This window comes from Elgaria multicarinata, chromosome 1 (genome assembly GCF_023053635.1).
Source record: "Elgaria multicarinata webbii isolate HBS135686 ecotype San Diego chromosome 1, rElgMul1.1.pri, whole genome shotgun sequence".
Lineage (NCBI taxonomy): Eukaryota > Metazoa > Chordata > Lepidosauria > Squamata > Anguidae > Elgaria > Elgaria multicarinata.
Window position 1 is genome coordinate 157089796 of NC_086171.1, and position 72089 is coordinate 157161884.

A 72089-nucleotide genomic window follows, 5' to 3' on the forward strand; every position below is an offset into this window, starting at 1 on the left:
CTCCTTCGGTGACGTTTGGTTTATTGATTGATTGATTGCATTTTTGTACCGCCCCATAGCCCAAGCTCCCTGGGCGGTTCACAAAAATTAAAACCATTCAAAGTATAAAACTAACAGTATAAAAACATGATATAAAATACAATATAAAAGCACAACTAGGATAAAATCAGCAGCAGTGCAGGAATACACATTTAAAATACATATTTAAAACAGCAAAGTTAAAATTGAATTTATAGACTGTTAAAATGCTGAGAGAATAAAAAGTTCTTCACCTGGCATCTGAAAGAATATAGTGGAGATGCCAGGCAAACCTCCTTAGGGAGCTCATTCCACAGTTGGGGTGCCACAGCAGAGAAGGCCCTCCTCCTGGTGGCCACCTGCCTCATTTGCTTTGGCAGGGGTTCACAGAGAACGACCCCTGAGGATGACCTTAAGTTCCGGGCAGGTACATATGGGAGGAGGTGTTCCTTCAGATTGCCTGGCCCCAAGCTGTTTAGGGCTTTAAATGTTAATACCAGCACTTTGAAAGTTTGGTTACTTTCTCTAAGCCTACCCTACCTCACAGGGGTGTTGTAAAATAAAATGGGTGTGGGATGCCACGTATGCTGCCTGTTCCTTTAAGGAAGGGTGGGATAAAATTTGTAGTGCCTGAGTTTGCTTTCCTTTCCCCCCTCCTCCTCCTCCCTCCCAATCCCCTTTCCTTTTGTGTCATGTCTTTTAGATTGTAAGCCTGTGGGCAGGGACTGTCAAGAAATACTTTTGTAAGCCGCCATGAGAGCCTTTTTTGGCTGAATGGCGGCATAAAAATCCTTAAATAAATAAATAAATAAATAAATAAATAAAATTACAGCTAATGCCAGCATTATATCTCATTTTTTCATATTCCTACAGGAATAAAGTGGAATTTGTTTCTGCTATTCTGATGCTAAACAAATAAGCATCATTCTGTTGCTAAACAATAAATAAATGAAAAAAAAAAGGAAAGGAAAATATATTTTAAAAGTTAAAATAATAAAATGAGCACCTGTAACCATGTAGATTATTGATTGGCTGCCTCCTGACTAAAAAATATTTTTGACAATAAGAAGAAAGGACAGATACCGGGGTGAGCAGTTCTGGCACTAGTGGGCCCTGGCGTGAAACTGCCTCCTTTTCCTGCTGCTCTTTGAGCAATCCTTTGTGGGTGGGGGACTGGGTTTTGGTCCGGAGATCCAGCCATAGCTGCACCGCTACTACCTCCTTTATAAACTGAGAGACATCTGTAATCAAACTAAATAAAACCTTACATATAAACAAACAGAAGAAGACTTTATACTTGGGCTTCTACTATGAATCATTGTGCCGACATTACTATTTCTATTTTTAAAAAATTATGCAAACCAGGGCTGAACAACTTGTGGCCTCCAGATATTATTGGACTGCAGCTCCCATCATGCCTTATCATTGGCTATGCTGGCTAAGGCCGATGGGAGTTACATCCTAGCAACATTAGATATGTACTTATTCTACCAACGATGGTTTGCATGATATTCTGGGAAATGTAGTTCTCCAATAAATAAGGGGAAAATATAGAGCCGGGTGAGCATCGCACAGCATGCTAGGAGATGTAGTTCAGTGAGTGCTTGCATCACCTGACTGATTTCCCGGCGGCCTTTGCGGCGCGCCCCGTTCAAAACGGCGGCAGTTGGGTCAATGCTCCTAGTTTGCAGTGCCGGTTTCTGAAGGTGGAAGAGCTGCTTCTTTGCTGACGCCTGAGATTTTTCTGGTAGTATGGAGTCGAGCGTTTATAGGTGCCTTCAGCCGGGCTTGTCGATTAATATTCAGCGTAGCAATGGTAAGTAAGTGTCAAGTGATTGGCAAGAAACGCGATATGCCTTGGAGTGTCTTTTTCCGCCTGCCATACCTGACACGTTCAGATTCTTGTGAGGGCCTTGTGGGGGGGCGATGCGCATGCGCTACGGTTACTTTCCCCATTCCCTTGGCGTGGTGGTGGTGGCTCACATAGCTCCCAACATTTTACGAAGAAGGGCTTGAGCATAAACTGGAGGCTTCCCTTCTCTCCCTCATCCCCTCCATCCCTCTTCATGGCACTTGAATTCTTAAGTTAGAAAAATTTCAGGCATCAGAATACAACATTCCCATGTTCTTCCGAGTTCTCGCTAAGAATTGTATCTCTATGTTTCTTCCTTTACATTGTTCATGAGCGCTTTTCTCCCTGTGGGGCCTCATGAATGTGCGAAGCTGCCATAGACATTTATTTATTTATTTATAAAGCACCATCAATTTTCATGGCACTGTACAGAATAGTACAAAGCTTCAAGCCCTCACATTCTATTGCTTACTCCACATTTGGGCAACACTAAAGCTTAGACTCAGAGTGGGTTTCCCACCAGCTCTACAATCTAACAATAATTGGTAGTTAAAACAGAGTATTCTTACACAGAGGGAAGGGAAGTGAGGAGTTAATCAAATAAAACGCAAAACTAAAAAAGGGAATGGGACATTCAGATCTCATATTTTTGCCTGCAGTGTGGAGAACCACCAATAAGTCTTTCAGATTAGGTGACCTTTCAAGGCATCTTCCTCTATGGTTTTCTGACTTGATGGAAATAGCTCTTTACTAAAACGGAATAATCAAACATACTTTATTTTATTCAGGTGCAGTCCATGGTGCCACTATCAAGACTGTGAATTTGGAAAAAATGACTGTATCTGTAGAATGGACCGAAAATAGCAGTATCAAAGGGAAGGAGGTGAGAATTGGAAAATAAATCTTATTCTCTGTCAGTGCATTCAACAATTGTAATCCTATGCACGCTTACCTGGGATTAAGTTCCATTGAATTCAATAGGGTTTACATTTGAGAAAACACATTGCACTTTTAAAGTATTATTTATCTGGATTTTTTCAGTAAGTGTCAGACCTAGCTTCCTTGTGATTACAGCAACCAAACACTTGTTAAAGAAATAGCAAACTCCTTTTTTTCTTTTTCTTTTTTTTACAGCAGGGCACATACATAAGCTCTTCACCAGAGTTCACAGATCAGAGTCCTTCATGAGCCTAAAATCAACTTAAATCAGATTATCCAAGCAGGAGCCAGAAACAGTGTTTTAAAGTCCGTTAGTATATTCCAAGGCATGCAAAAGTTTGCAGTTCAAGACCCATAAAAGCAATTGGGGTCTCTGGCTAGTAAAGTTGGATAATTTTGGGCTGGATTCCTAACTCAGTTGAGAGTAAGACCTTTTGAGCTCAGTAGAGCTTAATTTATGAGCACACAGCTAGGATTGAGCTGCATGCCATATAATATGCATGAGTTAAACCTAATGTATACAAAGGTGTTTATTAATCTTTCACATAACATAATATACAATGAAACAACCCCCACACGTGTTAAAATAAGTCAGAGGCAATATCTCTTAACATATAGGAGGTGAATGGTTGACCTGAAGTCTGAGGTTCATATATTACTCCTCCTGCTCTAGTGGTGCCTCTGCAGCTCAGGAAAATGGCTGTTAGAATATTGCAGCACTAGAAATAGGATTATGATGTCACTCTAAGGTCAAGCAGGTGAACTGAAGGCACATGACATTCACTCTGTCTCTGGACATGCACAAAACTAAGAGGGAGAAGTCAGCCGCATAAACTAACTGATTTGGTTTGAGATTATATAGTAAACACTTCACTTTTGGGAGTGTCAGTCTATGTTAGAATTTATTTCAGTAAGTAGTAACTGCTTAGCTAATGGTACACTCTTACAGCAGAAGTCAGGGAATGATTGGGATGTACTAAGATTAGCTACTAGAGATTAAAGCATTTGTGGCAAATAGGTTTTACCAGTGACTTCTGAAGTGCCTTCCATGGAACTGTGGGTTTGCATAATATTGGTGGGCAGCTTGTTTTAATAAACATCTTAAATATCAGCTCATAGCAGCAGTCATGTCCTCCCTGCAATTGACTTGGATGTATTGGTGATATGTGTCTAATACTTAAGTATGTCTTAGATTTTTTGTTCTCTTTTGTGTATTTTTTCTCCTTGGAGATTGACCTTGATGATGTGGTAGCAATAAATCCAGAGCTGTTTACAACGCCAGTTGTTGCTGATGCGAAAGAGAGCCTTCCTATTCGGGAGAATGTAACCACACAGGTAGGTAATCCTGAAGTTATTCCTCAAATTCTTGAGCAGCAAAGTTCATGAACTGTTTAGATTTTAAGCATGGTTTCAAGTTTAATGAGTTCTTTTTTCAGCTTTAAGCAATACTGAGGTCTTCTTGAAGGGTTGCTTTACACCTTTTTTATTCTTACTTGTATTAAAACCATTAGAATAAAATTGGAAGTTTACTTTTGTTGCCATGTATCATCATTAGTCCTTTCTACAGATGTCTCCATCGTACTGTCACTGTTACTGCCCCTTTCCCCAACATCTTTTCTAACACATTCACACAGACAGCCCTTTAAGTCTTATTAATGTTAGCAAAAACGTTAAAAAAAAACAGATTCTGTGTTACCTTAACTTCTCTATATCCTCAAGACTTATTTTTTCAGTTGCAAATATTGAATCTATGTGGGAGGCTGATGTAGATCTATCATCTACATGCAGATCAAAGTATCTGCCTAGTCAGAATTAGGTTTTGCATTCACCTTCACACAGTTTTTATTTTAAATAGTCCAAATGTATGAGGAATCTTGGGTTGCTCATGTTATGCCCCAACTTCTTTAAACTTCCACCATTGTCATAATGTAGTGAAGATTCTGGCATAGTAATAGTGTGAGACATTTGGAAATGCCATACACTCTTCCTCTCTGTTGTAATACTCTTGCTTTTATTCTTGGAACTTTAAAGTCCACAATTGTGCAGATGCAAGTTTGCACAAATGCGAATGGGCACAATTGTGATTGGCATGAATTCGTATCTGTGCAATTGTGTACCTTAGCCTATGTAGGAGATGCACATTTTAGCCATTTTCTATATTTTTGTTTATTGTCCAAAGGTTTATTTGTGCTGACACCTTTTTGATGTACCCTGGATTTTCTCTCTTCTGGGTATAATTGTACAGGGTTTTGAAGGTGGATCGGGTGCCTCCTGATTAGGGGAAGTTGCCTATGAAGTGTAGTCCTGATCTTGCAAACCTTCAAGGGTTTATAGAGCTGCGGAAGCTATATGATCTTGCCTTGCTGCGCGACTCTCTAGGTGATCAAATTAACCCATCATGCCTGACAGATGACTGATAACCCACGATGGGTTAAATAACTTCTACTGGGTTATCAGAATGGTTTATTTCAGGCAAATAACTCATCATGGGATAAAAAATTCCCAGTAGCCACGATAACCCACGATGGCTTAATTTTTTCACAATGGATGACTTAACCCATTATTGTATCGTCCAAACCCAGTCATTGTCAGGTAAGCATCTCACAAAGGCTAAGAATAACTAAAATCATGGCATTTTGTGAAGATAAAAAAAGGAAATGGTTATCTTCTTTGAAATAGGCTGTTATTTGGTTTCTATCTTTATGTATTACACATTCCACAGTGATGTAAGCATGATCTGCATGTATTCTTTTGCCAATTTATGCTTCATCTTAAGAGCAATTGTAGATAACACTAAAATGTAGTTGATTCTCAATTACGTTACCTATTGTTACATCTCAATGGTAAAGATATAATCCCCTTGATTTGGGTTCCTGTCCCGTCAGAGAAGTATAATTTCATTATTAAAGGAAAGGAACCTCTCGTGCAAGCACTTGAGTCATTGCTGACTCCTAGAGTGACGCCTGCTTTCGTTGATGTTTTCTTGGCAGACTTCGTAGCAGGGTGGTTTGCCATTGCCTTCCCCAGTCGCAGTTGCCTTTCCCCCAGCTAGCTATTAACTAGCCAGAAATTAAATTTGGTGGACATAGTTAGCATTCTCCCCCCCCACCTTCATTTGCTAGCGACGTTTGATGTTCATTTAAACTGGTGTACTTTTTTATTTTAGAGGCAAAACCGCAGGACAATACTCTCAAAAATTCCTGCTCCAAGAGAAGGTAAAAAACCCAAAACTTTACTTGCTATAGGTATTATAAATAGTTCTAGCCTTCACAGGGTCTTGAAAATGAACTCCCATGCTCCACCTAATTTTGAAGAAGTATCTCAAATATAGTAGATGACTGGGTATCCTAAGGCATTTGAACCTAGTAAATTTACTGCCTTCTGTAATTTTGTTGTATATATCCAGCCCTTTTTCTTTTCGGAATTCTATACGGCCATTTCTAAGCATTGCTTGGGCAGGATAGGCCTATCCTATGCTTAGGTCTCTTCTTCTCTACGTCCCATATTGTAGTCTGGGCTTAGAGCCTAGTGTATGTGGCAGCTGGAGTGCCATAAAATGGTTGTTCATTGGTACTCAGAACTCTGATATTTTTGTTTGTATTCATAAGGGCTAGAACATGAAAAAATGATACAGAGCAATTGAGCAACAAATATACATTTCCTGGGTGTTTGCTTTTCTTAATTATGTGGAGGCAATAAAACTTCCAAGTAAAACATTCTATTTTAAATACAACTTCCAAATAAAACACTCAGTATATTGTTATTTCTTTCACATCACTGAACTATTCTTTGGTAATGCTACATCAGCATTTTTAAGTCCTTTCCCTTAAATTAAGATTCAGAAACATGCCATTATTACTGTGTAAAGTAAGTGTGTGTGGAGACACACACACACACAGATATATTATACACAGTTGTCTGAGAGCTTTTCCTGTTTGTTTTATTACCTGCTATATGAATGTCTACAAATGTGATAATAGCCTTCCATGCCTATTCGTACACCTGTACCAGAAAACAGAATCTTAAACTTAGAATTTCTGGAGGTGTAATGGTGTTAGTGTACTGCAATGAACACAGAGTCTTGTGGAATCTTAAAGACTCACACATTTATTTTGTGATCTGCTTTCATGGACTGAAGTGTTATAGAGAGTTTCTGGTAGCCATACAGCACATGTGGAGGAAGGGATGGAATTGTAAACAGTGAGGTTAGAAGGAAATTAAATGCAGAAAATACTGAGAGTGACAATCACATTCACAAACCAGTTCCTGCTCATAATACAAACATTCATTCTGGCTCTAGGTAAGCCAATTAACATGTAGTTTGATAAAAAATCTTTTATCTTGTTTCAACTCTTTGGTGAGCTGTTGATGAATTCTAACTTGGTGGTCTCTTACTCTAATCTCGCTAATCTTTGCTCTATAATGACCACTTTAAGGTTAGTGACAGTGTCCTGGGAGGCTGAAGTGTTCTCCAACTGGTTTTTGAATATTAGCAAAAATGAAGTGATTTTCTTTTGGATTTTGCAAGTGAATTGATAAATTGGCAATGGGATTTGATGTTATGATGGATCTGCCAAAAGGATTTATTAGGAATTCTATTATGTTTAAACTGTGTCATAGCTGTGATGACCATTGGTTGAATAATTTGTAGGTAGAGTTTGTTGGAATGGAAATGTTTGGAATCTCGAATTCTCTCACCCCTCCCTCATTCGTACTCTTAAGATTGGGTTTCATTAAACAGTTCTCTAATTCTGTCTTATCCCAAAGGTTTGGTGAAAGGGTTTAAATAGTGTATTGTATTGCTTCACCTTATGCAATATGCATATGGAAATGTTTTTTTAAAAAATTAAACTCCACTGAATGTTATTGATTCAGCCATTGGCAACATTTTTTCTTGCTTCCTTAGCACTGCGATTCCAAGCTAGCAAAATGTCTGTCATAGCAGAATCACAGAACAACCCTTTGGAAAACGACATGGAAGTAGAACCACCTGCTTCTATACCGCCACGAAGCCATTCTGCTCTTCCTGGTGAGTTGGGATAAGTAACTATCTAGCACAAGAAACCATAGGGGCAGGATATCACTCACCTCTGTGCTTTAAAGGATCTTGTAAATTCACATTTTTGAAAGGGCCCCTAAATATTCAGAGTTGGTCTGGCATTTCAAATCAAATCAAATTCTATCGTCTGGAAGTTCAATTTTGTAATTAAAATGTCAAATGTGCTGCACTTCTCAGCTATCTTACACCCCAATCCCATGCTATCATTTTAATTGGCATGAGACGTCTCAAGTGCTGGTGCAGCATTAATGATTATTCTGGTGGGAGGTTCCCTACTATTGGACCCCCTGAACTGAACTTTATGCTTGAGAATCCACAAATGTTGGCCTTGGTAGCTAGACATTTTTGTGGTCACCACCAACCCTGGCGCTCACACCATGCTGAACATTGGAGGTTCTCCAGCACATCCAAGACACATTGTGCTGCTTTTAGCCTCTCTGAGGTTCAGCATAATTTCTGGAAGATCCTGGAGAATCTAACCAGAATAAAAATGGCATTTACAAGTGTATTTCTGTGAGTGCCCATCAGCTTTCTGTTTGTTTTACAAACTGCAGGATCAGACTGCTGGAGTCTCTATAGGACTGGCAAATGCCGGTTAGGCAAATTTTGTGATGAAAACTTTGGAAATTGTAACTATTTCTAAATACTGGAATTGTCACAGTATTTAGAAACCTGCACCTCCTGGGTAAGCGTCTGTAGTAGAAGGATGGTTGTTTCTCCCTCTCAGAATTAGGCACTGCAAAGCATCTCACTCTTCCTTGTGTTGCTTTGAGCAGTGGTTTTGACTACTGGTTTCCTATCCCAACAGTTGTACGAGCTCGATCTAGGAATAGCTATTCTTCTGATAGAAGTAATGTACAACCAAATGGCAATGAAATGACAGAAGAACCTCCACAGTCTCTCAGGATTGTGTCTGCTGCAATTCAAGGTAGAAGAATGTTTGCCAGCTTTGCTTCAAAATCCTTTAAACCCTTCGTCTTAATGGCTGTGTTGAGTCTGGCAGAGGGCTTTCTACTATCATCCTCTTGATTGAATGGGTGAATATATTGGAGGAGTAGGCTAAAGCTTACCTTGAGCTGGGCTTCAACCTTGCATCCCGGTTTGAATACAAAGGTTCAGGTCTAAAACATATATAAATTGTATTGCAAGTATATCTCTGCATGTACAGAGTGCCTCTGTTCATTGCTAAATAACCACAGTCAATTTCTTTGCATCTAATATTGGTGGACAGAGCTTCCAGTCAAAAAGGATGACTTCCAGACAGACTGCAACCTGAGCACTCCTATTTTAGAAGTTAACCTTGATTGTAGAGATTTTACTTAAGGGCAATAAAATGGTTGTCTGCTGAATTGTTTAAGACTGCCTCTCTGGGAGGCGCCAGGCTAGAAATTCAACTCTGTATGTAGGTTGTTGCATTTATGAACCAGTAATGGCACTCTGGCTTCCTCTAGCTCGGAGGAAATCTAACATTGTGAAAGAAATGGAAAAAATGAAAAGTAAGAGGGAAGAAAAAAGAGCCCAGTTCTCTGAGATGAGAAACAAGCGGGCACAGGTAAGGATTTGACAGTTAATTCTTTAAGCATGTTCCATTCAATAGTGAAGGCTATCAGTATCCTAGGGGATATGGAAAATATGGATATAAATTTTTGTTCTGAATAAAATAAGCTAGATACAGTATACGCAGTTCTTCTCTCTGCATGGAGTGAATTTGTTCTGCTTTTTTGAACTTAAAATAATTTAATATAAACAATTATATATTCTTTGCTGTATTCATGAAAATTCTTAATGTCAGATCTACAGTACAGAAAGCTGTGTGTAGAGGCTGGTTTCCTTAACCTGACCAAGAAGACAGGATTATTACCTGGAATAGTGTTTATAAAGATCAAGGCTACAATTTGAGACCACATAATTGACAGTGCCTAGCTAGAAATTAACACCTCAAGAAGCCTTTTCTTTCCCAGTTTGAAATAGTTTTATAAGATATATTTTGGGCATAAAATATACTGAAGCTTTAAAAGCAGGAAAAGAAGGAATAAGGAATGTCTTTTGTCTTAAAAATCCTTCCCACGCTCCTTGTATGTTATTTTCTTATTGGTTCTGCATACTCTTAGGAGAGAAACAGAGCACTTGGTTCTCACTGTAGCAAGAATGTAAACTAATTAATACTTTGCGTTACAGGAATTTGACAGTAGTTGTCCAAACTGGGACTTTGCACGTATGGTCAAAGAATATAGAGCCACCATTAATTGCCAGTCAATATCAATGAATGATCCAGTAAGTAAATATTTAAAACAAACTAGCTACCTCCTGTATTATCAAAATGTCTACTTTAGTACTCCATTTCTTGGTGTATGCAAACTGTATTTAAAGAGACAGCAAACAGAAGCCTCTGTAAACATCAAGAACCAGATAACTAAATTACTTGAGGAAGGGAGCTTCTGAACTCGAAATGTATTATCTGGAATCTTTGAAGTCAACTCACTCAGTTTGATTGTATGTCCTGAAGAATCATAATGGGATCAAACAATGTGCATGTAAAATTGAACAGATTTTCAATTTTAGTGTAGAGGAAAAGTATCTAAAGTATCAATGCATATTGCTATTCGTTGAGTGAAACTAATGGGATATTGACTTTGAATAAGCTTCTGAAGATCAAAGTAAAATGTACGCTACAGGTGATGATTAATCCACAGAGAAGATTGCTGTATCTTGTTAGGAATTAACATTTTATAAAGCATGTGACTTCTTTAAAAAAAAGTGTACCTTGACCGTATTGATAAATTTGCTTAATTTAAACCCATGATTTCAGTTGTAATATTGGACTCGGTAAAACTTTTTGTTAGAGCTATGGTTGTAGCATTCCATATTCCTCAAATTCACATAAAGAAAAACTTCCTTCAGGACAAAATTACACATGACGGTTGATGCTGTTGTAATAGGAGTGGAACTATATAGATAACATGACCTACTGACAAACTGTAATCTTGAAGTGGTGGTAAACTCTTCACTACTGCAACAAGACTCTTACTTCTTCAACCTCCTTGCTCCAGGGCATTGCATTATGCTTTTGGATCTTGCTGAGTTCTCAGTTAGTTATGACTTCTTGTCTTTTCGTTAAAGGACAAGCCTTGCACATATGAGTTGGGGAATAAGGATGCCTGAGCTTCTGGTCTTAATAGTTGGTGTTCTCTTTTTTTTAAGATAGAAGAGCATAGGATTTGTGTCTGCGTGAGGAAACGACCTTTAAATAAGCAAGGTAAGGTGACATTTCCACAGTTTCCAACGGTCAGTTCAATCCAATGCTATTCCCCATGCTATAATGGCAGAAATTATGGTGGATTTTAGCATTTGGAACTCAGTTGCTGTAGAAAATTGCTTTAAAATGACAATATCAGGCAGTAAGATCAAACTAGGGTGGGATAGGTTACTAGTAGACTTCTTGAGCAAACCTCCTGAGGCTCCCTCCTGCTAATTTTAAGACTTTTCTCCAGCACGATTCTGCCAAATAGTATTTTACCATTGATGCTTCCTTCATGTTTCTCATCAATAACGCAATGTCTCCTATTAAAAAATCTGTGCCAAATCATTCCGTTCTTGCAGCAATAGTTATGTATGTTTTTTGCCATCCATACTTGAGTTGTCATGGTTTCAAATGTTTGCAAAATTTACAGGGTCCTACTTTATGATGCAAACTACTTTTTCCCCTCCTAAACAGAACTTGGAAAGAAGGAATGTGATATAATCACTGTTGTCAGTAAGAACAGCATCTTAGTGCATGAACCAAAGGTGAAGGTGGATCTGACGAAATACCTTGAAAACCAGCCTTTTCGCTTTGACTTCTCATTTGATGAAAAAGCTTCCAATGAAATGGTTTATTGGTAATGCATGTCTTGTCTTCTAGTGGCAGTGAGCAATGTAGAGTGGGGACGTGTGATGCTTCCTGTATGCAGTGTTGCCAAATTGATTTTAACCCATTCAGGTGTTTCATGAAGCAGATGTTGCATTTTAGAAGTTCTTGCCTTTTGTACCTGCCAGCGGCCTGATTCACACATAACGCCAAACCATGGTTTATTTAAATAATTTGTTGCCCTACCCTGTGTTTGTCTGGCAGACAATTAAACCATGGTTTGTTCTTTCAGTTCCTGGGCTTTTCTTTTCCCTCCTCCTTCACTTGCTCCCTCCCTGTATCCCAAATATGTTTGCAACACTGCAGTATTGGCATATAAAGGGGCTAGGGTTTTTACCACTCTTTCCTGCTGCCCCTGTAGCCTGGTTAAACAATCCACAGTACTGAGTTCGCACTTAACAACAGCCCATTGTTTAAATAACCCAGAGTTCACAATCCAACCACAAACCATGGGTTCTCTTCATGGGTTGTTTATGGTTAACAACCCATAGTGAACACGTTCTGGGTTTGCATGTAAAGACAACCTATGGTTTGTCATTGCATGCGAAGCAGGTCAATATGGCTCAGTTCAGACAACATGTTAGTCAACGCAGTGTGAAAACTTCACTCAGTGGTTGATTTTTTTTAGGGGGTACTCCCCACACAACGTGTTCTAACTCTACCATTGTGTTGAGTAAAATCCATCATGAAGTTTGACAGTTCTGCTGTCTCTCCTCCCCTGGTCCGCCCGATGGTATCCCATGAGCCATTGCTGCAAAACTAATCCTGGTGGCTCTCCTAGAGTGGCACTGGCTCCTTTCGCCACTCTTGCCAGGAAACTTTAGCCAGTGGGAAAGGTCAACTCAACACAACAGAAAGCTCCATGGAGCCCTCCATATAACATGTAACGCAACAGTTGTGCAGGAACTCTCCGCTGCACAACGTGGATATTCAGTGTGGAGTGTTTCCCGCTTGATAACACATTTCGCAACAGTGGTGTAAAAATTCCACTGTGGAGTTCTAAAACTACCGTTGAGAAATGTGTTGTCTGAACTGAGCCCATGTGGGCAGCATTTACATGCTGGCACTGCATACACAGGACCTTCCAGATACATAGAAGACCTGTGCCACATGCTGCATGGATCTTTTGAATGATGCTTCAGTTGGGAGGTGGTGCATTTAAATCTGACTTACATCAAGTATTCTTCATTAATTTCAGTTACGGAACCAGAAAGGCCAAACTCCACACTAAGGCTCATTTAAGACATCAGACCAAACAGTAGGAGCAGTTTTCCCACTGTTGCACTGGAGAGGCCTCTGTTAGTGGACCTCTCTCTGCCAGGAAGCACAGGATTGTTCTCTAAAGGTCAAAAGTTAGCACCTGAGCTTCTACTGAAATTATTACATTCTTCAACATATAGTGCACTTGCAATATGTGTATTTCTAGATTTTTGATCTTTCTTACACTAGTCAGTGTTTATTAAGAGGTTTACATTTCAGGTGATTTTTTTTTACAGTGCTCTTGATAGTTGGGCTTTATGGGAATTTGAATTCTATGAATGCACTTGTACTGCAATAGTTCCACTGATTCACTCACTTTGCACCTGTCCTCATTATCCTTGCCCAGGTTCACTGCTAGACCACTTGTGCAGACCATCTTTGAGGGAGGGAAGGCTACTTGCTTTGCTTATGGGCAGACTGGAAGTGGAAAAACTCACGTAAGTATCTTGTTCCTTCTAGGTTTCAGACTTAGGGTGAAATCCAGTGAAGTCGTTCTGTTGACAGAACTGCCTTTGTCAGTGGAACCAGGGCGAGGGGGACAATACTTCCTCCCTCTGTGTGTCCTCAAAATCTGCTCTGGAGAGCTGGGAGATCCTTCAGAACAGGTTTTTTTTTTAAGCGATGCAGGATCTTGTCGTGTGAGCAGGGTGATGTCGTGTTCTGCCCATTGGTCTTTCTATTATAATCTGGATTGAATGGGAGTGGTTTAAACCATTCCTAAAGGCTTGTCTGAAGATTTTTGGCCTTTTAAAATACATACATATATTACATACATATTAAAATACATACATATTACAAGTAACCTTGCAATCGCTTCAGTACCAGGTTATTTTTTCCCTATTTACTTGGGCATTTTAAGCTGGTCAATCTGTTTTATGCCTTTTATTGTTATATGTTTGCATTTGAGGCCCAGTATTGGGCCTCAGGCGGGATACAAATAAATATAATAATAATAATTTTATTTTTGTTACCTATGTATTTGCTACACTGATGCATATTTTGATGAAGGGCCATTTATGAATATCCTGTATGCTCTATTTCTAGACTATGGGAGGAGACTTCTCTGGGAAAGTACAGAAGGCCTCCAAAGGAATATACGCTTTTGCATGTATGTACTAACCACACCTGAACATTTTGAAAAGTTGAATCTATAAGGCAGGGTGGGTCACTTTTCATGTTTAGCAACTGGTCAGGGGCAGTGCGGCCAGAGTAAGAAGAGGCAGAGCCTGAGCCAAGAAGTGAGCAAGGTCTACCAGAACAAGAAATGAATTCATTGGCTTTGCTGTATCTCTTCTCATTCGAGTTAATGGCACTTCATATTATGACAGTATTAATAGTAAAAAATCATGTTATTCCTTTTAATTTTGGTTACTTCTGTATATTTTAAATTATTATTTCCTTTTATTTTCTTAGTTTCGCCCACCCACCCTCCCTCCACCTCCTGTCTCATTCGCTCATTCATTCATCAACCTACTTTGTCAGAAGCAACACCATTTAGACAGGCAGCTTGGTGGTGCACGATGGTGATAAGAGAATCTTTTTGCACCATAGAGACCTGTGAGACACACATACTACAGCTCTCACAGGAAGACAGGAAGCTATGTTTATCACACAGTAACACAAAGGAAACAAGAAGGGAAAGGAAACACCCCAGAGCCAAGATTTTGCTGGCATTTTGCAGGGAGAGGAGCAGAAACGGAATGACAGGCAGGAGGGGCCAGGCATAGAGGCCGCTTTCCTTCTGTGATGGTTTTGGGAGGGAGCAGAAAGGGCTCAATGGGCCAGAAGGGTGTGTACTGCAGCCACTTTCTGCAGCATGATTTTGGCAGCAGGGAACTCGGAGTCACACAAATGAAGGGCTGCATGCAGCCCATGGACTATGTGTTACTCATCCCCACTTTAAGGGAAAATAGTTTGAGATGTGCAGAAGCCTATGTCAAGCTTGAACTTTTTGGGTAAACCGCTACCTAAATGGTGTGTGTGTAATTGCTAATGTCAGAAGCCAATCCTTCACATACAGTGGTTTAAATAAGCACATTACAAGCGATGCAAGAGCTTCTGAGAAGGATCTCAAAGCACATAACACTGAGTGACCACCTGTTTCATTAATCTGTCCAGCTACTAAGATGTATAGGAGAGGCCCTTCTGAGGTTACTGATGCTTGAGCAAGCCCATTTGACAGGCACATGTGGGAGGGCTTTTTCCTGTGTTGTTCCGAAACTGTGGAATGCACTCTTCTCAGAATTCTGATTGATCCTCACTCTTCTGTCTTACAATTTTCTTCAGCACAGGATGTCTTCCTCCTTCAGAACCAGCCACGGTACAAGGTTCTAGGTCTGGAAATATATGTAACCTTCTTTGAAATATATAATGGAAAGGTGAGGCCCGTGTATAATTATTTATTTAAAGTTATTTTTAGGCTGCCTTTAGGGGGGATGTATGTATGTATGTTCCGAGTGCTGGAGAGGGGTCAGTGTCATTTTTGTATATTATTATTTACTACATTTATATACTGCTCAGTTATCTAACAGATTCCAGGGCAGTGAACATATAAACAGTAAAAGAAAGAAGGTTAAAAAAGCAAATTAAAATTATTCAATTTAAAAATAAAGGAGCCAGAAAAAAGCAGTGGCTAGTTACTTGGAGAAGGATTCTCGAAACCGATGTTTTCAGGAGGCACTGGAAGCAGCCTTACCTCCATGGGCAGAGAGTTCCATAGAGAAGGGGCTACTACACTAAAAGCTCTTCTGGTGGAGTTCAGTCAGGCCACAGGTTCACGTGGAACCACCAAGAGCATGCTCTCCGACGACCTCAGTGATCGGGCAGGTTGGTAAGGGAGAAGGTGCTCTCTTAGGTATCCTGGTCCCAAGTTGTTTAGGGCTTTGTACACTAGTACCAAAACCTTAAACCTGGCCCAGTAGCTAATAGGTAGCCATTGCAATTCCCTCAGCAAAGGAGTTGTATGCTGAAAAGAGGCAGCTCCTGACAACAGCCGAGCTGCTGCATTCTGCACTAGCTCCAGCTTCCGGAGCAGTCTTAAGGGCAGCCCCACATAGAGCGCATTGCAGTAATCCAGTCCTGACGTTACGAATGCCCATACTACTGTGACAAAGCTATCCCTGTCCAGGAGAGGCTGTAGTTGGCGAATCAGCCGAAGCTGGTAAAAAGCACTCTGAGCCGCCACGGCCACTTGGGCCTCCTGCGACAATAATGGATCTAAGAGTACCCCCAAACTACGAACCTGATCTTTCAGAGGGAGTGCAACCCCATCCAAAACAGGTAATGAGCATGTTTCCCAGACTCGGGAACCATTCACCTACAGGGCTTCCATCTTGCCAGGATTCATTGGCCCTCATCCAGCTCATTACTGAGTTTAGGCACTGATCTAGGACTTGCATAGCATCTTCTGATTGAGATGTCACAGGGAGACAGAACTGTGTGTCATCAGTGTACTGATGGCATTTTGCTCCAAATCCCCTAATGAATGGCTCAAAAGGCTTCATATAGATATTAAGCAACATTGAGGACAAGATGGTGACCTGTGGTACCTTATAGCTTAATTGCCAAGGGGCTGAGAAATGATCACCCAGTGTTACTCTCTGAAATCGACCCTGCAGGTAGGACCGGAACCACCATAACACAGTGCCTCCAATGCCCATCCCATGGAGTCGATCGAGGAGGATACCATGGTCATTGGTATGAAAAGCTGATGAGAGATTGAGCAGAATTAACAGGGTTGCACTCTCTCCCTCCCTCTCTCTCAAGGTCAACCAAGGCTGATTCAGTCTTGTAACCAGGTCAAAACCCAGATTGAAATGGGTCTAGATAATCAGTGTCCTCCAAGAGTGCCTGCAGTTGTTCCGCCATGACTCGCTCCAATACCTTCCCTAAGAAAGGAGTATTGCAACTGGGTGATAGTTATCTAATACCATTGGATCCAGAGTGGGCTTCTTCAGGAATGGTTGCACTACCACCTCTTTAAGGACAGCAGTGACCACCCGTTCCCGTAGAGAAGCATTCACCACACCCTGGACCCACCCAGTCAAACCCCCTCGGCTAGCTTTTATTAGCCATGAGGGGCAAGGATCAAGATGGCATGTGGTCGGTCACACTGCTGCAAGTACCTTGTCAACATCATCAGACCGGAGCAGCGGAAACTGATCCCACAAAATTGGGCAGATGGTGGTATCAGACACCTTGACTGGAACTGCACTAATAACAGCATCAAATTTGCTCCGGAGACAAGCGCTTTTGTCCTCAAAGTGAGATGCAAAAAGGTTACAGCGGTTCTTGAGGGAACCAGGGCTCCATTCACTGTGGAGAGTGTTAACCCCTGGACCACTCGAAAGAGCTCTGCTAGACGGTTATTTGAGGATGCGATGGAAGCAGCAAAGTAAGCCTTCTTTGCTGCTCACACCCCTGCGCAATAGGCATGATTATGTGCTCTAGAGCGTGCTGCGAGTCTTGTGCCATTTGCGCTGCAGCTGACGTCCAGCCTGTTCCATTGTCTGCAGCTCCCCAGTATACCAGGGAGCAGAGCAGAGCAGGCTCCACAGCGCTGGAGAGGGCACTCAGGTGCAATCAAGTCCATGGCCCTCCACATCTCACAGTTCCATAATGGTGCTAGAGCCTCAGCTGGATCTCCAGATCTCTCCACTTGAGAAGCCCCTTAGAGCATTCAGAATCCAACAGATTCCATCAGGCTCCTGTGGTGGACCATCTGAATGGGTCCCCCACCCTTGCAGGAGGGAAGTAACGCTGAGACTTCAAACCTCACCAGAAAGAGATCTGACCATGATAATGGGATTACTTGGACCCAGCCACCCCAAATTTTCAGATTACTCAACTCACCACTTGGAGCAAAAACCAAAGCAAGGGTATGCCCTGCTTCATGTGTTGGGCTGATGACAAACTGAGACAGCCCCATGGTTGTCATGGAGGCCATGAAGTCCTGAGTCTGTGCTCCAGAGACAGCCTCAGCATGAAAGTATAAAATATGATGGCAATAGAGAATATTGGTCTCACACTTTCTTCCCTTGGCTATGATAAGATAATAATGGCTGTCATGAGTTCCTGCTGTGCTGCTTTGGTCCTTGTCTCTTAGCAATTAGAACTGAGGCTTGGAGACAGTTTTGTCACAGTTTCATTGTCCGACATAGAGTTGGAGGCAGTCTATATTGATATAGAGATGCATGGTCTCATGCTGGAAATGTGGGTGAATCAAACCAGGCTTGTTAAACTGGGAAGAAGGTATCCGTATGAGGAGAAAGGATTATAATATATCTACTGTGCTGGAGGCCATAGCCCAAGGATGATCAAGTTGTGCTTCTCTATATATTTTGGCCTACAATGCTCATTAGCCCTACGCAGTATAGCCATGAAAAGGGATGAAGGGAGTTGTAGGCTAACTGATCTGGAGGGCCACAAGTTGCCCACTCCTCCCATATCCCAAACTACATACTGTAGATAATTATCCCAAATTATGAGGTGAAAATCCTAAAGAAGATTCAGGCTCTTGGTAAGGAGGTGTGAATTTTTCTCAGGACCATCCCCAGTTTATATGTGTCAATCTCTTGATTTGGTTAGCTTAAGTTGTTAGGGGTGATGCTTGTAGCAAATTAGTGCCTGCTCAGGTCCCTTTTTTTAAAGGCCTTTTTAACCTTTCGGTCACAGTGTTTTTCTTGGATTGGGAAATTCAGGTTGAAGACTGTTTAGAATGTAATCCTATTGAACTTAGTGGAAGCCACGCAAATGGGTTCTTGTTCTTTTCCTTGGTGGGTAGGGACAGTATTGCCTCTACTGCCTTGAAATAATTGTCTCCATAAGAGTCAGGATAGAGAACAAAGCCGTGACTTGCCCCAATGGATCCCTTGCTGGGGGCAAGCAAAAGAACTGGATGCTAAGCTGTGAAAGACTACTTTTTCCAGGAAACAAATACCCTTCACAACAATCTTTCCTACTTGGGGGTAACTTTCTAATCCATAATGTTTAAGTATAATAATGTACCCCTATTAAATTGAAAGATTTATGTTGAGGCCTTCATGAGGTTTTTTTTTTTGTTAAATGTGATTTATATAAATGCAACACTTTTAGTATCCGCTATTCCTGACACTGTTTGTGCTTCTCTCGCTTTCCTAATCCAGTTATTTGATCTCTTAAACAAGAAAGCAAAGCTGCGAGTGCTGGAGGATGGCAAGCAGCAGGTCCAGGTGGTTGGCCTACAAGAAATGCGCGTGAATTGTGCTGAAGATGTTATCCGGATGATTGAGATAGGCAGTGCCTGCAGGTTGGTTGCTTTCTGTGCTGTGACTGCGCATCCTATGGGAACCATTTCTCAAGTCCCCCATAACTGTTGGGGAGAAGGGGCAGGAAGTTGTTACGGTATAAACTGCTTGCGGCTGTCCAAATCCTAGATAGCTAATACGGAAGATAGAGTGGGGACTACCCAGAACCTTTAGGTTTCTAATGTTAATAGAGAGCAGAAAAGTAGCCCTGGCGTGGGCACTTAAATGTTGTAGAATAGAGGAAGAAACTCTGTGCTAAGGAAACCTAAACTCTGCACCAGCAAAACCCAACTTCTACATTCTAAATTTACACATTTTTATACTAAAGAAACTAACTTTCTGTACAACTTTTGAAACTTTGGCTTTTTTTGTTGCTATAAAAAGCATCTGCAGGAGGTAGAGATTCATGGAGAGATGTAGGAAGTTAGGAGAAAGTTATTTGGAACTATGAAGGAGTTCAATCATCCATGCCACAAATGCCAAACTCCGAACACTTAAGGTTGTATCCAATGTTAGTCCTACTTAGAGTAGACCTACTGAAATGAATGGGACCAGTTAGGCTAACATTGGATATAATCCTTGGAGTGAAGTTGAAGCACAAACTGGAACTTGATATGGGATATCATGATATTTCTTAGGGTAAAAAAGATGTAGCACAACTCATGCAGTCATATTTTAATATTCAGGGTTTATTATTATTATTATTATTATTTATTTATTTATTTATTTATATAGCACCATCAATGTTCATGGTGCTGTACAGAGTAAACAGTAAATAGCAAGACTCTGCCGCATAGGCTTACAATCTAATAAAATCCTAGTAAAACAATAAGGAGGGGAAGAGAATGCAAACAGGCACAGGGTAGGGTAAGCAGGCACAGGGTAGGGTAAAACTAACAGTATAAAGTCTGCACAACATCAAGTTTTAAAAGCTTTAGGAAAAAGAAAAGTTTTTAGTTGAGCTTTAAAAGCTGCGATTGAACTTGTAGTTCTCAAATGTTCTGGAAGAGCGTTCCGGGCGTAAGGGGCAGCAGAAGAAAATGGACGGAGCCGAGCAAGGGAAGTAGAGGCCCTTGGGCAGGCGAGAAACATGGCATCAGAGGAGCGAGGAGCACAAGTGGGGCAATAGTGTGAGATGAGAGAGGAGAGATAGGAAGGAGCTAGACCGTGAAAAGCTTTGAAGGTTAACAGGAGAAGTTTATATTGGATTCTGAAGTGAATTGGAAGCCAATGAAGAGATTTCAGAAGTGGAGTAACATGGTCAGAGCGGCGAGCCAAGAAGATGATCTTTGCGGCGGAGTGGTGAACAGAAACCAATGGACTGATGTGAGAAGAAGGAAGGCCAGAGAGAAGAAGGTTGCAGTAGTCCAACCGAGAAATAACCAGTGCATGAACAAGCGTCTTGGCAGAGGAGACAGACAAAAATGATCGAATCCTGGCAATATTATACAGGAAAAATCGACAAGATTTAGCTACTGCCTCAATATGAGGAATAAAGGAGAGCGAGGAGTCAAATATAAAGCCAAGGCTACGAGCTTCCTTGACCGGAGTAAGCGTAACATCATTGACAGTAAGAGAGAATGAGAGATGAGGAGAAGGTTTAGGAGGAAAAACGAGCAATTCAGTCTTTGCCATATTGAGTTTCAAACGACGATGAAGCAGCCAAGCTGAGATATCTGAAAGACATGCCGAGATACGATCGTGAACATCAGGAGAAAGTTCCGGAGATGACAGATATAGTTGTGTATCATCGGCGTACAGATGATATTGGAGGCCATGAGAATGAATAAGCTTGCCCAAGGGCAACATGTATAAGGAAAACAACAACGGGCCAAGCACCGAGCCTTGCGGAACACCTACTGAAAGGGGAAAGGAGGAAGACGAGCTGCCATTAGCCAACACGCTGAAAGAGCGACCCGCTAGATAGGAGGCAAACCAGTTATAGACAGAGCCACAAAATCCAAGGTCATGAAGGGAATCTAAGAGAAGATCATGATCAACCGTGTCAAAGGCTGCAGTTAGATCAAGGAGAATAAGAACGGAATAATGTTCTTATTTAATGCAATTTTGCTTGCCCTCCCACCCCCACCATGACAAGGGAGCCAGACTCTGGTGAGCAAGGGGAGCTGCAGGCAGAGAGCAGCCAACAACACATCTCTACCCACCTTCATCTCAGATTTGGTCTTCCTTCTGTGCCTAGTGGGCACAGACGGTTTTATGGCTGAAAGGATGAGCTGCTTTGCCCCTGACGCTGGTTGCAATAGAGACATAGCATGAGGTCAGGGACAGCACCCTGTCCAGTGTGGCAGAAGAGTCTTTGAGTTGGCCAGTAAATGGGCCAAAATTTGTTGATGCTTGCTAATGCATTGTACAATTAATATTTTCGTTATCCCTGCAGGACATCTGGGCATACATTTGCAAACTCCAGCTCCTCGCGCTCCCATGCTTGCTTTCAAATCATTCTGCGCAGAAAAGGAAAGCTTCATGGCAAATTCTCCTTGGTGGACTTAGCCGGGAATGAAAGAGGTGCTGATACATCTAGTGCTGATCGGCAGACGCGGATGGAAGCAGCAGAAATAAACAAAAGCTTGCTGGCACTAAAGGTAGAGTAGAGCGTAAGCATCAGTATCAAGAGTTTGTGGCATTCCAGGACAAGAGCAGGAGGGTCTTTTGGCTTGTTGATCGTATAATGTCAGCCCTATGTTGCTGCCTGCCTCTCTAGCTTTGTGCTCCTGCCTGCACACAACACTATCCATGGACAAACCTGCTCCAGATACATGCACTGCATATATATGGTAGGACAGGGATGGGCAGACTGGGATCTTCTGGGATCTACTTTCCACACTTCTAGAAGGATGCAGACAAGCTGGAGGGGGTTCAGAGGAGGGCAACGAGGATGATTAGGGGTTTGGAAACAAACCCCTGTGAGGAGGGGGGAAAAACCTGAGCATGTTCTCCTTGTCATTGGAGTCAGCTGGGGCAATGAAGGTGCCTGGAGGCTGTAACGGACTGAATGAGGGTTAATAACTGAAGCTGAATCCTGATAAGATGGAAGCTCTGTGGATTGGTGGTTCCTGAGTCTGGGAATTGGGTAAGCAACCTATTTTGGATGGGGTTGCACTCCCATAGCTTAGGAGTACTCCTAGATTCATCCTTGTCACTGGAGGCTCAGGTGGACTCCATGACCCAGAGTACTTGGGGTCAACTACAGCCTTTCCTGGACAGGGATAACCTAGCCACAATAGTGCACACACGCGTAGCTTCCCGACTAGACTACTACAATGCACTCTATGTGGGGCTGCCCTTAAAGATAACTCAGAAGTTGCAACTAGTGTAAAATGCAGCAGCTAGGCTGCTGACCGGTATATCTCACAGAGACCATGTAACACCGGTCTTAAAGGAATTGCACTGGCTGCCTATATGCTTCAGGTCGGAATTTAAGGTGTTGGTAATGACGTTTAAAGCCCTAAATGGCTTGGGACTATAGGGCGGGATGCAAATGTTTTAATAAAATGAATAATAAATGTTTAGCCTTGAGAAGACTGAGGGGAGACATGATAGCACTCTTCAAGTACTTCAAAGGTTGTCACAAAGAGGAGGGCCAGGATCTCTTCTCGATCATCCCAGAGAGCAGGACATGGAATAATGGGCACAAGTTACAGAAAGCCAAATTCCAGCTGGACATCAGGAAAAATTTCCTGACTGTTAGAGCAGTATGACGATGGAACCAATTACCTAGGGAGGTAGTGGGCTCTCCCACACTAGAGGCCTTCAAAAGGCAGTTGGACAGCTATCTGTCAGGTAGATTCCTGCACTGAGCAGGGGGTTGGACTCTGTGTCCTTGTAGGCCCTTTCCAACTCTACTATTCTATGAAAATCCTTAGTTACAACAATTGGTGTCTTGTGCAAAAGACATACATTTATTGACCAGATTTGCACATTCATTGCAGCCCACTGTCGCTTATTTATTTTACATCTTGGGTCCAGGTTATCTAAAAGACTGTATTCTCCCTTATGAGCCTGCCTGTCCTCTGAAATCTTCAGGGGAAACCCTTCTCTTGGTTCCACCACCATCACAGGCACTCCTGATTGGAATGTGGGAGAGGGCCTTCTCGTGGCTGCCCCAGGGCTCTGGAACTCCTTTCCCAGTGAAGCTAGACTGGCTCCCTCCCTGGTGTTTCCAGAGGCAGGCTAAAACTTTTTTATTCCAGCTGGTTTTTGGGGAGTGGCCTGGGCCTCTTAATGCATTGGATTTTTTTTTTAAATGATTCATATTTCAAATGTTTTAATATTGTAGCTTGTTTAATTATTGTTTTAATTTTGTATATCTCTTATTTGTTTTAACTGTACATGTTTTAATTTGTAAAGCTGCCTTGCGTCTCAGTTTTGGGGAAAAGGTGCGATATAATAATAATAATAATAATAATAATAATAATAATAATAATAATAATAATAATCTACAGTGGTTTGTAGCACATGCTGGAAGTCATTTTGAATATTTAACACACGCACACACTCACACCAGTGGGGGGTAACCAGTGTGGTGTAGTGGCTAAAGTGTTGGACTGGGAGTCAGGAGATCCAGGTTCTAGTCCCCACTTGGCCATGGAAACCCACTGGGTGACTTTGGGCCAGTCACAGACTCTCAGCCCAACCCACCTCACAGGGTTGTTGTTGTGAAAATAAAATGGAGGGGAGGAGGATTATGTACACTGCCTTGGGTTCCTTGGAGGAAAAAAAGTGGGATATAAATGCAATAATAAATAATTTCTCATGTCATTAGAACCCTCAAATAACCCATGGACTGTTGTAGGTTTATTTGAGGGTTCCTTAACCCTCAAATAACCCCTGCCACCTAGGTTAGGACAGCATCACAATCCATGGCCGCCCTCCACTGTGGGTTGAATGTTCAAAATGTCTGCCAGGACACGCCACAACTAAATAAGCCACGGTGGGCTGGTGTGATCTTGTGAACTGGCCCATTGAAATAAAGACTGTCTCTTTTTTGGTATGTTACTTCTACCTATTCTATTCTGATGTAGATTGCTCAGTATTCCAAGAACCTAACCTTTGATATTAGGGAAAACTGTTGATTGTCAGTGAGGGAAAGTCTGCAGTTGAATCTACTAAGTTAAAATTGCGATTATGTTGAATTTCCCCTCAAATATGAAGAACCTGAGCATTCTAATATATTGACATAATTCTAAGTTAAAAAAATAATGAATTCGGGTATGTGTGCTTTTATTTATTAAATCTTGTTGAAGCATTAGGCCTTCTTTTCAAATGGTCCTGTAATTATGAAGTTGTGAAGGTCAACTTTATTAAACTAAAGCTGGGTGGGACAAGGACTTACTCTCTTCTCTCTCCTCCCCCCCACCCAGTGAGATGTATGTTAACTCCCTGAGCAGGAGAGGCTAAGATGATTTCATGCTCTTTCCAATTCTGATTCAATAAAAATTTGATTTGATTAAATATTTATTTTCACAAGCAAGCTGTATTTAAAATCGCTCACAAAAGACAAGCTCCTCATGCTAGATCCTAAAAATGTGAATAAATTAGAATTTGCAGTAAAAATCCTGTTGGCATCTTAGTAAATTTAAATAACCTGTTTTACGTCTAAGCAGATGTTAATGGTTTCATCCAATTGTCATGCCAGTAATGGTGATCTCACTAGCAGGCACGCCTGTCTTAAGAATGGCTTCCTTTTAATTTTGCTCTTAAAGGGGAGCAAGAGACCAGTCTAACCAAACAGAAGTGTTGTTTCTTGGTCCGTTCTGTATACTAACTAAGAAGGGCTCTGTAACAGTGCTTTGCTTGAGTAGCCTTCTGTGATGAGTTTTGCAAGTTTTCTGCCTAATGCTTTCCTATGGCTATACTCACAAAAGACAATACTCACAAAATACGGAGCATTAGAAGCTTTATAGGACAGTGAATCTGTGCAGTACTTAACACAGCCTGATGCTTTAGCTAAGCATTACCCAACTCCAGATGTTTTGGACTATGACTCCCAGCATTCCTAGTATTGGCCATGCCGGCTGAGGCTGATGGAAGTGAAGTCTAAAACGTCTGAAGGGCACAGGATCTGTGATCTTACATTGGAACCTTAACTTTGTGATTAATCCTACTGCTTTCCTTTGAAACTAAGCTAAGTGTTTAGGTTCAGAGTTTTGGTTATAGCTAAAGTCTGTGCAAACATGACTGTTTTTTCTCCACTCCCCACTTCTAGGAATGTATCCGTGCTCTAGGCCAGAATAAACAACATACACCTTTTCGGGAGAGCAAACTTACCCAGGTGCTGAGGGATTCTTTCATTGGAGCTAATTCCAGAACCTGTATGGTAAGCTAAATATCAGGCCTTGCTAAAGTTATCACTTGTTACCAGAGCAGAACAAGGTTAGATCACGTAAATCCTAGTTTATGCTGGTAAATCTGAATGAAGATTATTGTCACTTTTTGTCTGGTGCAGGAAGCCTGAATAAATTTGCCAGTCTAATGCCCTGTTCCACTACTTCACCAACCTGCATATCTGAATCCAGAGAAAAGTACCAGGAAACAGATAAACATACATACGTTACAACTGCTGCTGTTGCAGCTCTTTATATTTATGTTAGTATGGGAAAATGCCCATGGATTTCAATGGAGCCTAAATCCCAACTAAATATTTTAAGGAGGAGATACAAGAAACTTAAGATGTCTCATATGTTCATTGAGGCCAAATTGATAGCAATGCAGGTAGGGTAGGTGAAAATGACTACAGTTGTTCAGAAGCTGAGAGATGGGGAATTCACACTGCTAAAAAAATGTTTGCTTTCAGATTGCAATGATTTCTCCAGGCATGAATTCTTGTGAATACACCCTAAATACTCTGCGATATGCTGATAGGTGAGTGATTTCTGGGCTTATAAATCTCATCCATAACATAGGGATAAATTATTGTTATACAAGGGAAACGTATTCCTAATATTTTTTTGGAAAGTGGATGGAAAAGCAGTTTTTTTTATGATTGCCATTTCCAAATGGCCTCAGGCCTGAGTAACTAATGCTTTTGATATAAAAATGGGTTGCATTTTCCTTCCCTTGCTCAAAAGGCAGTCTTTTATAGAATGCCTGCTCTTCCTCATATTATTTTTGACTAGAAATTTTCCTAGTGTCCACCTAACTTTGGGGAGCAGATACTGTTTACTGATACTGTTTCTAGTCAATGTTTTTTCCTTTCTTTAGAAGCTACCACAGCCAGTGTATGTAACCCCAGATTTGGTGGACATTGGGAATGTTTCTAGTCAAAATTAGTTGAAAGTAGGAGAGACATTTTGATAAAGACTGCCTTTTGAGCGAGGGAAGGAAAGCCTGACCCATTTTTTCTCTGCATCAGATAGCTGTTGTATTAAATTAATGGTCAGTATTGGTTGGCCGGGGGAAATGGGTGCAGCCTGTGTGTTCGTATATAACCAAGTAAACTATGCAGGCTGAAGCAGGTGTTAGCCAAGTGCCTCTCATCGGAGGTGTGTACCAGGCCATTGAGTGCTTGCTTCACTAAAGCAGACTTTTATGTGAAAGCCCTCTGTTCTGTTTTCAGAGTAAAGGAACTCCCTCACAATGGAACAGCTGAAGAAAGACAGAACTGTATGGAAACTGAAAACGAAGAGCTGGAAATCAGTGAGGAAGAATCAGGCCAACTTCATGAGGTATGCATGTGTATAGCTAGGATCAATAGCTTTGGGGAAATAGAACTTGGTGAGGTGCTAATACTTTCCCTTGTGAACAGCAGCTTTCTGAAGATGAGATGTCTCCTCATCTGTCAAGTTTCCGTGAGGCTCTCACTCGGATTAGTGAACTTGAAGAGAAGGCAATAGAAGAGCTTAAAGAAATCAGGGAGGTATGAATTGATGGGTGACACGCCAAGCCTGCTTATTGGGCTCTGTGTATGTTGCTGTGGAAGTGGAATTGTGCTATAAATAAGAAAATAATTGCTTATGACTCTGGAATTGTTATTATAGATTGAGTAGTGCTTGACAAGGACTTGGTGCAAATGTTAGCAAATCTTTCCAGTAAAAGTGTGTGAAACCCACTTTACATCACAAACTCGACTCAATGCCCTAACTCTCCTCACTTCTGCATCCAGAAAATGAATGACTGTAACTATCTACTGGACATTGCGGAACAACCTGAATGTGACCTGGAGGCATTTGTGTACCAAGCCCAGAGCTTCATAAATGAAGGATCCAAACGCTTCCTCAATCTGAAAGGTACACAGGGTCTGCATTTCACTAACTCAGCACAGAAGATGGTACGGAAGTGAAAGTGCTACAGGCTCCTGGGAGTTGGCCTTCCAATTTTACTGTACCAGAATATTCTGCTATGTTACTAACACTTGGCCAATGATGCGGTTAGCACTATATAGAAGTGATACAGAACCGTTATATCTTACATTCGATACACAAGATAGTAAAGGGTGGGGAGAGATCTGTGGTTTTACAGTGAGTAATGGTAAGGGAAGCATAATAGGGCCAGAGAAGGTAAGATGAAGCTAGGATGGTCCAGAAATTACTTTGTGTGTTCAATATAGGCCATGTGGAATGACATGAAGTAGACTGCAAGGGTTTGTATAGAAAGGAAAAGACTATTAAGCAGGCAGAATTTAAGAGTGGAGGGAGGTGATAAAGGAGATGTGATCGATGGGCCAAACTGAGGGGAGTGAAAGGGGTGTAGGGGAGTGAGAATGCAGGGCAAAGTAATTTAAAGACAAGCACTTTGAGTTTGAGTCATATTTCGTTTGTCCTGTGGGTAGGATATTACTGAGGCTACTAACACCCATTGAGTTTGCCCCCCTTTCGAAAGATGACTTGGGTGTACCTAATACCTCAGTAGGTATTAATGAAAGCAGTGGGCCAGCAAGTTGTTGTTGTTGTTGTTGTTATTATTATTATTAATTTATATAGCACCATCAATGTACATGGTGCTGTACAGAGTAAAACAGTAAATAGCAAGACCCTTATACTTGTAGTGCTAGGAACTAAATTATTATTATTATTATTTATTTATATAGCACCATCAATGTACATGGTGCTGTACAGAGTAAAACAGTAAATAGCAAGACCCTGCCGCATAGGCTTACATTCTAATAAAATCATAGTAAAGCAATAAGGAGGGGAAGAGAATGCAAACAGGCACAGGGTAGGGTAAAACTAACAGTATAGAGTCCAAACAATATCAGGTTTTAAAAGCTTTAGGAAAAAGAAAAGTTTTTAGCTGAGCTTTAAAAGCTGCGATTGAACTTGTGGATCTCAGATGTTCTGGAAGAGCGTTCCGGGCGTAAGGGGCAGCAGAAGAAAATGGACGAAGCCAAGCAAGGGAAGTAGAGACCCTTGGGCAGGTGAGAAACATGGTATAAAGCCCAGGCTGGCATGCCTACAGAACCCTACTATGCTAGGATAGCATCCTTCAGCTGCCATAGACTGCTCCCAAGGGATGCAAGCCGTTAGGCTTCCTACACAGTTTTTATGGTAGGTGAGAGGAGGAACGTTGTCTCACCTTCATCTTGTCCTAGTTCATTTAATGTTATCTGTGCTCCCAACTTAGCAGTATGTTGACACTTTCAAAAGAACTATTTCATATGGGACCACTTTGCTTATGGTAAAAGTGGGATAGGGAACAGGCCTAGAGTCTTTCTCCAATTACTTTCATTGATTGATTGATTGATTGATTGCATTTCTATATTGCCCAATAGCCGAAGCTCTGGGCGGTTTACAAATCTAAGACAATTCAAGTATAAAACAACAGTATAAAACCATAATATAAAATACAATATATTTATTAAAGTGATCCTGTGAGTGTATACAAATGGAAAAGTTGAAATTCATTCATGGGATTGTGTAAAAGTAGAGATGTTACAAGTAGTGGTGGGTTTGTACACACAGTTTCTCTCTCTCTCTCCGTATATATATTTGGTGTTGCATAGAGAGAAGTAGGATGTTTAGGTATATGCTGCACTGAGTATGTCTTGGGTAGGCCGGGTTCCTGCTTCTTTCTGAACTGGGCTCCCCTTAGTTATGCTGTATGAACCTCATGCTGACTTTACTCTCTTCTGTCTTTTCCCCCTCCCTGCAGACACGCTGGAAGAACTATCCATTGCCTTCCAGATGGAAGAGCAAGCCAGCCAGCATCTGAATAAGAGACAACTTCAATAGTCATCCACTTCTTAAATGAATCTTTTCCCCTCTCTGTTTGTCTGTCACTTCTTTGGTTTGGTGTTACTGCATTTTAAATGCAAACAGACGATTCAGCCTATCTGGTCCCTACCTCTGCCAGAATGTGGCATTTCTGAGATTGTTGCCCATGATATTTTTGTAATATTGAAAGCTATACATGGAGGATGCTTTAATGACACTTGGTAAGCATGTGTACATAAAATCTTTTTCTAGTGTACATAAAATGTTTGGCTATATATGTTTCAATGTTACAACTGAGTGCAATCTAGTGAATCTTAAACTGGATTTGCTGTTGTATTTGCTGTTCTTAAAACTGAGAAAAAACAGTAGGTGAAGCTGTTTGAATAATAAATATTTCTGAATTCATTAAGTTCTGGCTTGCAAGGGCACTGAAACTGTTTCTGCAGGTTTCTATGTGGAATTATAGAGACTGTCAGTGGATTGAGCAGCGTACTCCCTTTAAAAAGATCTCCACTGTAACATTGATCAGATGGAGATTCCACCCCACAGGGAGGCTGTTTTAGCAGCACCTGTGTAGCGAGTGTAACAGGCTTACTTTCTCTTCAGCCTAGATGTGGATTGAGGAAGCCTTGAAACACTCCCTCCCCCATTGCAGTTATCCAAGAACTTATCTTAATTTGACCTTTGCTTTTGCCTGTCTTTTGCTCTCCAGCCTCACTGCTACAGAGCTAATGTGAAGCATATATAGGGTTTCAAAAGGCTGGGCCAGTCTCAGCTCCACAGTTTCCTGCTAGAGCAACTCCTCACATTCTCAATAGTAGCTTTCTTCCTGGAGTTGTTTGTGAACAATCTGCGCATGTTGGGATGGAAGATAACATGGTGAGCTGGAAAGAGTGTATATAGTGTTACTGGATGTAGCTTACCAGCTAACACACATGGTAGAGAGACAAATATTCTGCATATATGTTATAGAACAGTCTTCCCCAGCCTGATGCCCTCCAGATCTGTTGGACTACAACTTCCATTATCCCAAGCCGGCAGTGGACATTGACACTAAGGGAGCAATCTAAGCTCCTGGAGAGCTTGGCTGAATTGAGGTTGGATGTTGCTGCCCTTGGGAAAAGAGATCTGCAGACAAAGAAGGAGGTCCACTGCTGGAGGGCAAAACACTCTGTTGCAGCTGTATAAAGCTCCATGGCCATTGTTGCTCCAACAACAGTAAGGACTGAAAGGGGGGTGGATAAGGAATAGGACTTGTATTGGCTGGATTCAAAGCCTTGGCATTTCTGCATCATGCCCCCAGCAAGAGACAGAAACTATGCCAACTTTGGCGCTGGTGTAGTTACTTTCCCTGCTATTGAAACCATGGGAGAAGGGCAGAAAAAAAAGATGACTGAGGGCTGAAAAAGGGTTGAAAATTGTGAATCCAATTTCTGGTCTCTGGAGAAACTAGGAAAATGCTGGTATTGATGGCCTTGTAGGCCCCTTCCAACTCTGCTATTCTATGATTCTATGATACCTGGCATGTATTTACTGCCCTCCTATTCCAATACATCTGATAGTTGTGATTTTGAAAAATTCAGATAGGTTTGTCTCTGAAGTGGGTGTTCATCTCTGTTTTTCTGCCCTATTTTTACACAGGTAATCAATAGGAGCAGCAAAGTGTGGATAGTTTGGGCCATTTCATTCTAACAGGACAGTTTACAACTCACTGATGACTGGACTACTCCACAGCCAATAGGACTGGGCTGCCCGTTGCCAGAAAAGTGAGCTTTTGTCAATGGGTGGTGTGTATGCCAAGTAATCCATTTTTTACAGAGCTGGTGAAGTCAGAACTTTATTCCAGCTGCTCCTCAATCCCCATCTAGGTTCTGAAGCCACTATCACATTTGCCACATTGTGCATAATTAAGTCTCAGGAATCTATGAAAACTTGCATGCAATAATAATGCTGTAAATTCGTTTTTAAAATGGGCAAAACTGGCAGACAAAAGTAACACCAGTCTGGTACATGCGGCGGCAAAGGTGATGCTATACTTATCTAGCATGCTTCAGAACAGAGCTGGGGAGCAGCTGGGATAAAGTTCAGCTCTTGACACCTCGAGCTCTATAAAGTAGGTGGAACTGATTACATGGTAGATGCCACCCATTGTGCAAAAGCACACATTTCTAGAAATGGGCAGCCCAACCTGATGCAGAACTAGGCTCACCAGAAATAAATGGATTTAAGCTAAGGATCAAATCCCTAATTGCTTTTAAACAGCGATGTTATTTTTTTTTTAAAAAAAAGTCTTCATAGGCAGCGACTAAATATTTGTGTGTCAGTTTTATGTGCAAAGCGCAATCTTCATGGCTAGAGAAGCTAGTGTTGCTTTCCCAGTAGTGCTGCTAAAGAATGACAATTCATGCTTTTGATTATCTTCAGATCATATAAATGTTTCCCCTTATAAATATTTCTGTGGAAAACAAGAGTCCATAAATTTTGGGTCTATTTATTCTTAGTCAAGTATGTGTTCCGTCGTGCTTAATTTACAAGAGAAAGTAGGAGGAGGACATGCGTTCATTAATCTGAGTGTTTGGTCAGTTGAACCTACAAATTTAAATTTGGAGTGAAGTAGTAAGTACAGGTTTAATGTTGTAATGTAGTTTGGGGTGGGGGCACTCATAACTGCATCACACTTAAAACCCCTGATGGCAAAACTTACTCTTGGCAGTTCTCCAAATATACTCCGGCACCAGCAGCCAGAGCCTTTGGAAGAATTAATCTGTTTATTCTGTGGATCTCTTCCTTTTTTTCTCAGGACAATAGGCCAGGAAAAATTGAGAGTGTGGAGGAAATAATTAATCTGTGCCTTCTCCAGGTCTTTCTTTTTTCTCCTCAGAGAATTAGGACAGGAATGGGGGGTGGGGAGAATTTACTCACAATGCAAGCCTATGGATGTTTACTCATAAATTAACCCCATCATATTCAATATCTTTTATTTCTTCCATATTACAAAGGCAATGGATTGCAATAAAAAAACACCCAGCTTCATCAGGAGCTTCATCTTTTGGATCTTTAGACTACTACGTCACATGCATTAGGTTTCCTAGGTGTACAGGGCCCAGGTGTCTCACTTTGCTCTTACTTTCCTTACACTAAGAGTCTACCTTCCTGGTTATGCCTACACTGGTTCAAAAGTAACTGTTTTCTAAAGAAAGTGTTCTGTCTTTTTTAATCTGTACATCAAGGAAATGCTTATGTAGTGACTCTACCTTTTGTTTGAAAGCTGTTTACGTTACACTAATTTGAGTTTGGCTAATATATGCTATACATTTTTAAACTTTCAAAATATATGGTTACAATGGCAGTTTTAATATGAGATACACTGTTAATTTTCTTTCAGAGATCTTAACATGTGGGACACAGCCTACCCACCTAGAAATATGCTTTGCCCCTTCTGTGCCCTCCCTGAATTTTTGTTTTCTGGTACCGCCACTGGATGTGGTCAACCTTAATAATAATATAATAATAATATATTTATTTCTTACCCACCTCTCCCTTTGGATCGAGGCAGGGAACAACATTAGAACAGGAATCAATACATCTTAAAATTCTTGATTTTAAATTGATCTGGATAGGCCTGCCGGAAAAGGCTAGTCTTTAAAGCTGCCTTAAAATCACAGAGAGAGTTAATTTTACGAATCTCCTCCGGCAGGCCATTCCACAATCTGGGGGCGACAGAAGAAAAGGTCCTCTGGGAAACTGATGTTAGCCTAGTTTTAGCTGACTGAAGTAAGTTCACCCCAGAGGACCTGAGTGTGCGGGGCGGACTATATGGGAGAAGGCGATCCCGCAGGTAACCTGGACCCAAACCATTTAGGGCTTTAAAGGTAATGACCAACACTTAGTACTTTGCCCGGAAACTAATTGGCTGCCAGTGGAGTGATTTTAATGTTGGGATAATATGCTCACCCCTAGATGTACCGGTGACCAACCTGGAACCTTCTAGGGAGGGTTTTGCCTGTGCAAGACACTGAAGCAGGAATAAAGGTCCTTGAATGGAACACAGTTGGCATGAGATCATAGAATCATAGAATCATAGAATAGCAGAGTTGGAAGGGGCCTACAAGGCCATCGAGTCCAACCCCCTGCTCAATGCAGGAATCCACCTAAAGCATCCCTGACAGATGGTTGTCCAGCTGCCTCTTGAAGGCCTCTAGTGTGGGAGAGCCCACAACCTCCCTAGGTAGCTGATTCCATTGTCGCACTGCTCTAACAGTCAGGAAGTTTTTCCTGATGTCCAGCCGGAATCTGGCTTCCTTTAACTTGAGCCTGTTATTCCGTGTCCTGCACTCTGGGAGGATCGAGAAGAGATCCTGGCCCTCCTCTGTGTGACAACCTTTTAAGTATTTGAAGACTGCTATCATGTCTCCCCTCAATCTTCTCTTCTCCAGGCTAAACATGCCCAGTTCTTTCAGTCTCTCTTCATAGGGCTTTGTTTCTAGACCTCTGATCATCCTGGTTGCCCTCTTCTGAACACGCTCCAGCTTGTCTGCGTCCTTCTTGAATTGTGGAGCCCAGAACTGGACGCAATACTCTAGATGAGGCCTAACCAGGGCCGAATAGAGAGGAACCAGTACCTCCCGTGATTTGGAAGCTATACTTCTATTAATGATATAGCACAAGGGATCAGATCTCCTAAAATTGTTGTTCAGAACCTGCCATGTGCAGAGAGACAATTTAAATTGGGGTCGTGGTGCTACAAGGAGGTTTTTTCACCCTTCCTCCAGTGTCATTTCCACAATTTAAATCTCCCCCAAGTTTCTTTTACTCATTCGGTGGCTGAAACACATACTAATATTGTGTCTGTCTTTTCCCTCCTTTGTGGCTAATAACAGATTATGAGGGTTGAAGGGCTTTCTAAATTGGGAAAACAATAGGGGAAAGAATTAACCCCTCTTCTTGCAGCCAAACCAAATGCTCCCTCCTCCTCCTCCTCCTCCTCCTCCTCCAACTGGTTTTAAGTAAAGTCAGCAGGACACCCATTCACATCTAGTTTGCCTACTTAGACTTAGGAATGTCCAAACTCTGTACCTCCCACTCTCTTCTCCATGCAGTACTGGAAAAGAGTCACCTTGCATCTACACAAAGAGAGGATCATGATGCCAGTCCTCATGAGTAATCAATTATAGATGTGTGTAACAAGGCAGTCTTTAGAAGGCTGTATTATTATTAGTCCCATGTCACCAAACTTATCTGTACTTTGGGTGTTTGGTGACATAGGACTAATAGGATTTCCCAAAGAAGGAATTGATAAAATGAGTGGTAAGACTCGGGAATACTCCTTTCAACTCAAGTCATCTGATAGAAAAAGCAGACTCCCATTCCTTTCTGATATAAGAGCAACCATGCCAGCATAATAGCAAGGAAAGGAGTGGATTTCATTTAGGGACAGATTTGGCCTGAAAATGTTACGCACTGAATAAAAGATAGTGGAAAGCAGTGCAGCAAGCTTAATGCAAGGTGCCAATATTAAGGCAGCAAGATCTGGAGAAGGCAGAATAATCTGTTTCCTAAATCACCTCCTGCTCAGTTTTCAGTTCCCAAAGGAAATGCTAAATAAAAATGTTGATGACATTGTTCTAAATTCATTGTTGAAGTTCTGGTCTGTCTACCTGCCTCTGCTTTCCTTAATTGGCTAATGCACTACTCTTGGAAATTGCCACGGGCTGGATATGTTCTAGAAAGAAGGTCATCTTTCTGGTTGACAGTCTAGGTCAGGGATTTTGAACCTCTTTCAGCCCAAGGGCCTAATCCATTTTCAAAGAAGGTCTATGGTGGTGTATTCCAGTGGAAGGCAAAAGGAGGGGCATGACTGAAGGCAAGCAGGTTGTGGCCAAAATTATCAGCATGTTTTAGCTTAAAGCTCTTACTGCAGGTAACTAAATCTTAGGAGAAGCCTTTTGGAATGGGAAAAGCACTGCAGAAAATCTAGGAAGCCACAGAATAATCAGTGCTTTGGGAAAGGCGTGTGGACTTCTGGGAACTTCTGGAGGGCCTGATTTAGCCCCTGGGCCTGAGGTTCTGCACCCCTGGTATAGGTACAATCTTTTTCGGCCTAAGCAAAAAAAACCCCATTCATGGTCAATATGGACTGAGCTCAGTCTGTATTGAACATGATCAGTATGGAATGACATATTGGATGGACATTAGGTGGTTTCTTTGAAAGTGGTAATGCTGAGAGTTATCTGCCTTTTAGGAGATAAAACTCACACCATTGACATCTGTATCATAAATGGTGTGATTGCTGAGGAATCTGCAGGGAAAACAATGGGGAAGGCTTTAAATGGTTAAACCTTGGCCCATTGATTGTTTGGCCTGTCTGTCTGATGGCTCTGTCTGCCAGAACAAAACTCCTCCTCACCTAGGGATGACGGAGGAATTTGTCTGAGGGGTGGAGCTCACCAAGCTTTCATCAGCTCGGTCCCCCAGACTTTGGCTTGTTTCCCCATGAGCTAATCTGACTTGATCTATATTGAGTTGGGCCAACTTGCAGTTCCCCCCCAAGATTATGTAAATAGAAATGTGTGTAAATTGCAGAGACAATTTGTGTGACTTACACAAAATTCAGCTGTAAGTTGTGCAAATTGCAGCCACTGCTTGAGTAAATTATGCAATTTGCAGGTGAAATTTGCATGAATTATTCAAATTATGGTCAAAATTTGCATAAATCATATAAATTGTGCCCTGCAGTTTGCACACATTTCTGTTGGTATAGATTTGAAAAAAATGGATGAAGCCCCATGGCTTGGCCCACAAGTAAAAGCCAAGTCAAATGCTTGCCAGGAGTTTGTTGAGCCCCAAAAGGGCAGGATTCCATAGTAAAGGACATCCCTATCCCCACCCACAAGTTACTGTATTGAGGGCCAACATCACATACAGATTATAGGTCAAGCTAGGGTGACCATATGGAAAGGAGGGCAGGGTTCCCATATCTTTTAACAGTTGTATAGAAACGTAAATTTCTGCAGATGTCATTTGTATGCATGCAGCACCTGCTGAAATTCCCTTTTCACACTAGCTACAAAAGGGGGCAGGGCTCCTGCAGCTTTAACTGTTGTGATGAAGAGGGAATTTCACCAGGTGCTGCATGCATATAAAAGACACCTGCTGAAAATCCCTTTTCTATACAACTGTTAAAAATACAGGAGCCCTGTCCTCCCTTCCATATGGTCACCCTAGCACAAGCTATGTTTTTCTTGCCATTGCAGTTTCCAAAAGCAGATTGTCAGTGTGACACAACAAATATGGGTTGAATTATGACCTGGATACATGTGAAGAACCCAGATACACATTTAGTAGCCGGTACGTTTGGTTTCATTGGCACTAATGATAGAACAGGCAAAGTGTTTTTCTCTGACAACAGCCATTCCATGCAATGCTTTACTCAGGGAAATACATCATGAAACAACATTACTCCCCTTTGTATAAGTTCAGGATGTTGTGGTACATTGGGGGAGGTGAAGCCATAAGTGAATGCAAACCCATAAAAATCTAGACACAAGTTGTCTAATGTATTTGGAAATATTTAATTTTTACAACAATTTTAATAAGGTTGAAATATATGTCTTGTGCTCACCAATTCATTCTCATGCCAGAAACAAGTCCCACCCACCATTAAGGAAAATAAATGTGATGGGGAAACATGACAAATTAGAGTGAAATACATGCTACCTTTAATCATGGAGAAAACCAGAGAAATCCTGTTTCCTTCGCCTTCATTGCTCAATACATGCAGTGGAGAGTAATCAAGTAAGATGTCACTGCTCGCCTTGCTGCATGTAAATCACCACAGTGCCTTTGTTGGTCAGAATCCTGGAACGTGGGGAAAAGATTACTTCTTATTTGAGAAATGGGTAGATTGCTCCCTGTATCTCCATAACTTCTTACAGTCTTGTGCCCAGGACCCTATTTCCGAATAGATTTAACACATCGTTGTCTGGGACTTGGCTTATTAACAGTCTTGATACTGATGCCTTTTCCCCAACTCTCCTTTTCCTCTCTGTGGAAAAGTTTATGGCCAGTGATATCAGCTTGCTGCTGCCCCTGGCTGAGGCACCACACACTATCACTGCAGCCCAGCAGGACTTAAATACCCAGGGTAAATTGCAGTGCCTGGGAGCACAAGGATGCTGATTACCTCACAACTTCTTGTGTTGTCTGAACCCAGGCAAACATGGCTTTTCGGGGTGGTTTGTTAATCACCCCAACAAGCCACTATCGTCAGGTTTGGAGGACTCAAGATTAGTGCCCTGCAAGGGTAATTATGTAAACCAGATTGGCACACAACTAGCATGCACAGGGTGGTTAACTAGTCACCATGGCTCATTAACCACTCTTGTTTCGTGCAAACTGCCCCAGAGTTTCTACAGTTATTGTTGCCTCTGCTGGTGATTAAACATAGGATGTAGCTAAACACAACGGCACAACAAGATAAGAGATCGGATGAGGAGTTTCTGGAGAGGTGCCCAGGCCCAAGTGCTATGCTTTGAGGGGGTCACTCCTCAAAGCACAGCATTGTGAGGTGACCTTGGAGAATGCCTGTATGGATGGCCTCTATAGTGGCAGTCTCCAGGGCCACGTCATAATGCCACATGTTCTGGAGGGACCACTCAAACGGCAGTGTTCAGGCCTGGGTACCTCTCTGACCCACCCAATCTGTCATCCAGGGGATTCTCCCAGAGTGAGAGATTGGGTGGGTGGTCTATCTGGCAAGGCATGTCAGCTGCTTTGTGTGGCTGATGCAGCTCTCTGGAGAGGCTTCTCACTCAGCCAGTGTCTTGTTCTGGGGACTCTCAGAATGAGAGTGTGGGCAGGCACATAGAACGTCTCTCCAGAGAACCCACCCACTCAATCCCTCACTCTGAGCCTTCTACTAAAGCAAGAGACCGGGCTGGCGGCATCTCTGGAGAACCTGTCTACCTGATCTCTTGCTTTGTGAGAGGGAGCAAGAGATGAGGGCATGCCTGCCCGTGGAGGGCTTCATGGTTTTGTGACAGCAGTCATTCGTTTACCCACAGTGCCATCAGTCAATGGAACTTCCACGGCACTGCGTTTTGGGGAAATGTGAGATGGTGGCCACATCTGTGACAGCCAGGGCTCCTAAGTAAGCAATGGTCTCAGCAGCTGCTCCCCCACTCAGGAAATAGATCACGAAAGAAAAGGGCAACAATTTGCATAACCTTTATGTATAGAAATGTATATGTGTAAGTGGAAATTGAGAAATAATGACTATAATTTAAATAGAAATAGGTACATCCCAGCATAGTGGAGAAGACTGTGACCCAACCCATCGGTGTGTTTGCTCGGTTTGCTGTTCGGGTGCCAACCGCTGATGGGCATCTTCAAGGCCCCTGCTGCTCTCCCTCCTTATGGTCCTTTGACTTTAAACCAGACTTGGACTGGACATCTCTTCAAATAGAGAACACCTTCAATAGAGGACTGCCCTCTGCCAGCTCTCCAAAATAGAGGACTGTTCTCAGTAAAGGCCACCCTGCCACCCTAGGTGGTATCATTGGTGAAGCATCCTAGCAAACATCACCTTTAGCTGAGGGTTCTGGCAGCTACCTGAGACTCCCAGGTCTGGCCATTAGTCCTAGTATAGTGTCTCCCAGTGCAGTAGGACCACAGGATGGCCTTGCCTGCTACTGAACTGAACTGTGAAGCTTTTAATTGGTTTGTTAACCAGTTAAAATAAATGCAGTGTCTTGTTACAAATTATAGTATTAGGAAGCTGTCAGATTTATTAAACATCCTAGTTAAATACTACAGGCAAATTAATTATCTTTTGGAAAATCTTAAATGTGTAGCTGGAAACAAAATATCCATATTAGTTACACCATCAGCAGCATAGAAACTTACAAGGCAGGGCTGATTAAAATCCAATTAAAATTCACATTTCAAATTTGCAAATAATGATATGATTCTCTGAATTAAGTGACTATTGCTTTCAACCCTAAATGTTATAAAAGGCTAGGGCAGGACTGTTAACTAGACCAAATGATTTATTAATTACAAAGATTGAGCCAGCCTTCTTAGGCCTGCATAGGATTTATTTCTCTTTAATGTATGGACATTGCCTTGACTATGATAGAAGCTTTCATCCTGCTCTGTGAGACATTCAGGCAATTAGATTTTTGGCTTCCATATTTTGCTTTGTTATTTCTGCTTCAGAAGAATTTATATTTTCCTTTGTAGATGCAAATCTTTTAAAACCAGTTTTGTATGGTTGCCATCCATGTCTTAAAAATTATTTCTGTTTTTGTAGGAGTATTTTGTTTATATCTGGACTAGGACCTGTTTGTTTCTTTAATCCTTGGATATATCAAAATTTCAAAATGTCCTTAGTTATAAAGCCTCGTATATAAAGAATATGCTGGGCAGGGCAGGACTGGTGTGTGTGTGAGACGGGGGGAGGGGAGGGAGGAGGGAAAGAACTATTTGGGAAAGGATGATTCATTTTATTTATTTATTTATTACATTTATATACCACCCCATAGCCAAAGCTCACTGGGCGGTTTACAAAAATTAAAAACAGTGAACATTAAAAAGAAATATACAAAAATTTAAAGCCATCAAAAGCTTAAAAACAACAATATCCATTTAAAACCAACTATTCTGGGGTCAGTTAAAAAAAAACCTCAGCATACAGTATGTTGTTAACTGTCTGGGAGAAAAGAAAAGATAACAATGTTGGCGCCAGGTGAGCCTCGTCAGGGAGATAATTCCATAATTGGGGGGCCACCACTGAAAAGGCCCTTTCCCTTGTTGCCATCCTCCGAGCTTCCCTTAGAGTAGGCCCTTAGATGTTGAGCGTAGCGTACAGGTAGGTTCATGCTGGGAGAGGTGTTCCGTCAGGTATTGTGGTCCCAAGCCATCTAACGTCGTTGTTGTAGTTGTAAAGTAGTAGTAGGGGGGGGGGACATTGAGGCCTGCACTCCCAGTATGCCCCATGGCCAGAAGCAATCGTCTCATTAGAAGAAAAAACAACAACTTTTAAAAAGCAGTTTTTTTTGGGGGGGAAAGAAAATAGCTCCTGTCTTTGCTGTGCTTTAAATTGCCCCTATAAGGTCCTGTCTGTACCCTTCTCAATGGCTGTCTGAGCGGGTTAAGATTGCTCTGCTCCTATTAAATGTCTTGGAAAAAAACTCTGCCTGCCCTTTTGGGTGGAGGTGTGTAGACAGTGGGTCGATGATATTCCATGCTTCCCAGGGGATATGATTGAGAGCTGTTTCATGTCCAGAAGCAACCGTGGGCATAAGCACAGTTGTAAAGGAAAGGAAATAAGTGACAAATACTAAGAATGCAAACAAGACAGTAATACCTTGGTTAAGTTTTGGCTGCTTAGCATGCCGTTGTTATGCTGACTGTGCTCTCTGTACTATGCCCAGCGTACAGTATTAGCCCTGCCCTTCAATTTGTTTCACCTTGCAGCTGAAGGCTATGAAACTAGGCTATGCTTTGATTACATTAGCCAATTAGGAGTTCATTGGTGTCAGGTTCTGGCATGGCTGCCTGAGGTCAAGCGCATTGTTGGCATGGCAACCATTAGGCAAAGACCACCTGGACGCTTGCCTCCATCTTTTCTCGGCCAGCAACACAACAGGACAGGAACAAATCAGACATGATCATGATGATCAAAATACCTAATTTGATATAAAGCAGGATGAGGCCTTACAGGCAAAGTACAGCATGAGCAGGAGTGAGAGGGAACTGTCCCCTCCATTCCACCCCAAACTCCTTTTATAAAGCTGTTTTTCTATTAACGGGTTGCTTCTGGTCATGTTGGGGCATGCTGGGAGAAAATAATGCTGTACAAGGAGGGGGAATAAGAGTAGGAAAAGGATTCACCTATCCCCTACCCATTATGCCCTTTGAATTGCTCCTTTCCCTTAATAGGGATTTGGCAGCAGACCCCATTTTGCAAATAGACCATCTGCCTTTGTATCTAGTTTGGTTCCCTCATAGGGCAGAAAACTATTCTATGTCCCACTTGGAGGAAATAAACCAGACTTTCCCCATCTTAGGAAAACACAGAAAATTGAGGGAAAGAGGGTGGGGTGACTGCAGGACAGGCATGACATCATGTGAGTACCATGCTACAAAATGGCAAACCTGGCATGACAAGAGTGCGATAAAATGCTGGGGTGAGGGAGGCTTATGTCATTGCACCACATAACTTGGAGTTTCACATGCATGGTGGATTTAATAACGGTCATCTCCTTGCCCAACCAATACAACCTGTGGATAAAATAGCAGTGTCAATTTCTTGGGCACAGTTCTGCTTCATGTTACTGTGGACAGGGGAACAAAAGTCTATAAAACCTTAGTACATTCTTTTTAATCAGTTGTTCCCCACATTTTTCTAATCATGCTTCTGTAAGCCAAGATTGCTTGATACAGATCTCTATTATGATGTACATTGAACTAATACATTAAAGCTCACAAAGACATTTGGACATGGGATAAAATAGTTCTATGAGACAAAAGCCCAGTTTTCCCCTGCCTTTCACTGAGAAAAGGGTAATTACATGTCAGATTCATGGACTATTCTTACAAGCCATCTGAGTGGCCTTGATAATGGCATGAAGGATGTTGAAAGTGGTCTAAATCATTTGCTTTTAAACATGGCTGTCTAAAGATTATAGCAGGTTGGTGTTGTATACAAGAAATGGAGCATAGAACTGCCCTTCGAAAGCAGTAGTAGCAACAGAAGGTGGATGTGGAGCTGCCTGCTGGGGCTGCTTCAGATCTCATGGAATCCCATTAGTCCATCTCCAAAAACTTTTTCAATTGCACTGACCTTGCCCATTAGACATGCCTATGAGAGGAACAAGTTGGGCATGTTTAGTCTAGAGAAGAGAAGATTGAGGGGAGACATGATAGCACTCTTCAAATAAGGTTGTCACACAAAGGAGGGTGAGGATCTCTTCTCAATCCTCCCAGAGTGCAGGACACGGAATGATGGGCTCAAGTTACAGGAAGCTAGATTCCGGTGGGACATCAGGAAAAACGTCCTGACTGTTAGAGCAGTATGACAATGGAACCAGTTACCTAGGGAGGTCGTGGTCTCTTCCATACTACAGGCATTCAAGAGGCAGCTGAACAACCATCTGTCAGGGATGCTTTAAGGTGGATTCCTGCATTGAGTGGGGGTTGGACTTGATGGCCTTATAGGTCCCTTCCAACTCTACGATTCTATGAATTCCCTTCACTGCTCCTTTAATAGCCTATTCTCACATACGACTATCACACTTATAAAATTACATTCTTTCCTTTGCTATGATTGCAATTATTCATTCCCAAAAGTGTTAAAAGAAAGCTAGTGCAGTAGTCCTCTTTATTCATGGTGAAATTATCTGACCTGGTTAGAGACGCTCTGTTGTCTGTTTAAAATTAGACTTTTGTTTTATGGATGTAGTTCTCTCCAGCATTGGATGGATTTCACGCTCCCCAAAAGAGAGAAAATGTGAAATTAATTACATAATTTACGTACTGTGAATTCATCTCAGCTCTTTAGAAAAAAGCCCTGACACCTTTTCACTTAGCCATCACAGCTTCCACCCTGAAAATACTGAACAGTGTATCTGAGTTGACTGATGTTGTGGTCACATCTGAAAGGCATTTAAAACAAAGTTTTAAAAGATTTGTCTGGACATTGTTTCAAGTTCAGCACAATGTATTTCAGTCTTATGAGGTGTTTTCACCTTTGTATAGACTTTTCAGCCAGTGCAAAGCTGCGGATTAGTGATTAAATTGCTTTGCAGACATGATCTTTTATCTTATGATAAAATAATGACATGTAACAGGAGCTCTGCAGACTTACTGGATATCCTTTGTAGCTATTGTAATAGTCCCATGACATGATCTCCATTATGCTGAAATATGAATTAACATTGTTTGGCCAGCATAATCCCACACTGTAATCATACTTTTAGAATATTAAAATGGATCTCCTTGTACTCCGAGTTGTAACTTCCTACATATCTAAAGAGATGAATGGGATTTAGCTAGGCTGCTCCCATCAATGTCAAGGGAGTTATCTAGCCAAATAACCCCATGTAATTTGAGAGGGGGTTGGTGGGAAGCTGATCTTGTTCAGTCATCAAATCTCATTGTTCAGTAGTAAAGTATTATGTTTACTGTTACAACCTTAGGATGATCTCCCAAAGCACTAGGAAGAGTAGCCTTTCTCTATGCTCAATAATATCTATAGTTTTTAGTCTTTTATCCAGTATACCAAAAGGAATTGGCTCATTTTGCAGTGTTTATTCCACCAACATTTCACTATGAGTTTGCTCCTTTCTGCTTTGCTGCACAATTTATGCTGTTGCTTATGAGCTAGCTAGCCAGTCCTACCTATATTTACGCGGATGTAAGAGTAGCCCCACTTTGCTCAATGGGATTTACTTCCAAATAAGTGTGTATAGGATTGAACCCTACAGGAGACAGGATTTCTATTAGGCTAGACATAGAAAATGATCTCTACCCCATTGAGCTAAAAAAAGATATGAGACTGAAGAAAGGCAATAGTGCAATAATATTCAGTATAAGGAACTTGGATGCATCACCTAAGGGCCAGATTAGGACTCTGATCCTAAGTACTAAATATTACAGAATGCAGCCCGATCTTTCTATTGGCCAGGAAACAGTTTGTATTTCAGTGGGCAGCAAGAGGAATGCTGCTGCTACATTCAGGTCTGCCTGATTTGACTGGGAAAGGTCCTCTGCTGTTGTCAAGATGGACAGGATGCCTTCCCTAGGGTTGATTATCACCTTGGGCTGAGAATCCTTGTAGGTGGCACTAAAGAAGGTGGGTGAAGTAGCATCCCCCATACAAGTAATTCTTTCTTTCTTTCTGAAATCTAGCATGTGGGACAAAGTCCTTTCTGTGTCCTCCCCCCCTCATTGAAGGCTCCTTGTAGGCTGTCTAGTTAAACTCCTTCCTAGATGCAGGAAATCCAGAGATAGAACATCCCCAACTGCTCACCCTCTGCTTGAAGAGCCCCAGCAAGGAAGAGCCCACCACCCTTCTAGGTAATTGGTTCCATTGTGCAATCCCTCTTACCATTAAGACATTTCTCCTAATATTCCACCAAAATCTACCATCCTGCAACATAACCCGATTAGATCCAATCCTGCTCTCTGGGGTTACAGAGATCAAGTCTTTGCCCTTTTTATATATCTATCTATCTATAGCTGGAGCTCTCTGGGTGGTTCACAAAAATTAAAAACATTCAAAGTATAAAACAACAGTATAAAACCATAATATAAAATACAATATAAAATATACAGTATATTTTTCTTGTGGCTCCGTTGAACTTTCTGCAGTCTTGGGCAAAAATGGTGCGCTGTGCTGAAAAAATGGTGTGTTGTGCTGTGTTAAATGGTTTGTAACAACTGCTAAATGAAATATTTCACTCTACTTTAAAAAAGAAAAAAGGAGAAATTGCATGAGATACATACTGATTAAAATGAAGTCATTTGTATCTGAGGGCTGGTTCTTTGCTACAAATTAAGTGCACTATCACAATGTATGTTTCACGTCATGCATGATATTATATGTACACATAGAAAACGGAAATTGCAGTATATTGAGTCAGATGATTAGTCCATTTAGTTCACTACTGTCTACTCTTAGTCAGGAGAATATTGATATTGAACCTGGCATCTTTTGAATGCAAAGCAGGTATTCTGCCACTGAACTATGAGCCTTTCCTCAGATGTTTTGAAAGAGATATTTTTAGCTATTTTAAACATGACAGTCTACAGGATTGAATTCATGCATATACTTTGAATCCATGCATTGTAGCATTGATTATTTGACTGTACAGCTTATATTCAGCGTCAAAAGTTCAAAACCTTAGTTTTAAGTTGCATACTAGCCATTTACATAGTGAGTGCTAAACCATGACATGCTAATATTTACATCTCCAATAGAGAATATTGTATTTAATTCTGTATTTAAACAGAATAATTCTGTATATAGACAATCTCTGTGCTACTTTTTGTGAACCGCCCAGAGAGCTTCGGCTATTGGGTGGTATAAAAATGTAACAAATAAATAAAATAAATAAATACTTGATCTATAAACTCTTCAGGTTAAGAAGAGATTCTGCAGTAACCTGCCCACTGCTACATGTCCATGTTAGATTGCCCCTACCCATTGCTATATAATTTATAACCTGAGCCAGATCTACACCAAGCAGGATATAACACTATGAAAGCAGTTTGAAAGCGGTGTATGAAATGTGTCATGGGCCCCAACAGTTGTCCGTGCACTTCAATACTGTTATAAAGCAGTAGTGTAGATTCTGCCCTATAGTTCACAAATTTTGCAGATTAGCATCAGGGTTAACCAGACCATGCAATCAGGTACAGAACAATCACTACAAGTACTGCTTTACTACAATCACTACAAGTACTGCTTTACTCTGTACAGCACCATGTACACTGATGGTGCTATATAAATAAATAAATAAATAAAAATAATAATAATACTTTGCCATGAGGCTATCAACCATAACAACTTAGCCCACAATAAGGAATAATTACCAAATGACAATTGCATCTTGGCAACCTTCAGCAGCGAGGATGGCCAGTCCTTCAACCTTCAGGCATAAGAGAGACTCAGCTCCTCTGTGGATGACTCAGTGTAAGGCTTTACTGATGGAATAGGCTGATGCTGAAAGCTACTGGTCAGTGAGTTCTTGTTGAAGCCTGGGTGTCACACACCCCAGTCTCTGTACCAAAGCACTCGACAGTGGCCAATGTAATATCATTAAAAAAAAAAAAGGATCTAGGAAATTACAGGTTGGTCATTTTAACATCTGTTCTGGATAAAGATAAACTTACCAAGTATATAGAAGGACAAGTCTTGCTGAAGCTGAATCAACATGCCTTCAGCAACAGTAAGTCCTGTCTCATTAAACTTTCAGAGTTCTTTGATAGTGTCAACAAGCACAGGATCAGTGCATTCAAGATCCCTACAAACCCATCTACAGGCTTCATGAGCTTGATGACAGTCTGAGCAGGAAGCCTAAGTAGAACAGCTCTCCACAGACACCTCAGGGAAAAACTTGCCATTTCCCCGTCATGTGTTCATAGGGTAATCATGGATCTCCATGCTCCCAGATAAATGTCTCTTCCAGTTGTGTATCAAGATCATAGATGCTGTTTATAAATGTAGGCACTGATCACAGAAAGAGAAGTCAAGGAGTTTCTATCTTTACCCCCAACTGTGAGGGGAAGGCTATTTGTGTTTCTCAGTAGTGAGGGAAATGCAAGCCATAAATGCACCCACCTTTATTCCAGGTTTAATCTTACCCAGGACTCACTCCATTGAAAACCTAATTTCAATGGCTGATCAGAGTCAACTTGGTATCATGGAGAGTGTTACCACCAAGTCCCTTAAATGAAGAAATATATCTGATTTAAGGAATAATGTCATCCATTTAGAACCAGCCCCACTCCATCACAACTCAAGATGTTGCTTGGGGAGGCAAATTAAGTGTGTGTGTGTGTGGCAAACAGTACATACTGGTTGAGAGTATGCAATGCTAGAGGTGAGCCCTAGAGACTCTTCTGTGATGTTGCAAGGGCTGCAGAGAGTGCAGCTGCGTGCAGATCTGCAAAGGGGCACAAACATCCACTGCAAAATTGCAGAAGGTGCACTAAGGCTGCTTCTGGAGGGAAGCCTCTTAGCACAACCAATCAAAAGAAATTGTGCAGCTATTCCATCTTTCTCTTCTTAATGACCTTTTTGTGGAAAGAAGACAGACTCAAGCAGAGGGAAAACATGGGAGGGTTACAAGTGGAAGATGACATTGTGTGGGGTACTTCCAGATGAGGCTTTTATTGTGCCATCACCCTTCCTCCTTCAATGATTTTATGGGGGATCCAGGCATCATCTTCCACTTGTAACCCTCCTGTGGTTTCCCACTTCTTCCACTTTTTTTTCTTATTGCAGAAAATCCCTTAAGGGAAAAAAAAGATGGAATTGGTGCACAAAGCCTTCTGTGCCTCATTGGTAGTATTAGGATCCCTCAATTTTGAAGCACCTCTGAACCCCCTATAAAATCTGGGAATGAGGAACTGTGATTGCATAATAAAAGCCTGGGCTGGAAGCACCCCAAGGTTGCACCTAAGCCATCCTTGCAAAGTTACCAGAGGTGTAGCTCCTATTGGATTGCCTGCTTCATTGGATGGGCAGCAAGTAGGTGCCCTTGCCTTCCAGAATCCAGCTTCAAGCAGACTCAGTGGAAGCAGGTGGCTCCGATTTCGGCGGGGCTCTGAATCCATTCCATCTGCCCCATACACTCAGGTCCTCTGGGAAGAATCTACTTCAGTCTGCCAAAATTAGGCTGACAAATATTACCCAGAGGACTTTCTCCCAGACTGTGGAATGGCCTGCCGGAGGAGACTCTTCAACTTAACAGTCTTTTAGCATTTAAGAAAGCTGTAGAGACTGATCTATTCTGGCAGGCCTATCTAGTGGAATTTTAGGATGTTTTAATAATGTATACTTGTTTTAAATTCAGTTTTATGTATTTATACTTTGTTGTTCCCACCTTGATTCAAACGGAGAGGTGGGTAAGAAATAAATTTATTATTATTATTCAGTCAGAATCAGCCAGAAGTCTAAAGGAGCTATCCAAGGTGCTGAACTCCAACCCCCGACTAGGTTCAGCACCCTGGTTAGCTCACATCAGTGTTTCTGGGTGAAACCCAGAATGGCTACACAGCCCCACCGAAACCGGAGCCACCAATTTCCCTCTGAGTGGACTTGAACCCTCCTTTCATAAGAGAACATTAGACACTCCCATTGCTTCCCACTTTCCAGAACTGAACCTTGTCAGGACGGGCATTACCCGAGAGCCTTTGGGGGAGTACAGAAGCCGGAGCGCGAGGAGAAGAAAGAACCCTCCGAGCCTCTTGACTTGGAAGGCAGCCGGACGGTGTTTAATGGGACTTCCTCCGAGCTCAAGAAGCAGCCGCCGCCGCCGTCCAACACGGGATGGACTCTCGCACGTTCCTTTCCCGCGCCTGCTCCCTCGGTTAACATGTTGCTCCTCGCTTGCCTCAAGCTGTCCAGCGGCCAACTGCACACTCCCTGTTGCTGCCGCCGCTGCTGCTCTCTGGTCTCTCACAAGGGGGAGAAGCGGGAAGGAGACCCCTCCCTCGTTCCAGAAGCGTCCGCTCCCCTCGCCCTCCTTCTCCTCGCTCCTGGGGGGAGGGCGACGGCGTAGGCGGCGACGGCGCGGAGCAAGTGACTGGGGAGGCGGATTTTTTTGAGCCAGGCGGGCTCCTCAGAGCGGCGGCGGCGGCGGCGGCGGAGAGCCGAGCGGGTCACTCTGGCAGTCCGCCTGGGGTCTCGGTTGGTCGGCCGGGGAGACAGCCTCCCCCTCGCTCGCCCGTCTCCTTTATGGACGAGCACCTGAGCCTTCTGCGCTCGCCGGCCGCCCCGTCCTCTTGCAGGCACCCGAGGGGCGGCAGCAGCGGCAGCCGCGTCGGCGGCGTCAGCGCGGTGGGGAGCAGCCACCACAACTTGGGCTACAGCGAGCAGCTCTTCCCCGAGGGCGCGCTCTCCGGCCCTGAGGAAGGGCAGGAGGAAGAGGAAGACGAAGAGGAGGAAGACGACGACGACGACGAGGAGCTTGAGGGGGGCATGATTGTGGTGGGTGGAGAGGACCCTCTGATCGACGAGACCCAGAACCCCCATGCCCCGCTGGGAGGGGAGCGCTATGATCACCCTATTGCCCACACATTGCCGCCCCCCAACCATCACCCGGTGGGCAACAGTGGGGATGGAGAGCATGAGTGTTGTGAGCGGGTGGTGATCAACATCTCCGGCCTGCGGTTCGAGACCCAGCTCAAGACACTGGCCCAGTTCCCGGAGACATTGCTGGGTGACCCCCGCAAGAGGATGCGCTACTTTGACCCCCTCCGCAATGAATATTTCTTTGACCGCAACCGGCCCAGCTTCGATGCCATCCTCTACTACTACCAGTCCGGAGGCCGCATCCGGCGCCCTGTCAATGTCCCCATTGACATCTTTTCAGAAGAGATCCGTTTCTATCAGTTGGGCGAGGTGGCCATGGAAAAATTTAGAGAAGATGAAGGTTTCATTCGTGAGGAGCAGAGACCTCTGCCTGAGAAGGAATTCCAACGCCAGGTGTGGCTCCTCTTTGAGTACCCGGAGAGTTCTGGACCAGCTCGGGGCATTGCTATAGTCTCTGTCTTAGTTATCCTCATCTCCATTGTCATTTTCTGCCTAGAAACCTTGCCTGAGTTCAGAGATGACCGTGACTATGAAAGCACTGCAGGGACATTTGGGACTGGTGGTGGTCCTTTTGTGGCAGATGTGTTCACCAATTCGTCTTCCCCAGCGACCTCCATGGTGTCATCTTTCACTGATCCCTTTTTTGTGGTGGAGACTCTGTGCATTATCTGGTTCTCCTTTGAGCTGCTTGTCCGCTTCTTTGCTTGCCCCAGCAAGCCCACCTTCTCCAAGAACATTATGAACATAATTGACATTGTAGCCATTATACCTTATTTCATCACTTTGGGTACTGAGTTGGCTGAGAGGCAGGGGAATGGTCAACAAGCGATGTCTCTGGCTATCCTCAGAGTCATCCGGCTAGTTAGAGTCTTTCGTATATTCAAGCTTTCTCGGCACTCCAAGGGGTTGCAGATCTTGGGACAAACCCTCAAGGCCAGCATGAGGGAACTGGGCTTGCTCATATTCTTCCTCTTCATTGGAGTTATCCTCTTTTCTAGTGCTGTCTACTTTGCAGAAGCTGATGATCCCAGCTCAAGTTTCAGCAGTATCCCTGATGCCTTTTGGTGGGCAGTAGTGACCATGACCACGGTGGGTTATGGGGACATGCACCCGGTCACTATCGGAGGCAAAATAGTAGGGTCTCTCTGTGCCATAGCTGGGGTGCTGACCATTGCCTTGCCCGTTCCTGTGATAGTCTCCAACTTCAACTACTTTTATCACCGGGAAACAGAAGGTGAAGAACAAGCCCAGTATATGCATGTAGGAAGCTGCCAGCACCTCTCCTCCACTGAGGAGCTGAGAAAGGCTCGTAGCAACTCCACTCTCAGCAAGTCAGAGTACATGGTGATAGAAGAGGGAGGCATCAGTAATAGTGCATTCAAACAGGCTACCTTTAAAACAGGCAACTGCACAGCCACAAACAATCCTAACTGTGTGAATATTAAAAAGATCTTTACAGATGTTTAAAATATACCCTTCCGAGGATATAGAAAAATATCACAGAAGGTCTGCGTAATCAGTATTGTGAGGAACATGCACTATCATCCGTCTTTGTGCTCTTGTTTAATAAATGTACTTTTCTGGTCCTTCCTTCTGAAGATGTGGATTTTTAGAAGGTAAAAGAATCAAGCAGATGTTAAGAAAGAAGATAGATAAGCGGATACAAAGAAGTACGTGCTGCTTCCTCTTAAAACAGGTTTTTGTTCTGCACTGTTTGTTGCAGAGCTTTGGGGTTTTGTTGGGATACTTGCTTCTTGTCTGATTTTGCAAAGAGCAACTCTGTTGCTTGTTTTCTTTTCCCTTACATATATGCACTTGTTGGACTTAATGTTATAAAGTGAAAGAAAGGTGAATGTAAACATATGATTTAAATTTCACAAAGCGTTTCTGCCATCACATCGTAGAACGATGCCTGCTGCTGAAACATCTGATGTGTGTCATACGAGGGTACAATCTAGATTTCTTTATGCCAGGTTAGAGCCTGTGTGCACTCTGAATCTGTCCATGGCATATGTGTAATCATTTTGATATAATGAGGGAAAAGTATGTATTGTGATTCTGGATTTCTTTGGTTTGCAAAATCAGAGAATTGCTTCCTTGAATTTGAAATTCTGCCTGCATATAGTATAGTGGAAAATACTTCTTCCTACTTAACAAGTGACTAACTGGATCATATCCTGAGTGTCTGGTGTTCTACATATCGTGAATTGTCAGGCTTCTAATAATTCACTGATGGGCTTTTGCAGTGACTGCAGCCTCAATTGAAAACCTTAGAAACAAAGGGGATATTTCCATCTTTTCCCATCGTATGTAAGATAAGCGGTTGCATCTCTCACAAGAAGATTAAAGTGGCAAACACGCCTTGCAGCGGAAGTTACTAATTTGGACCTGAGTGATGCAGTTTCCATAGCAACTTTGGTTTCCTGGGAAACTCCCAAAGGTTGTCATGGCATCCCTTCCCTCCCCCCACAGTCCTTTGCTGTTTCCATAGTAACCATTCCAGATGGTTCCAACTTCTGCGGTTCCACAGAAAAGCCGCTGCTCTGATAAATCACACACACACACACACCAGAGCAATAATCCCTGAGAGATTTAGGTGTGGAAACTAGGCATTATTCTATATGCAACATTTTTAGATGTGCAAAACTCTCAGAAATTTGGCATCTACAGAATCATGAAGAAAAGAGATAATTTGGGATGGTTAATAATTATTCTGCATGTTATAAGAGAATCAAATCACCTGTTCCACAAAATAACAACAACAACACTCAAGTCTCCTCTGCAATTTGATACCTGATACTGGAAATTAATTCTATATATACTACCTACACAACTGTGAAGAAGAACAGCACCCAAAAGAACAAGAAAAAAAGATGGCACCATCCTCTTACTTCTTCAGAACAACCATATATTAATTCATGGCGCATGACCTAGTTTTATGCAAAATGCCCCTCCTTTCAAAGCACACGTGGCATTGAAGAATCAAACTAAAAACGTTTATTACAAAGGATGAAAATCTGGTGAAATAAACGCAGATGAACCATAAAGTGTTAGGTTAAAAAAAGTACTTAAACGTCTCTGGGGAATGTATGCCCAACTTTCATCTACACATCTGTGGCTGTGGAATATCAGACAGATACAGGTGAGCTGTTCATTGCTGCAAGATGAGTTTCTCTTCCTAACATATATAGCATCCTATTGTCAGTAAGGAGTAATAATCACAGATTTAAAACTAATCCCCTGTGAGTTCTTCTTAACATACCACGTGTAGCTCCATTTAACTTTAATTTCCTATTTCAGTTTAAAATACTTTTAGTTGCTCTCTTCCATCATTCTGAAGTAGATGGCTTAAGTTTTAGAATCACAGTAAAACTACCTGTTCCAAAGCACTGATTCCAGTACAAGTGGCTTCCAGAGTATCTGATTTCAGGGTTAAAAACAGGATGTATATCTCTTTTGAAACTCAGTATGATTTATAATATTAGCTGCTAGTGATTGCAAAAATGTCTTTCTTATACAACCTGATACCAGCTTTTAAAATCAATCATCCTGCAGAGCTCTAAGTTAGTGAATTATGCCAGCACTGAGATCCTTATTCAGCAAGGGGCTTATATGCCTACTTTAAAACTTTGTGGAGCACAATGTGTGGCAAATAAACATACAGAGAGTCAGGTGTTTTTTTTTAAAAAAGCTCTGTCTTCAACAAAAAAATATAGTAGTTGTGTGAGAAAAGCTTTATTGGCTCAGCCTTTGTATTTCTTATCCAAAGCTCTCTAATAGCTTATGATTTTATGTCATTTATATAAAAATATGTTCTACATGTGGTGATCTCTCTTCATCCCATTCAATATTCACAACTACTTTCATTTTCAATCAATATGTCCAGTACGCTGAGATGAATCACTTGGCCAAGTCCTCAGCTATTTGTGCCACTATATAGAGCTGCAACTGAACCTTGTAATTTCCACCAGCTGGGAACTGGGCTAATTAGTGTCTATGGGGTGTAGAGCTGTGCCAACGGAAAGGAGCATAGTAGCTTCTCTGTCTGTGGATTTTGCCTTGTTTTGAAATCTGGCTGGAGAAAGAGGATAAGGAGGGGAAAGAGTTGTAGAAATAGTATTTTCTTCTTTTTCTTATCTATTGAAGCAGTTTAAACATATTTTTTAATATTGGAAGGATATTATCACAAAGCATTGAACTCTTTGGCCAGGATCCAGAAAGTTACTTTGGCTGCATTCATTGGCTTTTACTGTATAACAGGAGTTTTTGAGATTTTCCCTTTGAGCAGCAGTACCATTTCCTGTTTCCAAAAGTGTGAGTGCCATTTATTTAGCGAAAACAGCACCATTCCCAACCAAGAGGAAGATATCAGAAGGCTTGGGAGAACCTCAAGGTTTGCAGAAGTCCAAAAATATTTAGGACCCCCCTCCCCACTCAACCCCTGCCAGCAGCCTGAGTGTGATCAGTAACCATAGAATGCTGACTCGCTGCTGGGGTGCAAAAAACAGAAGACGATATGGGAATGGAATGATCCTGGAAAAGGGCATGGCTGGCTGGTTGAAGCCCTAACAGGAACACTCCGTACTGGAACATTTTGTTGCTGGCCCCACTGGTCACAAACTACTTATGAAATTCCCTTTGGTTCCAAAAGAAGTTTGTCATGCAGCAAGGGATATAACATTTGCCAGAACTAATTGCTCTGTTCTTTGGATCTAGGCCATTACAATGAATAGGAACTCTCTGCTTTAGGCATGGGTGATGTACAGAATTCTGATGTATATTAAGTGATTTTTTGATTCACCCCAAGAGTTGGAATAAGACTCTGAAAACTACATTGTTATTTTTTTTTATTATCAACCAGAACATTATGAATGCACAAATTCCATAGGAAAGATCTGTTACATAGAATTCACATATGTAATATAAGCATAGGGAAGTAGCTTCCTCCAAAAGAAGTGGTGTACAATGATACTATGCATTTGGTATTTTGGTTATGTTTAAAACACCACCACCAACAACAACTGAACATAATAATAGAGGGCAATGAAAGGACTTTCCAAGCCTTTATTTGTGATGTGCATCAGAAATTCTGTTCATGGTTGCAGTGTAATTTTCAGTGCAGGCCAAAATGGCAGGGGGAAAATGGCAGGGGGAAATCATTTTTCTTAAAATAGTGCCACTGAGACAGATATTTCTTCCTGTTTAGTAGCATGTCTAGAAAGTACAATGAAGGTCAAGACCTGCAAACCAGTTGCTCTATTGCCTTCCGGTTTTGTTTAATCAATGTTGATTTTTATTATTAAAATTATACTCAGCATCCTTGGCACAAAGCATATCACAGAAAATTGCATCTTAGTACAATATAAATCCTTAAAGATTTTAAACAATTAAAATGTTATCATCTGTTTAAATGCTAAACAAGGAGCAATGAATAGCAAGCCTAGCCATTATAACCTTTTACTAAATTCAGATGACCTAACTAGCAACTCAAAGGCTTTCCTAAAAATGGGAGGTTTTTCTTGACTAGTGTTCCAAAAAGGCACATCCTATTCAAGTTATATGACTGGTGGTGGGATAGAATCAGTTCTCATCCCTCTTGTGCTGTTGGAGCATAACGTTATGGTAACAGAACCCCATCACCAACACCACCAGTGCAGTGATGCCTTTATGCTGGTGGGAGGCTAATGCCAGGGCAAAGGGGCACAATGTGTGTGGGGGGAGAAAAGCAGGCCTTAGTCAGACTTTTAAGCAAACTTGGGTCGGTCCTGACCGGAAGATGGTGTAACGTATATAATGCAAAGGACGTGGCATAAGTCTAAATACTATTAAACTAAGTGGAGAGGTCCAGAAAACTGCCTTCCATTCCTCTGCCCCTACCCTATCCTGGAGAGTAGGATTCTGACTAACTCAGCAGCCAGTCATGGCACATCTCTAGGGATATAAAGCTAAGAACCATGTTATGTATTGTACATAAGATCTGTCCTTGGATCTCCCAATGTGTGTAGTTGTGGTTTTACTGGAATGGAGCCACAAGGAGCTACCAGTTTCTTCAGAGCAGTAGCAGGGACAAGGGGGTGTTCAAAGCTTTCCCTCTGTGCCATCTTTATATCAACATCCGTCTTTCCCAGGCTGCTGGTAGCAAGGGAGAGTTGCTGGGGGCAATTTTGATTAGGAACATGGTACAGGGGAAATAGCTGAACATTCCCTCCTGAAACTGGCAGCCTCCAGCCCACCTAGGTAATAATAAAAATCAGGAGACTGAATCATAGTTCTCCAACAGAATGTGTAGTTTGACCCTTAGCCCTAGCCAGTAAACACAGATCTCATCTGTCAGAACTGTAACATGGGGCACAATCTCCCCGTCCTCATGTCTAGGGAACAAGGGCCAAACAACTACGGACTTTTGAAACTGTAATTTAACAGTTTTAATGATAAGCCACTTTGGGAGGGGGATGTTTAAGGGCCAAAAAGTAGTATAGAAATTTATAACTATTTTTTTTTTTTTGCTGATGGTACAAAGTGAGTACTTTGTACAAGCAACAAACATCCAACTGACAGGGATAACAAAGAAGAAATGAAGGGCTGATGAACAACACTTGTCTTCTCAGAACCGTTGCAGAATTACCCTGTCTCAGGAATCTAAATGTAAACTTCAACTTCACACCTGCATCTGGAGCTGCAAGAACATACTTATTCAATAGAGGTAAGCAAGAGGGTGGCCCTCCCACTGTGAAGAGGGAAAGCATGCCTCACCATATGACACTTGCACTTCTTCCATCCTTCTCCCAACCCTCCCTTATTTATTTATTACATTTTTATACCACCCAACAGCTGAAGCTCTTAACAACTCCACACCTGATAGCAATGTCCTTTGCACAGGGAATATAGGATTCGGTGCCATGTACATTTATGGCACAATAATAATAAGAATAATAGCAACAACAATAATATATGGCCTGTGCTGTAAGGGGATGCCTATTGGCTCCAAATGCAGGTAAGCTCCTACAATGCACCAATGAAGGCAATGAGGAGTAGAGCCACCAATGGTAGTGAATACTAGGCACTCAACTCTACTTATTACCACTGCTGATGACCAAATGCTCATGATGCATTCCTTTTTGCTAGATCACAGCCAAGGCACATGGAGCAGGACAAACCAAAACTGCAGAGAAGCATTCCACTCCTTACAATGGACTGGTGGGTATTATTGTAATGATTACATTGTCTATCCTTAAAAGGGGAACTGCAAGCATAAATTTCAGAAGGACGACCAGTGGGGAAGTAGGTGGAATGGAAGAGCACCTAGGGATAGCATCCTTTCTTACTTTTACTCACTCACTTCACTCACAGTTATTGCTGGTCCCCAGTATTCATCACCATCCCATGCTTATTTTATCTCCATACAGGCATCCAGACAGCCATTCAACATGCCTGGAGACAAGGGTGGTTCCCATAGCCCATACCACATGGACCACAAGCAATGGGTACAGCAAGCAGCAGCAATGATAAGTGGTAAGCCAACTGTGCCTGTGACAGGTTGCTGTCTTTATACTCCTAACACTCCTGTTCCTTTCCGAAGTGCAAGATTGACAGGAACGTAACAGGTACAGCTCTACCTAGTATGCAGAATCAGCATCTATTACTCTTCTGTCTGTGTTGCAAATTTCAAAGGCCCGCAAGAACACAAGGTGACCGTCCCCATTTCTCTGTGTTGCTTTCAGTACTTATCCTGCTCCTGATACCGTTCAATAAAAGCTGTGATGTGGTGAAGCTGTGTTTCAGCTGTGTCTGTCTTCTCATGATGGTTGGCAAGTGGGAAACCATTAACCTCCAGCTGTTACACTCCTCAGCTAACTCCATGAGGAGCACACAGAGTAGGAAACTTCAGGGGTCTGGAAACAAAGCCCTATGAAGAGAGACTGAAAGAACTGGGCATGTTTAGTCTGGAGAAGAGAAGATTGAGGGGAGAGGCCTTCAAGAGGCAGCTGGACTACCATCTGTCAGGGATGCTTTAGGGTGGATTCCTGCATTGAGCAGGGGGTTGGACTCAATGGCCTTGTAGGCCCCTTCCAACTCTGCTATTCTATGATTCTATGAATAAAAAATCAGTTCTATACTACAATACCCCATTGGGATATTGCCTTTGTATGTATATATTATTGCATTCATATCCTGCCTTTTTCCTCCAAGGAACCCAAGGCGGCATACATAATCCTCCTCTCCATTTTATCCTCACAACAACCACCCTGTGAGGTGGGTTGGGCTGAGAGTCTGTAATTTGCCCAAAGTCACCCAGTGGGTTTCCATGGCCAAGTGGGGACTAGAACTCAGATCTCCCAACTCCCAGTCCGACACCACACTGGCTCTCACAATACTTTGGGGTATTGTCTTCTTGCCTATGCTCTTGGAACTAGAGAGCTAGCAGGGTAGTGGGGTGGTCTCCCTTCCTGACTTCCCCTAATTACTGTGATATAAAACTCACAGCTGGGCTGCATGAAACAGAGAGGGCAGGCAGATAGATCAGAAGGAATGCTATGACAATAATCAGTAGGTACAGCAGTTGTCGAAATAAATATGTGTCTGGATGGGATGAAGTTGGTTTGGCAAAATAAGAGGCACTCTAGGGTATGAATGGTATGAATGGATCAGCAGAGAAATGTTTGGCTATGTGCAATTCACTAATTGGCTGTCTGTTTCAGGTATATGTTTATTTGGTTCTTCCATGCCATTTCTGTAGTTAGGATTGAATCTGAGGGCTTGGGCATGCTATGGTTGTTCTTTCCACTGAGCTATGGTTGCACATAGTGTCCCTTTAGTATTGGTCCATATGGCATAGGGCAGTGAACCCTCTGATGCATTGGGATAATTATAGGGTGGGGAGAAAATAAGGGGTTTGTAATGGGCAACACAACAAAGGGTGCATGGAATGCCCCCCTGAAAGACTACAAAGGCCCCATCATGTACTCTTCTATGTGGTCCTTTGGCTTGGTGGTCATAATTTGGCTCGGTAGTCAGAGTGGTAGTCATGGGTTCTGGTCCTGCTGCCTTTTCCTATCTGAAGTGTTTGTTGATAGTAGGATCTACCAAAACATAGGCTGTGTCTTGTGGAGGTCACATTCATGTCTCTCCAGGATATAACTTGAACTCCATTTCAGGTTTCCCTTTGCTCTGCCCTTTCCCACTGACCCACCAGGCAGCTCACAGTACCTTCTGCTGCGAGCTTGCTGTGGTAGCATTCATTTTTCCTTGTGCATTTGGACACCCACTCCTCTCCCTTGAAAAATGCTAGCTGTCCCCACAGAGACAAATGTGCAAACACAATTTGTACTTTCTTTTGCATGGTGGCATTGCTTCCACAGTGGGACTGAAATCCTCCTACCTCTGACTTAAGGTGACCATATGAAAAGGAGGACAGGGCTCCTATATCTTTAACAGTTGTATTGCAAAGGGAATTTCTGCAGGTGTCATTTGTATATATGGAGAACCTGGTGAAGTTTCCTCTTCATCACAACAGTGAAAGCTGCAGGTGCCCTGCCCTCTTTTAAATTTGGTCACTCTAGTAAAGCTCCTGCAGCTTTAACTGTTGTGATGAAGAGGGAATTTCACCAGGTTCTCCATATATACAAATGATACCTGCTGAAATTCCCTATTCTATGCAACTGTTAAAGATACAGGAGCCCTGTCCTCCTTTTTGTATGGTCACCCTATCTGACTTCTCAGTACTGGCCTCCCATCTACAATGCCATGAAGGTCACTGTGGTCTCCTTATTTATGACTGGTTGTAGGCAATATGCAAATGCTGTGTATTATTTGGTCATTATTACTTGCTGATTTACACATTTTAAATATGTGCTGCCTTCCGTTTACAAAACTCTGAGGCCTAACTTCAGAAGGCATTCACAGGAGTTCCTTTGAAGATGATCATAGCATTTAGGCAAGTTCATGTAGATCAAAGATGGGCAACATGTGGCCCTCCAACATGTGGTTTTGGTCTACAACTCCCATAATCGCTCACCAGTGGCTATGCTGGCTAGGGCTGATGGGAGTTGTAGGCCAAAACATCTGGAGGGCCACATGTTTCACATCCCTGATGTAGATGGAGGCAGTCCTGAATGGTACCTTCCATGCATGGGTAATATGGGGGTGTGATTGGTAGGTGATAGCAGAGCTTCCAGGGATGCCATAGGTGTGTCTGTCAGCTTTGCTCCATTAGCATTTTGTTCTGGAATTACTGTTGTACTGTTGTGGCTTTGCTGTTGGTGAGCATAGAATGGTGACTACGTTAACCTCCTTTAGCCCTAACGTAGCAGCCATTTGGTGTATCAGGACAATAGGATTGTTCTGTAAATAGGGATTAGGGAGCATTTCATTTCATCTGCATTTTTAAGTGAACCAACCTAGTTCATACTTCCTGGACTAATATGCATATTGGAACACAATTGCAGTCTGACGTGACATAGTCCAGACAGAGGTTTATATGAGAAGGAGGCCTGTTTCAACACAAACCTGGGACATTTTTTTTGTATTTGTACATCATGTGGATTCATGCACTTTTAATTCTCTTTATAGAAAGATTTCTATATTTGATGTAGACTAGTGGGAAGAAATACATTAGTGTTAACATTCCGTGGGTGTATTTCTGTCATTCCTGTGTTATAGGATGACTGTGTGTTGAACTATAGCTGCATATCTCGAATGACAGCCGCTGCTGAAACTATGTATTTTATTTATTTATTCCTATCCTGAAGGCATGTGGTTGGCACCAATACATTTAGAAACAAATCTAAAATACCAGGCTATGACAGTTAATACCCATTAACTTTCCACTGGTTTGGATAAAATGTTGAGAGTAGTTTTGAAAGGTGCTTATGCATTACCCTGTGCTTTGAGATGAAGCTTTTTTTGTGCCACCATCCTGCCTCATTCAGAGTGCAATTCTATTTATGTTTAGGCAGAAAAAAGTCCAACACCACCAGCCATGGGGCATGGTGGGAGATGCAGGACTGTGGTTTTTTTTTTAACATGCATAGGATTGCACTGTCACAAAATGTTAACAGGGTAGGAGGGGGGCAGATAGTTGCCTTCCATTGGTAACCCTACTGTGTTTTCCTACTGCTGCTTCTGTCTATTCTTAAAACAGAAAATTTGTAAAGGGAGAAAGATGGAATAGCTGCACAGTGTTTTTTGATTAATAGAATTAGGTGCTGTCCATCGGAATATACCATAGTCTCTACATGGATGGAGTTTCATAGGTGTGTGTGTTTGATTTGATGCATCTATAGAATTACTAAGAGTTAATTAATCTTCGAAACTTCAACAGGAAATAGGAAACAAGGTGGTCACTTAAGCTATGTTTGTTACAAGCTTATATATGTCAAACCTCACAAACTGAACTGTGCAAGAATATATATATTTAAGTCAAACCTCACAATTTGAACTGCGTGAGAATAAAAAGTCAGGGTGGATGTTGAGACACTGATTCAATATGCTTTTCAATACTGTACTTTTCCCTCTCATGTTCTGCACTAGCTGAAATTTTCATAGCAATAAGGGGCAGCTCAACATAGATCCCATTACAGAGCCTTGCCTTAAGGTTAAAGAGGCATGGCTAATAATGGCTGATACCATGTCAACATCTCATACAAAGCTTCACAGCCTTCTCACCAGATGAAATTGGTGGAAAGCACTCCTTGCCAATTGCGTTCATAAATAAATTACATGGCTTTATATGATCGTGCCTGTTAGCGTCATATCTATGTGTTGAATAGGAATGGGCAGGATCAGCCTTGTGACTACCTAGGGAGGATCACAGGGAAACGTTAAAGAAATGGTCACCATCCTCATCATCACCCCTGGAACCTCCATACAAAGAACCAGTAGAACCAGTCAGGAATGGGACCATGCTCACATTTGCATGACCAACATCTTGAGATGAATAATATGAATGCAGCAGAAATATCATATAGGATGAATATACTGCTGCCTGTATCAATCTCTAGGTAAAAATGTTTGCTGACTGAAGCTATAAGCAGGAATAGACAAATCTGTCAAGTTTGATTTCACTCACTTTCTCATTCTTCAAAAGCTAAGTTCATTTCATTCCATCCTTTTTCTGCATCAGTTTGCAATTTTTAAAAAAGTCTGCACAACTATTCACATGCATTTCTGTGCACATTTCTCAAAACATATATATTTTGGTATGTATTTCTCATACTATGCATAAGGCGATTTCCCCCGAAAAAGCACTGTTGTGTGCACTTCTCTGTAAAATATATATATATATATATATATATATATATATATATATATATATCAATCATGCACTTTTCAGTACTATATACTTTTTTGTACACATTTATTTCATGAGTGAACTTTAATTGTAGACTTCAGAAAAGTACAGATATAAATGTTTAACTGTGTTCTGGTTTGGGTAATGTGGATCTGGAAAATTTGCATAAAAATGTGAATAGAATAAATTTATTCTCTGTTCCTAGCTACAAGTGCTCCAATCAAAGCTAGGCAGGCATGGGTCTAGAAATTAGGTAGTATCTGGGGGAACTGAAGATGCAGGCCAATTGTTAAAGGTTAAAAATGGGGTAGTAATGGTTGAGGAATTCACATCTAGGTGTGATTTATTGAGTAAGGTCCAAACAATTACAGGCTATTTAATATCCTGCCCTCCCTGAAAGATTATTAACAACCCCAGATAGGTTCTGCAAGGCAAGAAGGGCACAGATCCAGCACACAGGTGGCTGTGCACATGCTTTAAAATTATCTGCACATCAGTGGGTGAAACCCACTGATACGAATTCAAATCACATGGACTGGGATGACCTTTAGATACTTAAAATCTAAATGTCTGAGAGATGCTTGCCATCATCACTGAAAACTCCAAAAAAGAAACCAAATGCACAGTTACAAGATGGGGGATACTTGGCTCAGCAATACTACAAGTGAGAAGGGTCTTGGAATTGTTGTAGATCACAAGCTATGAGCCAACAATGTGATGTAGCTGCAAAAAAGCAAATGCTATTTTGGGATGCATTCATAGAAGTATAGCTTCCAAACCATGCAAAGTACTGGTTCCCCTCTATTCAGCACTGGTTAGGACTTATCTTGAATATTGTGTCCAGTTCTGGGCACCACACTTCAAGAAGGACGCAGACAAGCTGAAGGGGGTTCAGAGGAGGGCAATGAGGATGATCAGGGGTCTAGAAACAAAGCCCTATGAGGAGAGACTGAAAGAACTGGGCATGTTTAGCAAGGAGAAGAGAACAATGAGGGGAGACATGATAGTACTCTTCAAATACTTGAAAGGTTGTCACACAGAGGAGGGCCAGGATCTCTTCTCGATCAGCCCAGAGTGCAGGACATGGACTAATGGGCTGAAGTTACAGGAAGCCAGATTCCAGCTGGACATCAGAAAAAACTTCCTGACTGTAAGAGCAGTACAGCAATGGAACCAGTTACCTAGGGAGGTTGTGGGCTCTCCCACACTAGATGCCTTCAAGAGGCAGCTGGACAGCCATCTGACAGGTATGCTTTAATGTGGATTCCTGCACTGAGCAGGGGATTGGACTCGATGGCCTTGTAGGCCCCTTCCAACTCAACTATTCTATTATTCTATGACCCACTGAATATGACCACTTACAGCATTAAGGCTACAAAATAGATAGCCTCCCCACTCCCCAATACATATATTCAGACTCTGCAGTAAAGTTGGTGTCTCACTAAGGACTTCATGATTATGGAGTCCAGGCATTCATCAGTCACGGCTCAGGCATTACATGGTAGTATGATGTGACAAAGGATACTGAAGAAGCCTAACTGGAAGTGATGTGTATACATACAGAGAGGAGGACCACTTTTAAAGGCCACAGAGAAATGATCTGGGGGAGAAGGACTTTATCTAAGCATAGAAATTGTATTAATTGGGGATGTAGTGGAATTCTGACCTTCCCTGCAGAGCATTGAGGAACGAAGAAGTATCAGACGGTTTATCACTATCATGTTTATGAAGTCTTGAATTCCCTTGGGGAGAACAACAATAGCCAAACCTGAGGAAAGTAGGCTGGTTAACTGGACTTTTCTACTCTACTATTCTATAGTGCTAGTTTTGACCTTGTAGGCATCTCTTTTTTAAATGCCCGTTGTCCTATGGTGCTTCATTGCAATTGCATTCCACTATAAATAAGCATGGTGGTCTTAACTCAAGCATTTTCATATTTAGACTTATTCAGTAATTAGTGGCAAGCCATGTGAGTAAGTAAGTCTGAGCCTTCCACTATGGTGTAGCTGCAGTTTACCTTCCCGTATACGTCTTCCTCCTTTACTGTTCGTAGCAGTGTGGAGCTGCAGTGTCATCTGCTTCAGCCTCAGCTGGGCATCCAAACAGACCTGGGGGATACTAAGGGGGTGGGGCGGAATGCTAGCTATATCCTTGAAATCTTTGTGATAATTTAGGGCCGGGATAGCCATCTTAGGAACCACTCTGTTTTCTTTGGAGCAGGCTGTGGCCCAACATGCATTTACATGCATCCTGATTTTCCCCTGCCCCACACCATATATATATAAATTCAGACTTTGCAGTAAAGTTTCATCACAATGCAGCTTTCTTAGATATCCTGCTTGTGCACTTGGACATGGTGGGCATTATTTATAAGGAGAGTCATTAATGTGCAGCATAACTATATGGCTGGAACATATATACTGAGTCAGACCATTGGTCCATCTAACTCAGTATTATTGACCCTGACTGGCGGCAGCGCTCTAGGGTTTCAGGCCGGAAGTTTTCCTGCCCTACCTAGAAGTGCCAGGGATTGAACCTGGGACACAGAGATGTTTCTCTCTGTATTTGTACATATCCCTTTGGGATCAGTACTAGGCCCTCTTCAGAACTCCATAGATCCTTCCTCTTGGCTCTGTCAACAGTTCATGTGGTCTTCAGTATTTTTTCTGTGCAGATATTTAACAGGTAACAGAAACAGATCTGTAACATTTGTATAACTGGGTTATCAAATAAATAGCTACACACTGGTTTTCATTGTGATCACATTAAGATGGTACCCGATCCTATTGTATTACTGCACACCTATACAGGCAGCTTTCAGGGAAGGAGGTGCAAGTGGTTGGTGCACATTAAATGTTATTGTACTCAATGCAGGCCACACACCGCTACTTCACATTCCATGCTTATCCATTAAACACATACAGTAGACAGGAGAGGTAATGGGAAAGTGGTGCCTGCACACAAACAGGCACCACGCCAGTACAGGTTTGTCTCTTGAGTAATCTTGTTCACCATTAAGTGTGTTTCCTAATGTCAGCTTCCCACATCTCCACTTTGTTGCTATTAAATTGGAAGTGTAGAAAATGGGGCAAAACAGATACCTTCAGCATGACTCATGCTTGGCAGGCTATACAGGGTGGCGAAAGTGCATTTAGATGGGATGAGAACTGAAGGCAATACGGTCCCACCTATTCTTATATGGTGCAATGAAGTGGAAATCCAGGGAGATTAGGGTGTATATTCACTGGAACAAGTTAAAATATTTCCTTTCAGCTGTAAACCTGAGCTGGTCATACTGTTGTTTTTCTCTGGCTGTAATCCTGTCCACGCTTGTTTGAGAATTAGTTGCACTGATGTAAAATGTCTACATGCACAAAGTCTTTTTAAGAGCACAGATAGCAAAGCGGAATTTTGCACAGTGGCCTATGGCTCCTTTAAAAAAACAAAAAACTTTCCTTAAACCTACTGTGACTGTTTGGGTTAGCCTTCTATGAGCAAAATGCTCCTTTGCAAGTGTCACTATTTTTATCAATCCTCCTATGTTAGACATTTCCACATAGTCCTTGGATTTTTGTTTCAGAGCAAACCCTGCAGTAACATGCTGCCAAACATTCATGCATGAAAATCCCCTCCAGTCCTCATCATTTCATCCCCCCCCTTTTTTTATGAACTGAGACATGCTCAAGTAAATGTAACTTGTCTTATAACAGACTGAACTGTGGAAAGCTTTTATGTTTAGCTTGCCAGTCTGGTTCAATATGACTATTTCCTATCGGCTCTTGCCTCTCTGTTATGAAATGTTGCGATAAGACAGCAAGATCTATAAACTAAAATACAAGAAAAGTTGCAGAAAACTGAATTTGACATGCATTTCTGTTTTTTTTAATACATCAGTAATTATTTTCTTAAGTAATCTGAAAATTAGAACAAATTCAAGAATTATTTATATATGTGTTATGTCTGTCTTTCTACCAATCGCTTTATAAAATTCTCTTAGATTTTGATTCTTCCCTTCCTTCCCCCTCATTTATCCCCCAAACAATCCTGAGAGACAGTGACTAACCCAAATTCACCCACTGAGCAGATATTGGGGGGGGGGGGGAAGTGTGCATTCTCAAATACATTTCTGCATTCTGACATGAGGATTAATCTCTGTGACAGAAAAAAGTAATTTGTGAAAAGGCCCTCAGTAAACAAAGTAAATGATCAGATAAAGATGATTGCCTTGATTCTACCCCCATGTGATTGCACATGACTGATCTCACAGTTACTTGTATTTATCAAGGGATAATTGCTTTAAAGTATTATTTTGAGCTCTCTGAGGTACAGATTGATACTGTAACACCAGAAAAAACTTCCTGCTCTCCGTTCAAATTGATTATCTTGCCTTGTTTTTTCTGGATCATGCAGATCAGTTTTAGTAGCACACAGCTAAGGCTGCAATCATATGAACACTTGTTTAATATCTCATTGAGATTAGTGGGACTTACTTCCAAGAAAACATGGAAAAGATCAGGCTGAATATGTTAGCTCTTGGTGTTTTACTAGAGTCTCCCATAATCTGGGATGCCCTATATTGTAGGCCTGCTATTAATTTGAATAGAGTCTTCTGTCTGATTTGACATTTTGGGCAGGATATAACTGTGTCATTCCATTAAGGCAAATGATGTTAGGCTAGTGGAAACTAGGTTCCAAACGATGTACAGAAGGAGAATTCAGCTAAAGTTATGCTTGTGCATTACACTTGTTCAACCCATTATGCAACTGGTTGCACATAACTCTTGTGCAATCTGTTGTACAAGAACTTGTTTGTGCATTCTGCTTGTGTAACCTATTTCATTGCACAAGAGGTTACCTATTATGCTTGCACAACTGGTTGTACAACTGATTGCACAAGTCGTTGTGCAAGCTTAATGGAGAAACTCTTTTTTTAAAAAATAATTTTTATTTATTTTCTACACTATATAAACATACAACATTACAATAGTAATAATAATAAAAAAGTAAACATCAAACAACTGCTACATACATATTGAATAAATGTTGAGTACATATATGTTTAATAAGTATTACCTATACATTATCATACTACAACATAATCATTCTTAACATAAAAGTGCACCCCCCACCTCAGGATCTATTCCTGAGTCCAAAATCTTATTGTTTCTTCTGCTGGCGGTTTCCCACTTCCCTTAGTAAACACGAATATTAGGAACTGTTTCCAGATTCCTTCAAACTCATTTATTTTAGTTACGCCTTTTCTCCACTTAATATTACATGTCAGTTTATCATTAATGGCTATATCCCATACTTCTTTATACCATTCTTCAATAGAATATTCCCCTTGAATCTTCCAGTTCCTGGCTACCATCAATCGTGCTGCAACCAGCAAACTCGATATCAGCTCTATAGTTTCTTTTCCACACTTTATATCTTCAAATAGTGACAGCAATGCAATCTTTGGTGTTTGTTCTATTTTCATTCCCACTATTTCTTCAATTTCTGAAAACACCATCTTCCATAATCTTTGTAATGGAGAAACTCTTGTGCAATGGAAATATTTGAGTTTGTGGAATGACACCATTGGATACTGCTCATAGTTTTCTGTCAACTTGATCAGAACTCACAATCATATTTGAGTCATTGTTAATAGACTTCGCTGAAATAAATTCATATGATTTATTTTGAACTAGGTTCTCTTCTTCTGGCAAGCAGATGTATGTAGTAGAAATTGCAAAGCCAAGTTTGGCTCATGGTCCATCTAGTTTTGCTTCTGAGAGATAATATTGCATGCTTTTGAGGAAGTGCAAAATCTAGAGTTGTGCATTTTCATATTAATGAAACAAATTTAAATATTCCATTACTTGGCTCAATGCACAAATTTGAATTTGCACCATATGAATTAATGAAACCTGTTGATTTTAATATTAATAGCAAATATTTGTTTCAGAGAACTGTAGAGCCTGAAGGGGTTTTCAGCTCTGAAAGAAATACTTGGTTGACTTGCCTGGAATTATAGACAGATGGGAAATTCATCTACATTAGCTCTCTGCTGTCAACTCCAAATAAAAATGGAAACATCTGGCTTTTACAATTAATCCTCTAACATATGCTTATGAATATCTAATGATACTATTTTATATGTTATTCATCCTGAAATTTCTCAACATATATGTTAAGAACATTATATATTTCAGGGAGAACACTCAGGAATCACATGGAAAACAGCAGTGTCAATTGGAACGTGCTATCACTCTGACTTTCTAAGTTGCAACCTATATGCCTTCTAAAAATAAAATAAAAATAAAAAGTGAAAAGTTTTGAAGGTTTATTAAGAGCAGCTATATTTCACTTGGACAGATCCTTGGTTCCTGTAGACTTCAGTAGGTCCAGGAAAATTGGTGTGTCTCAGCTCACAATTTGGACAGCTACACATTTGTCATTTCCCCCTGATGTGTTCTCCCCCCCCTTTTTTACTCTGCTTCTGCTCAGATTCTAGACTCAGTTTTAACTATTTGTTTTCCCTTTGACAATTTTCTCATCTTGAATTTCTAAAGGAACTTCTGTTTTGCACTCTGATTGGTACCACTTCCGGTCATGTTCTCTTCTGTATTTGTGAAATGCAACATTAGAGTTCTCACCACGTGTTAAAGCCCAGAATATCTGAACGGGTCTGAAAGAAACATCATCACATTTTCCTGTCTTGTCTGTCTCATACGCACATGTACCTCCTCACCTCATTTCCAGGACTGTCAGTCTGGCACTTCTAAAAAACATTAGATACCTTGTAAAAATAGACTGCATTGATAGATGAAAAGAAGCTGGCAATGCTATGTGCTAGGGAAGGAAACAGGATTTAATTTTCGCATATATGTGGCATACCAGGGACATAGGAAGCTGCCTTATATAACATCAGATGATTGGTCCATCTAGTTCTGCATTGTCCACTGAGAGCCAAGCTACACATGACTTTATTCATGCTTTTAAAACTCTGGTACTTCACCTAGCCACATTTGTTCTAGAGAAAAATCAGCTGCGGGTCTCTGATTGGGAATGTGCTCCTGATTAGGAGCACATTCTGAATTGGGCCCCTGTGGCTTCTTTTTCACCAGAATAAACATTGTTAGGTTGAATACACTTTTTAAAAGCCATGAATAATGTCACATGTAATTTGGCCCTGATTGGCAGAAGCTCTCCAGAATTTCAGACAAGAGTATTTCCAAGCCCTACCTGTAGATGCCAGGGATTGAACCTGGGACCTTTTGCATATCAAGCATATGTGCCCCATCATTAAACTATTACCTTAAGGCAGAGTGGGCAGATTTCAATCTTGCAGAATCTACTGGGTTTTTTTTTTACTTGAGTCCCAAGATCTACCAAACAAAGTCAGGTGCAAAATATAGGGGAGATGATACCCTTAGAATTATGGAACAGGGTGCCCTTTTCTCTCTCTTTTTCAGAATCAGGGAAAGCTAGAAGATGATTACCCAGGTCCTAAATAGATACAAAAGGAAAAGAAATTAAACACAACAAGAATCCCTTGCCAGGGCTACACCAAGCAGGATATTACACTTTGAAAATGGTTTAAAAACTGTATATGGAGACCTAAGGTTTATCCTGGGATCATCCAGGGTTCGCCCCTGCCTGAGCACTGGATCCCCTGTGTGTCACCTAGATGAACAGGTTTGACACCTGGACGATCCAGGGATAAACCTTCAGTCTAGCTATGGCCATGTTTTTAACATGTCATGGTGCCTAACAGTCATGGTGCCCAACAGTTGTCAATACTGTTATAAGTAAAGCGGTAGTGTAGATCCTGCCCCAGTATGTTTGTATTTGAGTTGAGATGAAAATGGAGGACATTTTGTGTGGACACTCTCACCCCTCTGCAAAAAATAACCCCTGCTTTGTCAATTGATGTGGGGGCTGCAAACAGAGGCAAGAAGTATTTGCCCTTCAGAGCCAGGCAATGCTTTCTGCCCTCACCCTGAATGGGCTTTGTGATGCCATAGTAAATACTAAGTGGCATTGTTAGCCTTGTCACAGATTGGCACACATTTTAATCTGTTTGTCTTAGATGAATGGAAAACACTATCACGTAGAATGTTAAATTTAGATATCCCAATTTTCATTTTTCATTTTAGGGCATGAAGATGCAAATTTTCAAGGACACAATCATTGTGCCAGAGGGATTCCAGTCTGCCTTTAAAAGTGTCATCATTCAGTGCTTGAATATACAGCAAATGCTGTAATTTATTCTGCTCAACAGATAACAGAAGATGTCTCAGTAAGTGCTACAAAACTCTATCATACTCTTAAATACATTTTAAAAAAGGTTCACAGACACCAAGAAGAAGTAACTAGTATAGCAACATCATGCACTAAACTGAAGATGGCCTGCCCTCTTGTGTCTCAGTATTTTAATGTATCTTTCTGTGTTTTCTGACAAGTGCATTATGTAAAAATGAACGTCTTTTATGTTATAAGATAAAACCAAATGCAATATTATGAGAAAGATCAAAGCTAAGGAAAACTGATAAAATTGTTCAGATGTTATTTCTACCTTTGCAATATCATTCATGCAAGCTTTAGTAATTAGAAATTAAACATCAACTGAGCTGCTAATAAACATTCCAGATGTGTTGGTTATAAAATATTCATCCGTTTCATTTTGTACAATTTTATTTTGGGCTGTAATGAGAAGTGAATCATCAATCTATGTTCTTTTTTTAATGACTTTTTTCTGTTCAGTGTTATTTATAAAGTAGTACCTTCATTACAAAAAGCTTTGCTGCTTATTTTAACTTTTGTACATGAGGACAAGTGATACTGATTTAAACGTATCCCCAAAGGGCATTGAACAGTAAGCTTAAAAGTGTGTGCCTTGTTTTGAAGCATTTATTTAAATCAGGAAATTGAAATGTTGCTAGGCATATATGTTTAATAGCTAGACCTAGTCTGGATCAGCCAGTTCTAAGAAACATACATGTCCTCTTAAATAGTGTATTGTCAGCTCAATCCTGTGCATGATTACTCAGAAGGTTAGCCCCACGGAGTTCAATGGGACTCATTCCCATAAGTCTACTTAGGATTGCAGCTTGTATGCCATTAATGACCCTAATATTGCTATATTATGCTGTAATAAAACAGAATCTGGACAGATTGCTTAACAAACACAGGCTTACACCAAGCTGGGAAGGATCAAGAGCATCTGGTTAAATCACAGCAGAGGTCTCAAGAGCCACTTTGAGGGTCATAAGGAGTCTTACTGGCTGCAATAATGAGAATGAGCTCCATTGGCAATTCCTGAGCATTCTCAATGAACACATATGGCTACAGTCAGCTGAGCTGTGCTCCAATGCAAGCGCTCTTGAAACGAGCAGGGGTTGGTGCACTGCGGCTGACAGAGAGCATGAATTGTTTATCTTGATTAAGGATTAAGGATTCAAAGGGGCAATATATTGTAAACAGCACACAGTGTTTTACAGGTTGCTTTTAGGGTGTTTCCAGATGGACTGTTTCTAATGCTACAAATGAAAAGGCTACTGTGAAGCTATTTCATCTTTCCATCCTTAACAGATTTTCTCTGGTAAGAAAGAAGACAGTAGAAGATGGTAGGAAAACATGGGAATGTTACAAATGCAAGATGGAACCTCCCATAAATGAGGCAGGGCAATTGCATAATAAAAGTCTCAACTGGAAGCACCTTTGATCTATACTCAGGAACACTAAATGATGAACCGGAGCAATAGGGTGTGCAATAGAAGTGTGCATTTCACAACCAGACTGGGATTTTTGTCTGCACAACTCTGAAGTGGCCAAAGTGGCAACCTAGGCAAAGCAGTGGTATTGAGGCAAAGCATAGTTTCTTTCCAGATGATGTTTTGTTCATACAAGGATATTGTTGGAATTTCTTAGCTATGGCCGTAAAAGTACTGTTAGTACTGTGTTATGTTCCTGACTTCATGTATTAGAACGGTCAGGGGACTGCAGAGGGGGGGACTGCCATTTTAAAAACATATTAAGGTCGATTTGCATTGAGATGCTAGACAACGGGAGAGCACAGTTTCTATTGAAGGCAGGGGGAACAGACAAGGAGAACTGGTTACTAGAATTGTGGAGCATTTAAACATTACAAAAGGTGTGACTTGGGGAGAAGGACCTTGTACTGCCTACAATAATGATGTCACAGGCATCAGCCAATGAGTGCTCAAGACATCAATCCACAATTCTATAGTCTACTCATTGTATAGTACCATTAGTAAAATTACTACAGTACCATTAGTAAAATTACTACAGTACCATTAGTAACAAATACCCATTCAACCTCTTCCAAGCAAACAACGCCCCCCCCCCATTAATGGAATATGACCAGTTCAAGAAAGGAAGCAGAGGCCGTTGCCAAACACTAGCCAATAATCAGCACCTTATTAGAACATGAACAATGGTTGCCTAATTACAGAAAATTATCAGAATTATCCCTCCTGCAA

General features: G+C 41.6%; 2 protein-coding genes across 4 annotated transcripts; both read left to right on the forward strand.

The window, feature by feature from the left end:
* Nucleotides 1-1763: 1763 nt before the first annotated feature.
* KIF2C (kinesin family member 2C) lies at nt 1764-29854 on the forward strand. Of its 3 annotated transcripts, none has more exons than XM_063140360.1 (21): nt 1764-1834; nt 2659-2753; nt 4040-4144; nt 5976-6024; nt 7716-7838; nt 8677-8796; nt 9320-9420; nt 10047-10142; nt 11070-11124; nt 11584-11746; nt 13382-13472; nt 14080-14143; nt 15322-15413; nt 19179-19321; nt 21718-21922; nt 25546-25656; nt 26134-26201; nt 26896-27004; nt 27085-27195; nt 27442-27565; nt 29427-29854. In XM_063140360.1, the coding sequence occupies exons 1-21, from the start codon at nt 1771-1773 to the stop codon at nt 29504-29506; spliced, it is 2169 nt and encodes a 722-aa protein (XP_062996430.1). In that variant the 5' UTR covers nt 1764-1770; the 3' UTR covers nt 29507-29854. The 3 variants fall into 3 exon arrangements, with proteins under 3 accessions (XP_062996430.1, XP_062996437.1, XP_062996447.1); XM_063140367.1 differs by having other exon boundaries at nt 27088-27195; XM_063140377.1 differs by lacking the exon at nt 8677-8796.
* A 19099-nt stretch (nt 29855-48953) lies between these two features.
* On the forward strand, nt 48954-50777 carry KCNA3 (potassium voltage-gated channel subfamily A member 3). Its single transcript, XM_063118702.1, has one exon. The coding sequence runs from the start codon at nt 48954-48956 to the stop codon at nt 50775-50777; it is 1824 nt and encodes a 607-aa protein (XP_062974772.1).
* The last annotated feature ends 21312 nt before the right edge of the window (nt 50778-72089 follow it).

Excerpts from the sequence above, each read along its gene's own strand:
- KCNA3 (XM_063118702.1), top strand. The coding sequence starts at position 48,954 with ATGGACGAGCACCTGAGCCTTCTGCGCTCGCCGGCCGCCCCGTCCTCT.
- KIF2C (XM_063140360.1), top strand. The coding sequence starts at position 1,771 with ATGGAGTCGAGCGTTTATAGGTGCCTTCAGCCGGGCTTGTCGATTAAT. Across the intron at positions 8,797-9,319 it reads TGTGTCTGCTGCAATTCAAG|CTCGGAGGAAATCTAACATT; the intron begins GTAGAAGAATGT and ends GGCTTCCTCTAG. Across the intron at positions 11,747-13,381 it reads TCCAATGAAATGGTTTATTG|GTTCACTGCTAGACCACTTG; the intron begins GTAATGCATGTC and ends ATCCTTGCCCAG.